Raw genomic sequence first — 72,089 nt, forward strand, 5'->3', positions numbered from 1 at the left:
TCTGAGGAAAATGGGGCAGGACAGGCAGACAGTTTACTATTTTGTCTAGATCATTACTGATCTCAGGCTGTCTGAATTTATAAAAAAGTTTTAGAATCCCTTCTTGCATTGCAAAAACTATAGACCATTAACAAATGTGTACATGAAAATAGGCACACGGGAAGGGAGCACGCTTAGATAACAGGAACATTTTGTAGGATCAATATTACTCCAACCTTCGGCAGCTGGCTATCCACTCCCATTTCCCAAGAGTGACACAAGAAAACTCATAACACAGAAAGGTCAAAGAAAAAGATCATATTGATGTCTGCTGGGACTGAGGAAGCGTAACGAAGGCCATAGTGCGGGCCCCAAACACAGCAGCCTGGATGGGTTTCCATCACTGGCTGAACACACTGGGCTAAGAAATAGTCCCCTCTTTGATCTGCTCCCTGTTCCCTTTGCAAGTGCTGCATCAGAGAAGGTGTCTTGATCCATTATTGCTTTCTCATCCCAAGAAGAACAACTTACAGGACTCTGATTATTGTTTAAGCACCTGAGCCAAAAAGTGTTGAATTTTATGATGTTGAGGTTCTGGCAATGCTTTTCAAGTACTGTATGTCTATCTCAGTTATATGTCAAGCTGTCACACTGCTAGTTCCTCCCCTGCCATCTGCACGGGTATTCTTAGGTTTCAAATTCCCTCTGCCTGCTACCATAAATAAATGCATTAAATAATTAAAAACTCCCATTGTAAAGCTTTATTCAGGAATTTTGTGTTCAATTTTAAACAAAACCAAACTGGAATGTATTGTAGAAGTGTTAGCTCTGAAGCAAAATGTTTTATACTTGAAATAGAATCCATTACATGTTCGTGATGATAAAGTTACATCTTCAACTCAAAAGCTTTTTAAGAGGATTCACTTATTTTCCAAATGAATTCTCCAGGACAGTTCTATTTAGGTCATTTCCAATGCACCCAACAGTGCTGTATCTAGGCACCATTAAAAAAGTAAAGCTGGGAGAGTTCATTCATTTTTCTTAGGTAAATAGTTTTAAGGAGAATGACCTTCTCTGACAAGTGTTTGGAAATCTTTGTTCTTCTGACATTAACAGATTGCAGGAAAAAAAAACACCAGGACAGTTTTATTGCAGAAATCAAATTAACTCACTAGAAGACGGATTATAGCTTTGGAAAAAAAACGCTGATTGGGCCAGTGAGGTTAGCATAAGGAAAGAGGCTTTCAGCCTTGTTTATGGAGGGATTCAGCCTTGTAACGGAGGGATTAACAGTGAATTATGGCCTGATTTTCAGAGATGGTGATCGACACCTACAGGATTCACTGACCAGTTCTTGTGAAAATCAGGCCCATGCAGGGATGGGGGAGGAATGAAGAAAGGGGTTAATAACATGGTTATTAGTCAAAAGTAAATTGTCAAAATGAGGGAATGCTTAAAAATGTTGTCCCAAATGACTTGATAACCTCGCACAGCAAGGGAGTGAAAGGAGAATTAAAACTAGAGCACGAATCTCCTGCTCAGCAAGCCCTCCTTATAATAGCCACCATAGGCTGGGCATACCATGCAAGTCACAGCAGCTACGGCACCTCTGAGTTTCCTGGTCCGGTCGTTTCAGCCTGACCCTTTCTGTTATTGCACTGCAGCTTTTAGTCATTAATTTATTAAGTTTGGTAAGAAAGTCCACTGTAAGGAAGACCAGCTGAGGACTGATCATCGAAAGGCCCCTAGTTCCTGAAGTGGAAGGGAGGTGAGTCCAATTCTTAATTCACTTTGGGATGAGACAATTTGGTAGGAAATCAATCACTGTGAAATTCCAGGTGGGGAAAAGGACTTTTCTTGCTAAGGGGTACAAGTCTGTTTTGGTGTCTGGATGACATGTTCTGGAAATTCACCAAGGGGCAGACTCCTGCCCTAAGTGAGAAGACAAATTTCAGCAAGTAATCATCTATAATACGTGCCATGAACAGTGAGAGAAAGAAACATTTTGTAAGCAGTTAATTGTATGGGATGATGTTGCAGTGTTATGCCTAGAGGCAAGGGTACACTTCAGTTCTTCCAGCTCACTAACAAGCATGGCAAAGATACTTCAGCAAGGAGACAGGAATGAAAATAATTTAGAAAAATGTCATCAATAGCAAAAAAATAAGTATGGCAAAACACATCCTGCTGAATTTTTCACGCACTTTTAGAAAATAATAAATGGGTTGAATTCATTTAACTTCATCTAGGGCCAGATTCCCCAGTCAGAAGCGGGACTGGGAGATGGAGTGAAAGTTCTCTCCTTAGTCTCATGTATTTTGCCCATATTGCCCATATATTTGCCAATTTAACCCGTAAATATATTTCCAAATTTATGAGATGCGTTCACTTATTACTGTCAAAAATGAAGGAATAAAATTTTTGATCTGCTCCCTGTTTAGACCTTTTTATGTTAGAAATTAAAAATATATTTCATTTTTCCCACTATTTATTTTATCTAAATTTTAGAAAAGTCTTTTGAAAATCACAACATCTGTTAATATGTGGCATATTGGTCAATACACACTACAGTTTATCTTTTTCCCTTGGAAGAAAGAGCACTTCTAAAATCAACATGGGAAGTTCTCAGCTGATAGTAATATTGAAATTAAAAAAAAAAAATCAGCATACCTTGCATTTGATAGCAGATTATTATGTAAGAAACTCTGGGAACCACTTTAAAAGAGGGATGATACGCTGCTACGTGCAATCACTGCTTTGCTAACCCGCCTCTGCTGGGGTCAGAGCTGGTTGCAGCAGGCTGGGAAGACTCCTGCTCAGTCTGTGCTGTGTGCACCAGGGGTGCTAGACACTTGGCAGCACTCAGTGTAGACCTAAACTATCGATGTTTTTCACCTAGCATTTTATTACTTTTGTCTCTTCTCTTGAAGTTAAGATCTGCCCACCTAAGATTTTTGCACAGTGCTTGTGACCGTAGGACCTAAACAACAGCAGTCTCCATTAACAGCCTATTTATAAAATGATCGCAGTTGTTTTGAGCCTAATTTTCTTGGCAAAAGTGAGAAATACTGTTTCGTTTTCCCACCCACCCATGTGCACGAAACAAAAACCCTTTCCTTATTCCAATCCTTTACTAAAAGTTCATTGCTATCCAAAGCCGTTAATGATGATCAACCATTAATAAATACAATCAGGGAAATATGCCAGCTTCTAACTATCTACAATAATGATCTAAAGATTAAGCCCTCACCATGTGTCTGTCACCCACAGTCTGTCCTGGATTTCAGGCCCAGATCCTGCTTCCACTGAATTTAGCCCAAAACCTCTCTTAGTCAGAAGACCTTTTAGACAGAAATTGGTCAGCCTCTACATTTTACAGCTTTTAGGATATAGCAGCACTGAACAAAATTAATTTTAATTCAGAATTACATTTAACAACAGTGAAATATGGAAATATTGTGGAAGACTGCCCAAACTGAAGGTGTTTAAATAAAAAATAAATAAGCATTTAATGACTGACTGATGTTAGGAGTGTGCAACATAAGAACATAAGAATAGTCTCACTGGATCAAACTGGAGGGCTATCTCATCTGCTGTATAACATCAAAACATGCTCTATCATGCTGAACATTATCACTTAAACAAGATAATAAGATGTCTTTTTTAAATGCCACAAGATTCCCTATTTACCAGGTCACTGTGTTTAAGAAGATTTGAAATATTTCATCAGATGATGAGACCATTCCTGAAGAAAATGTAAAAGCTTGAAATTCCTGCTGCCTGCTGCAAAGGCAAACCCGCAGGGGAACCACCCTGCTGCCCTTGCTCTGTGCCAAATGGCAGAGCTGATTTGTCTTTGCCTGAAGTCGTGCATGCTGTTATGGCTTACATATTACCAACAAGGCGCTTTAAGGTCAGTACGCAGACAAATTGCAATGGCAGATTCAGTTCCTGCATTTGAGGTCGGCCAGTCTCACCTTTCAGAAAGCACAACTGCCAGTTCATTAGCACTGCCGCCTCAGAGGACGCTGGCACAGTGGCCTGAGGGGTTTCCATCCTGCGCGAGCATGACCCGTTTAGGGTTGGGTGCCAGGAACACATATGGCAGGAGAACTGAGACAGTTGCATCACCCCAGCCTTTGTTTATCTAACCACTAGCTAAACAAACATGAGGAGAGCCCATTTCTGTATGAGCATAAAGGAAAAAAATATCCTTTGTTAAAAATCACATGGTACTAGTGACCCTTTTTTTCTTTGTACTTCAGTACAATAAGTCATCCAAACTTACATTTCTTTTCAGAGATTTGCAAAGGACAGAAGAAAAAGAATGCAACTCAGCAACTCTCATGATTATATAAGAAATCACTTAGTCATAGTTAAAACAAGTGATACATTTTGCTGTGTGGTGCATGTTAACCGTAGCTAATTTCAGATGCTTATAGCTTTTCAACATGATAAAGTGCCATGCACTTTGTAACTGAGCAAAGTCTCCTAAATCAGCATGATTTCCTTTCAAACCCATCTTCCTTTTGGTGCGATATCACAGAATCGTTGCAGTTGGCAGGGACCTCTGGAGATTGTCTGGTCCAGCCCCCTGCTCGAGCAGGGTCACCTAGAGCAGGTTGCTCAGGGCTGTGTCCGGTCGGGTTTTGACTCTCTCCAAGGCCACGCGAAGCCAAAACCACGCATGGCATCACTCTGCTGAACGGCACGGCAGTACCAGGCGCGGCACAAGCTGCCAGCACAGCACCCGCCAGCCCAGCCCTCTTCCTCTGCCGCACCGGGACAGCCTGGGAGCAGGCTCCAGAGTCACAGACACTTTCTTCAACCACTGGATTTAAAGAGCAAATGTCAGAAAGTGGAACTTGACCCAATTTATTAAATGATCATCTTTGTCTCTTGCTGCCCTCTGCTGTCCCAAGTGTGGCCGGAGCAGCGCAGCTGAGAGCAGGAGAGCTGCAGGGAGGCTGCACRCGGTCGAGCGCCAAAGCAAGCCCCCGGCTGCCCAGGGAAAACCTGCCACGGGGAAAACAATCTACAGCTGAAACCCAGCCACACAGGCAGGACAACCAGCTGCAGGATTTAAAAGCCCAACCACTCAGAAACAACTGTGAAAGTTTTCCTGCGTGGGGATTTACTCGAGCTTTGTTTGCGTGGGACATCGGATGCTGTGTGCAATGTACAGGCAATATGATGTATGGCTTGATCCCGCACAGTGATCTGGGAAGCAGGACCACACAGGAGCCAGGGGGCCTGCAGGCTCTTGGCAGTTTACATTAAATCCTACATTGCAATTGTAATGTTTTCAATGGTTTTTTACACAGCAAATCTAACTGAATCCAAGAAATATAAGTGAATCCAACAAGTTCAAGCCGTATTCCTCTCGCCTTTAGCAATTATAATCAAAGGCAATCTGACAACTGCATTCTTTCAGCATGCTGAATTTCTTGGGTCAGCCACCTCCTGCTAAAAATGCACACTTTCTACATCAACAAAACTTCGTAGCCAGAGCAAAGCTTCTTCATCTTCAGGGCTATTTCTCAAGTAAATCTTTCCAAATGCATCAGTGGACCCGGAAACTCTTTATCTGTTGAACACCTCCTGGCTGTGTTTGGGGCTCGCCCCTTGCCCTCAGATGATGCCGCCTGGGGTCGCACCGCCAGGGCACTCGGCAGCATCCGGCTGGGCACAGAGGCAGCCGTGGAGGCCACCTCGGAGCCGCCACAGCCAGCAGCCCACGGGTAAGTCCTCCCCTCACCCTTGCTTCAGAAGCCACTTGTTCTTCACGCTTCTTTAATGAGGAAGTTAAGTGCCTTGTGTGAAGAGCTGCAGTGCTCCACCACACACTTTGAGTTTCTTTAGACATTCATTCAGAAACATGCTGTGTCACGTGCATTACAAAGCAGGGTTCAGCCAACCTCTCCTAGGGAACAAACCAGTAGCACAGAAAATCTTAGTGCAAATGCAGTTCTAATGCAAGTTTATTTTCATTTGTGCATTAATTGTGTCTACGTTCTTCTAGACAAAAAAACATACTAGAGCTAGACAGTAACTAGAGCTATACAATGCCCAGGAGGCATTTAAAAGATCTTCCCTAAAAGATTTCACACTATTCCTCTTCTATCACACATCCTAACTGCAGTCAGCATTCCTTACCACTAAGATAACATTGGAAAATAAGCAAATGTTACGGCAGCGTCCAAAGATCACCAAATACCTAAAACACTCTCAAGACCAGATGATAAATCTCCAACTCTTGTACAACAATCTAGGAAGCTGTTCTTTTTTTTCCCAAACGTCCGTTTTTAAGAAACCAGAGTAGGCAGCATAATTTGTGCTGAGCAGTTTAGTGGAAGGAAAGATTTTATACAACACTGAAGAGCAGAGCAGGTCTCTTGACAGTTTGTTCTCAGACTTCCCTCAGAAATGGTGGGAATTTTACAAGGAGAAAAGAATAACTGCAAGAAAGCTAATCTTGCCCTGGAGTGTTAGCTGGATGCCACCAAAAAGCACTTTCAGCCCTGGACCTTAACTTTCAAAGAACTTTAGGAAAGCTGGTCTAGGCCTTGAGGCGCTGCAGATTTTGYGTACTTCCAGGACAAGGGCAGGGGGAGAGATCCGGAGACACAGATTTGACACTTGGGCTGTGAGCTCCTACTGGGAAATTTAAACAACTGTGAAGGCAATTGGATCATGATGAAATGCCTCTGGAAGAGAGACTGGGGAAGCTAAGGGAGGAACGTGGGATAAGCAAGAGCTGAGATTGGAAAAGACTGGTGAAGAAATTTGAGGGGATTGTAAGACTCCTGCGCCCTTCAGCTGTGCCTTGACTGTCCTCCAGGCCCTGGAATGGTATCCCAGTTTCCCAAATCTCTGTTTCTCTTCAGTAAGCAAACTCCTGTGACCCTATTTGGCAAGAGAAGTATTCCAGTCCCCTATAGATTTTCACTGTAACACCACAGAAAACTAAGAAACTAAATGTTCAGTTTTCATCCTGCACTTTGACTAGCATGCAGCGAAGGAGGCATATGACATACTTTCGGCCACTTGAATAAAACAGAAATATTCAGACTTGTTCATTGATTTATCTGCCAGCCGTTCTAAGCACTGAATGAGGCAGGGATGCTGGGGAAAAGGATATTATGTGTCTTGTATCATAAGGCATGTAATACTTATGAGGAGTGAATTGGTGTTGCATATTTAATCTGATATTTCCTAGCTTTTGAAAGTATGATTTTGCAACCTGCATTATAATCCTTTCCTATAGCTCATTTAGAAAGTAATAAATATACAGTGCTAGCCCAGACGTAAGAGAAGATTTGAGTCAGAGCTCTGGTGATTTCAGGTCTGAAATGAAGGGAAGTAGATGAAATTTCCTTCAAACATTTGGTATTCCAAACTCAAATGTGACTAAAATAAAAACAGAAAATGTAAGCGTAGTGGCAGACAGACCTGCCCTTAGAGATTAGACATTTTATTATGTCTGTATAATGGTTTGCACAAAGTAGACCTGGCCTTTAAGCATTGCTATCATACAAATAAATAATAAACATATGAAGAATAAACACTACCCTAACATGTTACTTACTGTCAGAGTTTATTTTACGTGTCGTTTCATTCTTCCATCTAGTTTTCCTATTTGTTCTCAGGTTTGCTGTTGTGTTTGTGTTTCTCAGGCCTGAGGGACCCTATACAAAAATACGCTACAGCTGAGCATTTGCAAACAAATATTGCAAACAGAGCAATAGTCCTGGGCAGAGTCATTCACATTTGCACATGAATCATTCAGATCACTATCTGGCTGAATATTCCCTATGAATGAGGGTATGCTGCTCTGCAGAATTTATTTTTAGCCAGCTCTTCCTGGCATATGCACCTCTACAAACTAAGAATGAGGTTAGCCAAGGTATCTGTGTATGGCACTGCGAGAAGAGTAATAAAACAGATACAGAATACAAATGATTTAGCAGGTCATTTAATTTAACATGCAGATTTTTTAATGCACACTGAAGGGAACTTCAGTTTGCATTTCTAACACTATGTTGTCTTGAGCTGCTTCATATCCGTCATACCCATTCTTTTGCTTGAGGGTCTTTTGGCCTAGAAATCATTCGGATTTTATTGTCACTATTTATATACACAAACCTGCAAAGCATAATTCATGCTGAAACCAATGAGACAGTGCTTGTGGATTCAAGTCTCATGTATTTCATATCATGTTACAAAATGAAAAGGGAAGGAAAGATTTTGGGGTGGAGAGGAATGAGGAGGGAGAATGGGTTCCTCTCTTTTCCATGTTATGGAACAGATAAGAATCTAACCATTTAAGAAATAAAGCAAATCTTCAAGGCAAGATATCAAGCTGTCTTGCAACATGCTGGAGCTTGTTTGGAAGAGTTTCTAAAAAACAAACACTAAAGGTTTAAGTGGTCCCAATGTTTGTTTGGTTTTTTTGAAATGACAAAAAAAGGCAAAGCTGTTGCATAAATACATGATTGCATTACATAGACAGTACCAATGAAAACCTCATCCTATTAGTCAAATGGGAGATTTTCTTTTATAAAGTAAAGTATTCTTCCTTTTTTCCACAGCTGAAGGGGGTGCAGGGAATGAGAGGGAGGCACAGTGCTACCTGGGTACTTCATCTGCAATGCTGCTGCGTTCTGAAAAAAACAAGTGGAAATACTTGCTGAAAGTGTTTTTTTATTCAACACAAGCTGCAACAGTTCTGTTTATGTGCAGATTTCCATTATCATGCTCCATTTTGACATATAATTTACAACCTTCCCAAATTCTCCTTTGGGGCATGATCCTTTCCATGACTGGTCCCAGGCCAGGGAAGAATTGTGCACAATATGTGGGAATTGTTGGAAAATTCCCTTCAGCCATTTTTGAGGTAAAGGAGTGTTAAAGAGAGCCCCCCCCCCTTGTTCCATCTACATATAAATTTTTTTGAGTTTAAGGATTTTTACTTTAATTCCACCTCCCCTTCCCCCAATCACTGAGAGCATCTGCCATTAAAAATAAAAATAAAAACAGCAAAACAACAGTTTCTCAGCAAGTGCCCCAAGGAGATCCCATAGTAAAGTCAGGCTAAGATAATATGAACTGCTGTAAAACAAACTTTCTATCAGTTGTCTTTAATGAAAAGTTAAGATTTACACATGATGGCAACGGAAGAGAGTGAACAAAATATCATTCTTTACATTTCTGCCATAAAGCCTTGTATGAATCTTTTTCTGATTAAGGAACAGTACTTTTTACTGGTACTCTGCAGACTTACTTTGAGTTTTACTATCATTGATAAAAGGAACATGGCCTGGAGATGTTTTTTCCTTATGCACAATTTAGCTGAGAAAGAAATCAAGGGTGCACCTTTCTCTTTGTCCTACATTTTTTGCTTATTGATAATGTTTATCTCTAATCTTCAATGGTTTTAGAATGATAGGGAGCAGCTATTTTGATGGCACCTTAAAATAAATCCCTGGCACTCCTATCAAAGCACATCACTGGCCAGAAATCAGCTCCTGGATCTTGCATACACTAGTATAAAATTGGAATTCCTCTAGTTTCACACTGGGGTTACTGAGATCAGCATCTGGCCTCAGAGATTTAAGCCATTATATTTGCTGGATACTGTTGACACTGGCTACAGTTTGGTTTAATTTAATGTAAAAAGATACTGTTTCCACAGCTGGAGAATGAACTCTGGACAAAGCATAGACGATGTTATAGTTGCTCTCCATATTATGGTGGAAATCAGTTGTAATGCTGTTCTGGAGGTGAAAATCCACTTTTCATGCAGTTTTGGCTCTGCGGCTCAGCCTTCCACTTTCTCCATTTCAAAATCAAGCAGAGCCAACAAAAGTGCCAACATCCTTCCATGTCACCCAGATGGGCAAGAAAAAGGCTGATTTTAAAACTTCTGCAGAGAATTCCAGGATGGAGAAAACCAGACCAGACTCAGGGACTGTTGGAAAAGCCCAGGCCTTCGGGGGGTTCCTGGGAGATGCAGGCCCCCGACTGTCCCATTCCACCTCAGGCATCTGATAGGGTGAAGCAGTTTTATCAATTGAGAAATTAATTGCTGACTAATAAGAGAGAGCAAGGTCAATATCTATTTGTCTTCATTTCCTTTCTGTAGCTTTCACGCTCATTAGTTAGATTCTAAATCTTCCTTCCCTTTCAGATTTGTTTACCGCAACCGAGAGCCAGGAAAACACTAAGGCAGGCATACCAAGAAACGTGCCTGCCAAAAGCACTCTCACACATTTTTAGTCATGTATTTGTTTTGCCAGGTCCTTAACTCTTGATTTTTGTCCAAGAAGACAGTGGAAATGTTGAAGATGTGTCAGATCTCACCATATGGCAAAAGACCTGGATTCTGTAATGTGTTTTATCAAGGCAGAAAAGTGATGGAGAGTGTTCTCTCTTCTCTTTTCTTTTCATGTATCCATTTGTTTTCCATGTCATTGTTTAAAATAAAAGAGAAATAAACTTAATTTGCACTGGAAATGCCAGAACACCTTGTGTTTCTGACCCTGGATATTCCTTCACTTTTTCATAAACAGATTTCTGAAAGGTAATTTTTGTGGAGTTTTCTAAATGGCCACGGACAACTAGAAAAAATAGCAATAACCCTAAGTCACCCACAGATACCATTGCTGTCTATCCATCAAATCCTTGCACCCCCATAATGTTTTTCTGTGTACCTAACCCAGAACCAAAAAAAGAACCTGTTTTCTGTATTTAGCTTGGATGCAGCCTGAAATGGATGGTAGAAAAGAGCTACAAAACGTACTGATGCCATTTAAATGCTGCCATTAGGGCTGTTTTATGCATTCAGACAGACAGGACGAGCCTGCTGTGATCACCGGGGCTGGCTGCTCCCASCAGCAAGGTGCATGCCTGGCTCGCGGGATGCCCTGCACCCACAGCTCAAGGAAGGAGGAAGGATTTGCCCAGGTCCAAGACTGGGCACCCTTGGTGCGGCTGGAGCCAGCCGTGGCGCCAGGGGCCTGACGACACTGCCAAGGCGGGTAAGCAAAAAGAAGGATGAGTCAAGGCAGTGGCAGCAAAGTCTGGCTACAAAAACTGTTGGGAACCACTTCGTTAACTTGACTTCCAGCACAGTTCAGACCAAAATTTCTGCCAGTCATCCCTGCACTCAGCCCTGCTCACCACTGCTCATGCCAGAGTGCAGATATCCAGTAACGAGGATTCATCATATGAATGTCACTATTAAAAACATGCACCATATTTCTAGCATAATTTTATCTGGGTTTGGATTCCAGCACTGAAATCTCATTCTACTGTTAAAAATCTTGAGTCATCTATTCTCACAAAAATAATTTCCTTACATAAGCACTTTGAGACCAAAACAGAAATCTGTTAATTTTTTCTTTAATCTCTCACTCTAAGGAAGAGTTTCCAGACTGAATCATTTTGGCAGTTTTCTACCAAAGAGCTTTCAATTTATCAATGTTCTTTTCTAAAAGCATGGACTCCAGAAAGTCTGTACTGGAGTACAGACTTGTCTCTGACTGTCACCCTGTTTATACATGAGGAATCATCTCAGAGTGGGATTTAAAAAGAGAGATTTTGAAATATTCATCTGTCACTATGTTTTGTTTTGTTCTTTCCTGTGGGAAATGAGATTCTCATGTAAGCAAATGGGTGCCACAGTTGCTTTGCTCTCAAATAGAGACCTAAGCCTGCTGGAGCTTTATTCCTTGCCGCAATATCCATTCAAACTTAAAAAGGTTTCAGACCTGCTGATGAGGAGCAATATATTAGTATTATTTTCTCAGAAAACCCATAATTAGGCAATTAAATATGACTTTGCAATGAATGAAAAAGTAGGGTAATGATCAAAATGGATGAAGTACATTTCTTCAGACTTCTAAGTCACAACAGCTTTGAGGAAGAGTATCGAGTTTATGGCTAGATGAAGCATAGAAACTGTAGCCAAAAGAAGGTGAAAGGACCTTTGTTCTCTGGTATAGCCACAGTGCTAGAACTCAATGCTGCTGCGAAGTAGTCCAATTTGTCATCATTTTCATTTGCATTTGAGGTAAAAGCTCTCTAAAACAGGGCGAATGTTGTCCTTACAAGCATCAGTTGTAAGAAACAGTTGTTCATTGAGGGACCAGATAGCTGAAACCACCATAGCTTTCCTTCCAACCACCAGCACATGTCACTGTCCAAAACAGAGGCACCTGCAAGACACATGGGTGGGAGGGTTTTACTGGCTATTGTTTTGTGACCAGTTGGGTGCCTATGAAAGAGACACAAAAAGATCAAAGGAGACAGATGGTGGCAGGGAAAAAGCCAACAACACAGACATAATAAGGGCCAGGAATGTGCCTCCAAGAAAAGCTAAGAAAAAGAGAAAAAGAGATTTTATGCTAAGTGTTTAATGGAAAATAGACTAGAGCTGTAAATAGAGGCCATGCCTCTTCTGTGATTCTTGCTGTGTGAAGAGAAAGACTTTGTACTTTCTTTGCTATTAAATGAGACTGCATCAGAGAAACCTCATTTCAGGAAGCATCAATTTCCCTTCCCAGCTGGAACAATCCTTATGACCCAGGATTTTTAGTTTCTTATGTAAGCTTATACACAGTCACCTAGGAAGGTGACAGTATTGCTCTATTTCCCCCTAAAACAGTGCACCCTGCTCGTCAGTGACTTATGTTTCTAATGTGCCTATTGATGTAACACTGGAAGAACTGCAGTCCATGAAAGCTAGTGAAACAGTCAGGTAACGGTGCATGAATAGATATTGCAGGGCAAAGCACTGACACGGACAATTCTGAGTACTTCTTTTGCATGTTGTGCTTATCCTGCTTTTGCTATAGTGGGTCCAGAGAAATTGCAGGCACCTTCAGGCCTGCTAAAGGGTCTAGCCCACTTGCCGTACTTCTGATAGTCTGACTTTCTGCAGCAAAAGTGAAAAAGGTGGTCTCTTTCTTTTTCGGGAAAATGTTAGGAAAGTTGACTAAATCTGGAAAAATGTCTATTTCCTCATTTACATACCTACTACTCTACTGAAAGTCCATGGAACAGAGCTAGTGAGAAGAGAATTTGGTGGAATTTGTACGCGGCAAGACATATGTATGCATGCCTTTAGCGTACACACACTGCACACAACGGATGGGGCTCTAACGAAATAAGCAGCTCGTACAGAATTTTGTTTTATTCTTGCTGTTCGACAGGACTTCCTTTTGCCTTATTTTCTGCACACTGTTCAGAAGCTGCTCTGAAGACAGTATCCTTCATTTCCATGTGGGGTGTTCTGTGAGTGCACAACTTCCTTGTAACTGAGAGCTTCACGGTTAAATTACTGCATGGTATGATTTTAAAGTGAGAAGGTTTGGCAGTATCCCTATACACAGAAAGCTAGTGGGTCCCAGGAAGATTAAGGACTAACATAACTAAGCTGGATGTGATTTTAAACTCCCAAGATCTGATTTCTGGAATACTGTTTTCTGTTCGGAGCACAGCTCCCACTGACTTCAGCTGCAGCTGCAAGCGTTCAGCACGCCTGCAAGTCCTGCACCAGGAATAAAAGTAATGTAAAATTATTGACAGATGCTGAAGAGATTGGCTCGAGTGACTCAGCTATCATCACGTGGGAGCTGTGTGACAGAAAAAGGGACAGTATCCAATTCTCCAGGGAAAAACGTCACTCCCTTGCCATATGTTCTCCTCCCCAAACTCTGTCTCATTTTCTGTACTGCTTCCCATTTCTGGAACAAATGAAGTGGGAAAGGGTCCTGTGGTGCCTTTAACCGTATAACAATGGTCATTTCCCAGAACCTTCCACCCCGCTCCCAGAATAATCACCACAGCCCTGCATGAAAGGCAATCTGCATACACACAAGAAGTAGCAAACTAAGTAGGCTTAATAATATTCTCTTCAGTTGGCAGGTATTTTGCTAGTTTTTCAGAAAAATGAAACAAATTCCCTTGTGTGGCATTGTGCTGCCATTCACAAGAGACAACAGCGGGTAACTGAATCCTTTAAAGCCACTGCACAGATCTCTGCCTTTTGGTTAATGGCATGACAGACAGTACTGGTAGGTAGTCATCCTCCTCAGAGACCACTGCCGGGGAGCTGGGACATACACCCTGACCACGTGGATCATTTCTCCACCAGTCTCTTCTTAATTCTTCCAGCCTCACTGAGTCTTTGTCCTCATCCCTTCACTCAGCCAATCCATTTCTCTCCCCATAGATATAGTCACCTTGTCAGATCTGCATCTCCTCATCCAGGCATAGTTACTCCCCTGAAGCCCCAGTCCTGGGCTTTAATTTGAACTGCCTCACTTTCCTCTGGACAGTGGCTCTTTTCCTTGCAGCCACTGGATTCAATTTCTAAATCATGTGGGAGGCAGCAAAGGGATCAAGAGAGAAAGTCTCCCCAAAACCATTTCTGCTGCCTGACCTCCGTTCTCTATGTTACAGCATTTTGCATATTTGAAGACTCTCACCACGCCTCCCTTGCCCTTCACTTTTCTAGACCAAACCAGGCAAGTCATTCAGCCTTTCCTCATGTTTTCTAGCCCTCTGCTTATTCCTCTTGCTCTTCTCTAGAGCACACTCCTGCCTGCAGCACGCACGCAGCCCCTGTAGCATCCAGGAGTTAGGGGCTCAAGCTTTCTCCTTAGGAAGTCAAAGCACCATTAACCAGCCATTCAGACCATAATTTGGTTCAGGTTGGATGGATGTTCATGGCAAAAGCAAAATGTGTCTTTTGATAGACAAGATACCCTTAGTTGCTTACTTTCAAAGTCCCATTTCAAATTAAGGGGGTCACTAGAACTGCTTTTAATAAGCTTTAGAAACATCCTTAGTCAGCAAAAGATTCTTCTATTTTCCCCCTTGCTTCATCCTTAGCAAGATTTAACAGCTTTACAAAAAATTTCCAGAAGAAAAAGAAATCAGTCCACAGCAGGTCCCTGATATTGGAACGGTTAGTGTTTCACAAAATTGTAAGTGACTGAAAAACAGGGAATGTGTCAGGAGACAAGAATAAATATATCTGCAATTTGAATAAAAGTCAGCTGTATAAATCCTTGCATTATACCTCCAACTGCTTAAACACTCTGCAGTGATGATAGTTATGCTAATATGATGCATTAAAAAAAACCCTAAGATAAAGCACTAAATATCATATTAAAATTCTCACCCAAGGGTATTCATAATTTCTCCCTAACACTGGAGTATTGTTGCCTGTAAATACAATGCTCTGCTTTACCTTCCGCCACAGCTCTGAAATATGAGCTGAGCTTACAAAAGAGAAAGGCACCTTTGTAAAATATCCCTCTCTTCTTCAGACAGTTGCTTCCAGACATCTTATGAAAAACACCCAATGATCTAACTTCCTTGAGCCACAGAAAAAGAGAGGTAGGAAGAGAAGTGACAGCTATTTCTACATCCTCATCAAAGACTAACAGATCCCCAGCTTTTCCAGGGGTTTCTGGCCCTGCAGCCAGTTTTTGCATGTTCAAATCCACGTGGGTTAATGCATTTTTATGACAGGAGATACGTAGGAGAACTTGCCCTGCAAGTGGAATACAGAGTATGCACTGAATGCCACATGAAATACCAGCTCAACCATCCCTAAATCCTGATTGCTACAGCCAGTCTTTATCTGGGAATGTTCTGTACAATGCTGTCAATTTTAGGCAAGCTGGTAGACCCCCTTGTGGCCTTCCTGCTGGTAGGTTTTCATTTGTCACCTATGATGGACACTCGAGGTCTGACATTGCATGGTCATGTTTCTTGCCACAGACAGACACTGCGCTCCCCATCCCCATGTTTTCCTGTTGCTTTTGTCTCTTTTCTTTCAGGCTGAGGAGAAACTGGGTAAGAGATGATTGTTTTGGAAAAAGAAGAAAGAGGACTACTCTGGAATTGTAAAAAAAATGACAACACAGGTTTCAACAAACGGCCACTTTAAAGAAAGCTACAGAGCTCTACAGAGGTCCTTTTTTTTCAGAAAACAAAGTTGATGGAAACAGCTGGAGACCATAACTTGGAAAATTGAGAAAGTAAGATGAATAAAATTTCCTGTCTTCCTCTCCTATCCCAACCTGCAGGGGACAGGGGTGGGGGGCTGCCTCTTCAGCCCCTTTTCAAAACAGATGTCCGATTCCCACAGGGTTCAGGTTTGGATTTTTTTTTAAGCAAAAGTACCTATTATTCTTTTATACTCTGAGATCTTCAGTTCAGCTGCAGCTTGTCATACATCAGTAAACATAGCAGATTCTGCCACCAAACACTGTTTTAAACCTGATTAGTACAAAAATTTGGAATTAGTAAATCTTATTCTTTAAGGCTGATAAACACAATAGCTTTCAACTCCCTGCCTCAGCAGAGCTTTCTCACTTCAGTATCTCGCAATTAGCTACTGTTATTAACTCCTGTTATCCTACTCACCAGTGCTAAATTCACTGATAGGAAAACAGTCATGAATCATTTCCCTACTTCGTTTCTGTTATCCCTTTGGATGCACAGCTTCAGACACTTCAAAATTCAGAAAGGTAAAAAATATTGAAGTGTCTCAGATCAAGCACCCAAAATTTGAGGTTTTATTCTTGTTTTTAATATTGGCTTAAACACAGGTGTACCAGAGTTAAAAGACAGAATGGAATAAAGTCATCTTGGCTGCTGTCTCAGCACATTCCACTGCTATAAAAGCAGTGAAAACATTGCTAAACTCCATCTAAAATTGCAATGTAGAGATCTGTAAAAGTGAGTAGAACCAGAGGAGGATCTCAGTTCTATAACTAGCAATGTCGTTGACTTTTGAGATCCTGGTCAAGCGACTCATTTCCCCCACACACACACCTTTCCCATTTCCTGCTGCTGTGAAGGGGAACTGCTAACCTTTTGTAGGACACTGAGATTTCTGCCAGAAAGCTTTTTTTTTGTCTCAAACATGGAGCACATGCCTAAAGTCAGCAGGAAAACAGTGTTTCATAAGATGGGAATCCCTTCTCTCAGTTCAAAGACTTCTAATGTTCAGTTCCTACCGCAGAAAGCTCTAACCACATAATAATACAGACTGACTGCATTACTATGGCATATATGTTTTAGTCACTCAATTCAGTCTCTTAATTTTTGATGTTTTATTTTTATTAATTTTCAGTGCTACTGTGAATGCCCCAAATGAAGATGTTTCAGGACCTCTAATATACTCTATGATGAGAATATTTTTGGTTTTTTTCTCATGTCTCCATCAACTTTACCTCAATTGCTGTTACTGAGTTCCTGCTTCAGCAATTAGTGCATTTAATATACATCATCCCGACACTTCATTTTGCATGTAAAGCCAGGCATATATTTACAATAAAAAGCAGCTATGATGGACTGATTTTAAAATAGAATAAAAATATACCATAATCTAAAAAGATTGTGTCCAGACACAATACTTCAAAGTAATTGTGTATAATCTTACATTTGTACATTCTTCACTACCTTCCCCAAGAGACACCTGGAGCTCAAGAAATATGCTGTTTAGATCTTTTAGTGTACAAAACATTTCTTTAAATCGCATCTAAAATGTGAAACGAAGTTCCATTTTAAACCCCGCTTATGCTGCAAACCTAGCTACAAAACATGCAAGAGCGATATAATAATTCCCAGAAGCTCAGTGGCCAGGGTAGTAACCACAAGTACCAAGCATATGTGAGTACTGAATATATAGAGCCAGGGCATCACCTGTATCCACAGACTGCAGTGGGCAAGAGGTAAAATCAACAGAAGCAGAAGAACCATTCCTCATGTTTTACCAGTATGCACTGAATAAGCATTGATTTTCTTTCTTGTTGGCAGAGATGCCTTCTTGTTTAACTCCTAAGATCTGAGTCCCCTTACATACCTATATCTAAAAGCCTATGTTTGTTATTTGGACCCTTGGTTCCCAAGAGGTTTTAGTTGTGGCTCAGAGCCAGGCAAATATTATCCTTATTTCGTTCAACCATATATTCTGGCTCACTAATTTTTCCCTTTACTTGCAGAGCTCAGTTGGCCTCAGCTCTGGAACTGGCTGGGCCTTATCGCTGATCAGCTGCCAGAAATCATCAGTTACTTTCCAGTTCATTTTTCAAATCAAAGAGTATTTTAAGAATAAACCTCTCGTTCATGTTGCTTATTGTGATGTGCACTGAGAGGAGGGACGGAAATGGCAGAACACAGTGCCACTCACCTTTATGCATTTAACCCCTTTTCTTTACCTGTAACAGGTTACAGGATCTGCTCTTTGCCATCTTCTTTCTGTAGGATTGAACAGGGGTGAGAGACCTTTGACTCAAGGCTGTTTGGGAGGGAAGGCTCCTACCTTGCTGTCTGCAGCAGTCCCTGACGCTGTTCCCTATGACGGGGGCACCAGCAAAGCCCCCCGCTCTGTTTGGGCCAGGAGCCCCAGCTGGCAGCCACAATCCCTCCATTTCCCTGCCAGCTTGTGGATCTCATCATCCTACCCAGGCGAGGCCCTGGCTCTTAGTCCTTCTTCTCTCTAAGGGAAGAGCCAAAGGTTTGATTTACAGTTTGGGGTTTCAGGGCTATAGGGAGCTTCTGCCCCCCTGCTGCGGTGAAGGAGCTCCCACTACATGAGTGGTCAGTGTAAAWAGGAAACCTGTTGCACTGCTGCATGTGCGTCTGCAAGCAAGCTGCAGACACAGATTATGAATCCCCTAAACTTCTTCTGTACCTTCATGTTTATCTATTTCACTCAAGCATAAGACAACATGGATTAACCAGAGCATGGAGGCCTAGCAGAGATTTAGCTCATCTCTCTACGCCAATAGACAAAGGCAAGTGCAGGGTCCTGCACCTGGGGAGGAATAACCCCATGCACCAGGACAGGTTGGGGGTTGACCTGCTGGAAAGCAGCTCTGCAGAGAAGGACCTGGGAGTGCTGGTGGACACCAAGTTAAGCATGAGGCAGCAATGTGCCCTTGTGGCCAAGAAGGCCAATGGTATCCTGGGGTGCATCAGGAAGAGTGTTGCCAGCAGGTCGAGGGAGGTGATCCTCCCCCTCTACTCAGCCCTGGTGAGGCCACATCTGGAGTACTGCGTCCAGTTCTGGGCTCCCCAGTACAAGAGAGATGTGGCACTACTGGAGCAAGTCCAGTGAAGGGCTACAAAGGTGATTAGGGGACTGGAGCATCTCTCTTATGAGGAAAGGCTGAGAGAGCTGGACCTGTTTAGCTTGGAGAAGAGAAGGCTGAGAGGAGATCTTATCAACGTGTACAAGTATCTGAAGGGAGGGTGTCGAGAGGATGGGACCAGACTCTTTTCAGTGGTGCCCAGCGACAGGACGCGAGGCAACGGGCACAAACTGAAACACAGACACTTCCATCTGAACATGAGGAAAAACTTCTTCACTGTGAGGGTGACAGAGCACTGGAACAGGTTGCCCAGAGAGGTTGTGGAGTCTCCTTCTCTGGAGATATTCAAAACCCGCCTGGACGCGATCCTGTGCAAGGTGCTCTAGGTGACCCTGCTTGAGCAGGGGAGTTGGACTAGATGATCTCCAGAGGTCCCTTCCAACCTCAGCGATTCTGTGATTCTGTGATTCTGTAATAGCACTAGCCTGGGTGACATGCACCCTGGCATCTCATGACATGGCTGGGACTGTGCTACTCTTCTCCTGCAAGATCAGGGCTGCCGGCGCCTTGAGGCTGCCGAAAGTCTTACAAGGCATCGCTGAAGTACTCCTGCTGCTCTCGGGACTTCCAGAAAGCTTTGAGCTGTGCAGTGGTGGAGCAGAGTGGCCAGGTGGAGACCAATGTCACTGGCCACAGCTGAAAATTTCACCTAAAAATTAAATTACAGCATTATTAGAGTAGTGAACACATTAGGCACACTTGCCCAGAGGTGCTTTGCCACTTTCCTTGAAAAAAAAGGAAAAAGAAAAATCCCATGTTCACATCAGATGCAGAAGGCAGCCACTGTTTTTAGTTTTGCAGCAAAACATTGCTTTCAATAGCAGCATGGTATTTTACCTCCTCGTGTAGCTCAGAAATGTGGTTTCACTGACTGCTCAATCAGTTATGCTGAGCACAGCAGTATTTGTGACAGATCCCGAGAGTGCAACGATGTTGTCCTCCACCCTGTCAACAAGAAACCCTTTCTGTGATGACGTTAGTGTTGTATTGACAGGCTTTCCTCTAGCCACAACAGGAGCTAATGAGGAAGCAGCCTGGGGCCTCACGAAAAGGCTGGTGTGGGATATGTCTACTCACTGGACTGTGTTCACTTGCAAATAGGACTGATTTTGCTGTAATTTAAGTCCATTCATATCTCTTTGAGCAAGAAAGTTAAGCAGTTTATCATCTAGTGCCATTCTAGGAATACCATGAATGAGCTTCTGACTGTTTAGGAAGTTGCATTCTTTGGTAAATCAAATTTGAGAAAATCTCATCTGGGTGCCACATGTTTACTACTCCTAAGTTATCACTGGGGGACTTGTTTTATGGGAAGTTCCCTTTCAGATGACACACAACAGGGTCATTCTCTGAGTGAAATCTATAAACAAGTCAAAGGTTTTCAATTGTTTTCTGCAAGCAAAAAACACACCAGAGAGAAGCATATATCCCTAAGAAAAGGCACAGGCTTATAAGGCTGTACTGAAAGATTCCTGCGTGTCTGTCACAGCAGGATTGTAAATGCACTGAGCTCAATGGAAAGATACTCATCAACTTCAGCAGGTGTTGGTGTAGGCCTGTATATTTTTACTAGATGTAGAGGTACATTTATATTATTGAACAAAGTTTTTCCATTGTTTCAGGGCAGAAGTTACTGCTGAACTTGAGGAGACAAAGCCTGATGAAAGACACTGCAAAAGAAGTTGTGCTGTTCCGTCTTGACTAAGGGTTTTTAGTCAGTGATTAAGGGTCACTACCCCTGATTTTCCTAGGAACTGTGAGGGAGGGAAGTGCTCAGGTAAACTTCAGTGGGATTTGGGCACAGAAGACTGGAGTCATTTGAATGCTGAGTCAAAATACAATATAACCAGAAAAAAGTTAGAAACGATCTGCTGAATTATCCTTCTGATAACTTTTAAGAATCCTAAATTAAAAATCAGAGAATAAAATACCTAATGATGACAGAAACTTTGACATGATAGGCATCTTGATACATGGTGGGAGGATTAAGAACAGAAGGATATTTAAAAACCTATCCCCAGCCTGTGCAGGGAGAATTTATTTCCTCAAAAAGACATGATAAAAATACAAATATATCAGTACTTTTATGTTCCAAGCCTTCTAATCAAGAAAATATTGAGTGCACAATATTCAGGAAGTCCAAAGCATAAACATAGCTGGTTTCAGATGCACATATAGGTGCTGCTTAGACTGGCTGAAACAAGGATAGTCAACTATTACTGAGTTACTCCTAAAGTAACACACAAAAGTGAGTTCAGGACACATGAGAGTTGAGCCACTAAGTAAAACTCAACTATAGAATAATTGCTTTCAGCATGTTCATCAAATTGGTTAAGGTTGTCTTAAGCTATATTCAAGGAGACCTCAAAAATGAGGAAACACATCAAAGAGAAGATCAGAATTTAGGAAAGCAATGCTTTTGAACAATCTATAAAGGTTGAATAAAAGACATCATTGTATTCACATTCAAGAAGATAGGATGGGAATAAAGTACATATGCAGCACTGATCTCAATCCCACTGAAATTAACTGAAGTTTCAATGATTACCACAATAGGCAAGTCCACAATACACTCACACATCTCATGTTTTAAAACACTCTTTATTTGCTTGTCTCCAAAAATCTTGGGTTATTACACCTGAAAAGATACAGAGCAGGGTGGCCATTCACAACCAAAAAAAATATAAGCCACAGCCATGCTGAGGGGCTGGAGCTCAGGCAATCTCATTTTTTACCACCCACGTAAAGCTGGTTCACCCAGGCAGTTGTGGCAGTCCTCCCTGAAGGCTAAGGGTCTCCTGCAGACCCTGGTGCTGATTTCAGTGAGATGGTCTTTGAACTATGTTCAGCCACAATCCCTTCGAAGCACGGCGCGTGCTTGCTCCAGGGATTCTGGGTTGTATCTCAGGAGAATGAGGTTACTCAGGAGAACCTCTAAAAGGTGGCTTCATTGCAGAAAAAATAGGAAAACATTGAGGAAAACATTTGGCTTCTGTTGACAGATGGGATACAATTTCTGGATAAAACGTTCCAGAGTCTCCAAGAAGTAGAGCCAGCTCAAGCCTCAGAATGAGACACAGGATAAGAAGGCTGCTGAGGATCCAGAATGGGTTAAAACAGCAAGATATGTGGAACTTAGCCCATTTTAGTTCAAGTTCTGGGTGGAGATGTCTACTCACCACAGGAAACCTCATTTTGTTTTGTTTTTATTGACACACTCAGAAATTTGGGAACACCAGTTTTAGGTGAGGGATTTAATTGATAAGGCTTAGTACAGTCACTAAAACCTGGGGGTCTCTGTAACATACTCTGGCTCTTTCTGCAAAACCAAGTCAGAGCTGTTTCATCAGAAAACTTTCCCTTTTATTCTCAAATTGAATAACTGCATGCAGCTATAACTAGAGATGGATTCATGCAATTAAATTTATATTAAGCAGATGTCTAGATCCCAGTCTAAAAAAAAAAAAAAAAAAGGAAAGAAAATTCAGAAAACAAAGGAAAAGAAGAATAAAAAAAGTAAAAAAAAAAAAAACAAGCAAAACAATCTGAGAGGAGCACTCCCTGTTTTTAAAAACAGATCTGATGCTTATTGCCTTTCTTTCTAGGCATCATTYAGCTAAACCTTTGAAAGCTGTCTGTGCAAAAAAGTTATGCTTACACCATTAGTCACCTCCATCTGCCAGCATACAAATCCCACTCAGCTGTTTGCTGAGCCATCAGAAAAATGGCAGGGCTAACAGCTGTATTTTTGAAAGAACCTTGATGGTGTCTCCTTGTTCAGGCTCTGTTTTGTTTGAGCACAAAAGGATTTCCTGGGAAATATCTTGGAGAGGAAGTATCCATTTCATGCCTGCAGATCAAACTCAAAGACCACGTTTGGTGTCGCAGTTAGGTGGAGAGGCAGAATTACAATGGGCAGACAAGGGTAATGATAAGAATATTAATCACCTAATTTGGCTGCAATTCATTCAGATACTTCTCTGACCAGCCACTTACCTTCTTCCTTAGATCGTTATGAACAGGAGATTTGCATGTCTCTATCATGGTAGTTTGGAGTGGTACAGTTCATGTGTGGTATAGCTTATAGTGATACCTTTACTTAGGTAGCTTGATACACTGTGATAATACCAAGTAGACTTGACTATAGAAGGTCCACGGCTTTCTAATCCAAGATTCATGCCTGATTCCCTTTGTTTACAGAAGTAGTTTTGCTCAAGAAAAAGCATGCTAAAAATGGGACCATCTGCATGTCTGTGTTACGGGTTTGGCCTGAAATCATTACTTTCCATGACATCATCTGCAATTTGCAATTGTTTAATCAACAGCAATTGTTTAATCAATGTCTTTTCTTAGAATTAAAATGATCATAAAATGTTGAAGTAACCTGAGGCTTAAAACTCAAGCGAATAGATGTAGCAAATTAAGATTGGTATGATAATATTTTGAGCCTGAAAGAAGGATCCAGACTCTGAGACTCAGACCAGTGTTGCATATGAGGATGTATTATAAAATCAGTACAAAAGATGGAGTATGTCTAATAATGGCCAAACATAAGAGGAATCTTATTCTGGTCTCATTCACCTTGGTGCAACTGCAGTTGGCAATAACTGTGGTTACTCCCCATTTATGTCAGAATCAGGAGGCAGAAATACTGCAATTCTATGTCAGTTATCTCTCTGAATTACTGGGAGCAAAGGACTCCTCTTAAGTGAAAGAAAACATTTTGTCCTTTTTTTTCAAAGACAAAATCCCCTCAAATTCAAGTAGATTTCTCCTAGCAGAATATTATTTTGAGACATGATTTATGATACACAATAGTTTCTCTCCATTCTGCCATTAGGACCCAACCCAATGATATAAACTATTTGCAAAACAAGCAGGATTTGTCCAACTTTTCGCCTTAACACACATCATATAAAATAACCTCTTGAATATTTGTATATTCTACAACTATTATGCCAGTAATGTTTTTCATGGCTGTTTTTTTTTTTTCCACTAGAATCCTAAGAAGACCATAATGCTAGTTTTGATGACTAATTTGTACTTTCATTCCAGCAAGAGCCATGCTGTTCACAGGTTTTATTTGGCTTAAACGGGGCATTAGGAAACTGTGTTTTCCCTCTTTCCCTTTGTTCCTCAGTAAGAAATATTTTACAGAAGGAAACCCTGCCACCAGCTGTATTGTGCATTTGAAACCCACCAAGAACCAAGTTAGAGCAAGGAGAATCAACTTCTGCAATGAGAAAGACCTGCAGGATGCAGTCACGACACAGAGTTTGGTATGTCCTGGCCCCACAACTGCTTCTTAATTCTGAATTACAAGAAAAATATACCTAAACAAACCAAAAAAAAAAAGAAAACAGAAAAGCTGTGCTTTTCCCATGATTTATTCGACTGTTGTTCAAGGCCTTTTCCAGCTGGGAGGTGGCTGGCTGTAAAGTTTTGAACTCAGTGGGAGTGAGACATGATACACTTTCTAAGACAAGCACCATCAATCATTTCAATCGGGCAGATATTTTTAGCTGATTAAAGACTTTGAAAGATACATTTTCTGGGTTTCAGTGTTGCACCAAATCTGGTAAATGTCTGTATATTTTTGCTACTATACCGGGCACTTTAAATATTTTCAGTTTAGAGATATCAGGCACATATAAATTGCATTTATCAGATTCAAAGATTTGGTAAAACTGGCAGAAGATAAAAGCAGACAAAGTATATTTCAAAATAACGTTTGTGATTAATCAAGGAAAGTTGTTGAAAAGTCTGAGACCTGGAGCACAGCAAAATGCAAAAACTTCCACCAAATTAGAAGCTGGCATCCAACTCAAATGTAAATTTATTTCCAAGTTATGAATAATGATTTTAAGAAGTCATTTCTATGTATTGTAGAGAAATGGATTTCACATTGGCTTAGGCCTTAAAATGTTTGGTATCACTCTAATTTAAGCTGGAAATCCTCATACTTGAAAATGACAAGCAATTAACATTGTTTTATCTCTATCTGTTGAATGAATGCAAAGTATCTGCTATGCTCTGTGGAATTATAAGTGGACAACATATCCATGCCAAGAAGTTTACAGTGTAAGAAGGCAGCGTAGGAAACACTGTACACAAACAAAAGCCCTGGAACTGGGTCACTCTGTTGCCGTTCTAGGTCGTTTCTAGTTTTTCAGTCTGGTTTCCTAAGGAATCCTGCTCTCTTTGCTTATGTGCCTGTTTTTAATGGGTGACCTGTTCACTTCACCTCATCCCGATAGCTTTGAACCCATTAGCCAATACACAAATTAAGTTTTTAGGAGTTTGGTGAGAGCAGGCAGCCACCCAGAGGACAGAGTCCCTCGCTAAGCTCTCATCCACAGAATAACACTTTGAAGATGATCCCCAACATAACCAAGGGCATCCACATGAAAGAGGGTGCTTATGACCAGCATAACTTCAATAACACCTTCAGTCAGGGTTCACATTTCATAAATTACCAGAGAATCCTTAAAGTTTCTCACCCTTATGGATTATCTTGCGTCTAAGAAGCCAGACTGAAGCTTTTCTGATCTGCTGCAGCATTTGTAAAGTCTCGATTCAAACAAGTGCACCAGTGCAAATTCCTGCCAGAGCCTTAGCATAATCCCACTGAAGTCATGATCAACCAGAAAGTACAAATCCTTTAGAAATCGGACTCACTCAGATACTATGTATACCCAAACCACTCATTTATAATAATTCATGATACCAAATCTGTCAGGAAGAAGTACATAGGAATAGCATGCAGCAAAAGAGAGAAGCGTATGCCAGCACAAAGGACATTTTGCGAGGGTTTGGTACTACCTGGAAGGCGGGGTGATGCTGAATTTAAGCAAAGCAAAGCATCAAATGTGGGTGAGAGCAAAGGCAGCACTGGGCAGAGAGAAAACCCAAAACCCAGGTGGGAGAAGAGGTGCCCCTGGGATCTGGGGGAAGAAGAGGCCAGACCCAACGTGGCAGGCAAGCAGGAGCCAGAGACAGATCTCGGAAGAGCAGTGACATGAGGGAGCGAACACACACACACACACACACACACACACACACGCCCTGAAGAACAACCAACTTCAGCAACAGCCTGCGTGTGGAGCAGAGGGGAAAGCAGGGTTGGACATGACATGGGAAGCTGAACAAGGCAAATGGGGTGGAGAGGGGAATTTTGGCGGAAATGGAAATAGCAGAGAAAATTCAAGGTCCATTTTCATCCCATCAGTGTTCAGTATAAATGTTCATGGGGAAACATGCCAAAGTCAGAAGTCAGAAACCATCTTCATATTTTCTTTATACAGTCATTTTTGCGGTTCCGCATCACACTGATGGGCAAAATGAACTGGATGGTGTTACCTAAAACAATATGACATGTGGCTTAGCAGGTCCTATACAAATATTTGCAATTTGATGGCTCTATAGCAAATCCCCTGTACCCAGAGTGGACATTCAGCAAGGTCAGAAGGTCAACTTGATGAATGGGACCTGAAGTTGCTATGGTGCAAAAAGGCTGACAAGCTGATTGTGAAAATTTAGTATTTTCCTTTCAAATTCAGCTTCTTGGTAATTACATATGTGGGAACATCTTGCTCTTTGTCTCTCTGAGCCTTCGGGTTAAAAGATAATGTGACATTTCTGGATAAGCTTCTTGATGCTTTTCCCCTTACTTCAGAGAGGAAGTGATGCAATCTAAGTTTCCCCGGCTAACTCCCAAAGCTGCAGTTTAGTTAAAAATTTATTCTCCCTTCCCCAGCCAAAAAAAAAAGGCGGGGGAGAGAGAATAATATGAAGTTTATATTTAAAGTTCCAGTTTTGCACCCTCATTGGTGTTATTTAGTTGAATGGATTTTTCCTGTGCTCTGACTTTAGAGACCAGCAGCTTTAAACTCTTGGCAATGCCACTTGAAGTGAGAGCATTCTGGTTTGTCATGTTGTAATAACAGAGGGAAGGAGGCCTGCTCCTTCTCAGCAAGGATCCTCCCTTCACTTTGTAAGAGCTGTACATGTAAGAAGTTTGCACAAAAAGTAGGACAGAAAGCAGTAGATGTTTGCAGAAAGGAATTAAACAGGTGTCAAAACTAGCATCCGAGGAAAAGATAGAAAGAAAAATGAAGAAAATATGCAGTATAACGTGAACATCATACGCCTGTTTTCTGATAATGTATAACCTCCATTATGAAAAGTCATGAGTATTTATCTTCTTTTACTACTTGCACTGATTTGTAGTGCACCAGCTTTCCTGATGCATGAATTTCAAATTGGGCAGCCAACATAAATGTTCTTTTACAATGTACTGAAAAAAAAACAGACAAAAAAAGCTTTCCTCTTTTTTTTTTTTAAAAGCATGCTCTGCCTTTTTCATCAGTTTTGCCCTTCAAATGTGCATGTCAAATGAGTTTCAGAGTCAACACAGGCCAAATGTAAATAGTGTGACTAGAATTCTTCCCAGAGAAGGGAACTGCAGACCAGATGTACATCACCCACTCTCGCAAACATCCACCACAGTGAAGGCATTTACTGTTATTTCACACTTGTGCACTTCCCAGCTTGCTGCTCCGAAAGAGAGAACATCTGTAATGCCACCCTAACCCTTGTAAAGTAAAGTAATAGTTGGATTAAAGTTTTAAAGGAAAAGACAAATTTGTTGTAGGCTTCAGAGCATGTCTGATGCAGTGAGTGATGTTACCTTCCACTTTGCCAACATCAGGCAGGACAGACAGTTTGGGATGTATTCAAGGAATAACAGAAATTTGAGATCCTTTTCCTCAGCTCAAGCTCTTTTCTTAATAAGGTGCCATATTGCTTCCCTCACTTTTCGCACTTAAAGACTTTCTCATGACAAACCTTGCTTTTTGCTGATTGGAAAAAAAACCACCGGTCTGCTCCTGCACAGAGTGTAACGCTGCTGGATCTCAGTGGCAGCTGTGTGTGATATTCTGCCTTACTAAGACCCATGCAGAGGTGTAGGAACAAAGCAAAAAGACAATGGCAAATGCCATTTGGTATGAAGCACATTGATAAGGCTGGCTGTGGCACCCACCATGAAAAGAAAGCAGAGACTGAAGGAAGTTTTACAGCCAGTGGTTTGGCAATTGTAGCAGAGAAACAATGAACAAATAGCACGGCAGGGGACTCTGTGGTGGTTCTCAATCTGTTTATAATATAGAATATTTGTTGGATCTTATTTGACAGTACAAGGCCTTGTGTGCACGAGAGAGACCTTGTTTGCTTGCACAATTACGCTGGCAAAAGCTTTCAGTGTAGCTGCAGTTTTATCACAGTGCTAATGTTCAGAAGAGCACAGCATCCCAGCAAAAAACAGAAGGCAGCATAGGAGTATTTTATAGCTGCAAGTGTATAAGTTGCTTTTATCCACATGCCACTGAAGCAGCAAAATGTGAAGTGGTCTAAAAGTCCTGTTTCACCCAGGGTTAAGGAGAACTGAGAATGCAGCTACAGGGAGACAGACGAGGAGGAGCTTCGTGTGCATGCAGGACACGTATTGAAGCACATGTGTGAACACTTTTCAATGCCTCTCTCATGAAATGATACAGATGATCATGAGTGGATAATTCAGGTAAAGGGAAAAAAATTCAACCCACAAATTTTAACTTTTTTTTTTCTGGATGACTGTGATCCAAGGGCTGAAGCAGATGGTTAAAAAAGGATATAGAAAAAGCAAGATCTCTCTCATCCCTCATCTTCTGAACTTACTTTGTTATTTTCCTTGCAAATGTTTTGCACCAAGTCACAGTCTTTTTTTCTCCATAATCCCCATCAGACCTCACAACTACAGAGTTAGGGTCCACTGAAATGGGAGCCCTTCCATAGACCTCAGTGAAGAATGGATTGGGCACTACGTGAATTTAACACTGTGCACAGAAAACAGCTTATCAGTACCTTTTCCATCATTAACTTGTTTGCATATCCCCAACTCCTCATATCAGCTGAATAGTCACAGAATAGTTTATAACTAGTTTCAGAAACAACAAAGTGTAATCTAAAACTGAAAAAAAAAATAGCTAAGTTATAATTAGGACCATTTCAGCTATGATTAAAAATGTACCTTTAATATACAGCCTCACTCTCATGGGTGTGAGAGTGCAAAACTGCAAAGAGTTCTTTGGACTGTGACATTTTTCAGGAAGTGGATTGGACTACATGACCCACCTACTCAATTCCTACTGTATTTGATTCTAAAAATGTCCCTATAATGATTTTTCAAAAATTATTTATAATGTAAAGACTTGTTTTCACAGTTTTAGAAGCAGGTTCATTTTCTTGGTTTCTGTTTACCACCAAATAGGATCTATTTAAATATGTTCCATTAATTTCCTTTCATAACTGCTTTACAATGTCTTGGCTGTGATTACCAGAAACACAATATTCAGAAAGGGATTGTTACTTCACCCAAGAGCAAGAAACTATAAAAGGCTGGTTGTTATAGCAGGTCCTATATACTACTTAAGATGAGGGTATTTCCTCTTGTTATTGCCCAGAAGGCAAGCTACAAAAGCAGAAAAACTTATAGAAAAAGGGATTGGACCCATAGCTTCCACTCTATGCCTGGTGGATGTAGCTGATTCCACAGCCTAAAAGTTTATGGAGGTTTTCTAAAAGTAAACACACTGCCATATAAATATACCAACAAAAGCTTTACAAAAGACACCCCCATATGTGAATCTTTACATTACACCAAAAATGGATCTGATTCTAGGTTACCAGTCTCCTAAACTGGAAAGCTGTACCAGCTGATAAATCTGAGAAATGGAGCGTTCTAGCTTGGAGATCTGTGAGAGAAAATCTTATGAGACCGGTGTTATTTCTAAAACCAAATCCATTTGCAGAGACATTTACAGTCAGCCTGAAAAATGAGGCTTTGGGCAGGGACCTCTTTCTTTCAGTGCGTAATGCCATGAAGATAAACTGTTGAGGACAGTTTGAAGACTGCAGTCACACTTCTAATGGTGCTTCTGTGCTAATCAGTAAGCCTGGATAGGGAAAGGCTGCCGGACAGTTTACCTTTTCTATTCTGCCTTTGAATGTTACTCAATGTCCATCCCTAACACAGCTGAATCCCCTCCTGCTATATAGAGCACTAAATCAAATTCACAGAGAAGCCCCAAAAGGGATTCTGGTTTCCAGCCCCTGCAGGTCCAGCTGTGACCGGCTGGAGCGTCCCGAGCCGAGCTGGCACACCATCTCTTCACCGCTGGCATGCCAGTCACACTCTGTCTCCAGGTGAGGCCACGCCATGCCCTGCTTTGCTTGCAGCTGCTGCTGAGGCCAGGCAGACAGCCAGACAGAGCGGCTGCAGCGGGAGCTGAACAGGAGGAAGGAGCTGGCAGATCCAGCCCCAGGCAGGGAAACAGAAAGAGCCCGTTAGCTTCCATTGCCACGTACAGCAGGCAAGATGCTCGTGGTCCTCACCGCCATTGCCAGGAGCTGGTCAAGCCTCCTACCAGGAATTTCAGTACTTAACACAAGCCCATGGCAACTCCTACATTTCTTGCCAGTAGAATGCTATTAAATCTAATAGGGCTTGATAGCCACAGAAATTTGGGAATGAAAGGGTGATAAATACACATTCCAGATGAATCATCCCTTAGACAACAAGAACTAAAAGAAAAACAAAGTAATAGAGACTCTTCAATACAGTAAAGCAAGTGATCTGAACCAGAACATGCTTTCCATTCTCTTTTCCAAAGAAATTTCCTCTTTTTATCTAACACGTTAGCTTTGGATATCTGAACTAATTCATGTCAAATCCAGGACATAGCCTAATGCCATATCCTGGCTGCAGTTCTTTTTGGACAATAGTGAGACATTTTATTGCATTCTAACATCATTGTACATATCAGCACCTGTTGCATGTGCATATTTTAAGGGTTTCTGGTTTTATTGTTTTATTGTAAATTTCCTGCTTTCTTTATTGAAAGCAGATAGCTGTGATTTTTCACACCCATTTTAAAAATACATGCAACGGTTGACACATTTTAGCACTTCATATGCAAGTAGCTTCAGCTTCCTGTCTAAAAATCATCCTGTAGCTTTTATCAGCTTGAAATCCCATTTATAAGTTAAAAATCCAAGATTACATCCAGTCCAGTATGGCTGGTTCCCTTTTCTTGCAGAAGTTTGAAAAGAGACATTCTTTGGAGCTTTTCAATTTGAAAAACTGTGCTACATTTTTCCTGATGATTCTCCTTTCATAACTCAATGCTTATGGAAAGAAGAGACTTTAAGGACCCAAATATGATATCATGGAACAAAAATATCGCCCTAGAATTAATCAGGATCCACCATTTTATAAAAAAAAGTGGTGATTTGTTTTCATTTTAAGATGAACTGACACTGGATTAGAATAATCTAATATTTTAAAATGCTAAACTGCTAGCTCTTTCCTCCATCATTTTCAACAAAAAGATTTAGATATTTCAGGAAAATGAAGGTTTCTATTTAATAGAGCAGATCCAGATTCTTCTTAAAAATGGAACAGAAAATCTATTTCTCTGAAATGTATCATTGGGTTGTTGACAGTTTCCATGGGTCTATGGCAAAAATCTGTCCAAAATGTAGACATGATAAAGATAAAATACATGAACCGTTGGCAGTAGAAAGGAAAATGGCTCCAAATAGTTTAATACCAAATTACCAATACCAAAATGCCAATAACAATACTACTAATATTTCTAAATTGTCTTCAGCTAAAAGCAAACAGCACTCAGATTATCTCAAAGGACTCTCTTAGAGGAAATGAAGTTCAGAGAGAAATGCTAAGAAAAATATTAACCTGCTTTCTCATAGCTTCTTTTTAAATTAAAATCATCCTTACCCCAATGAAAAAATTTGCAGTAACACCTTTATAGAGACACACAACTACTTGCTTCTAGTAATCGGCACAATTTCTTAGGCAACAGCTTCCAAACTCCAGGCAGAAGGTACTGTCGCAAGGGTACCAGCCAGCATTCATGAGTTCCCACTGAGGTAGACTGAGCTTTGCTGTTGCCTTGGAGAGTAACTTGCCAAGCTGAGGAGACCCTGGAGAGAGTGGGACAGAAATTCAAACACATAAGCTTGTGAACAACTTCTGCTGTCCATCCAAGGTAGCCCAGAAAAGAGGAAAAGTAAAAAGAAGTGAGGAAACCATGGGGGACTGTTCTGAGGTTTCCCATGATGGGTGAGCGTGGCTGCAGCAGTACCGACCACGAGCCACCGCTAAAGCGCAGCCACAAAACTCCCGCACTCCCCTGCACCCAAGGGGCCTGCAAGGAGAAAGGAAAAAGAGCGAGTGGCACCGTCACAAGCCTTTTCCCAGGCAGCGGCATCCCCACCATGCGTTCTGTGGTCTTGTCTGCTGCCCCGAGCTGCTTCGCCACCGGGGTAGTTTAGCCCTTGGGTTATTTGACATGGTATCTCCAGCTGGCAGATGGGAAGAGTGGGCACCCCTCAAGTGACTGCCTGCCCTTTCAGGGGCTCCCTCAAACAGGACTGCTACAGAGAACTACTTTTTTTTTTTTTTAATGCATCTCATTAGGGTCTCAGCTATATATTCTGAGTGCAAACATTAAAGAGTGCAAGAAACTTTACAGGAAAACCAAGAGCTCCACTGTTGAAAAGGAACAGTGCTGGCTGTCCCAAGGAGCCGCTTAAAAATACATCTGGGGCAGGAAAGGCACAGCACGTGAACAGCCTGTCATGGACGGCTTTATTTAATGCGGGGAAGAACTGAAAATAGAGGCTTCCAAAATAGCCAAGTCAGACGTTCCCTTACAGCAAAGGCCAACAACTTCCCCCCGACGTGCTTCTCGCCAAGCCGGCACAGGCTCCCCAGCCTTTCCCACCAGGCTCAGGCTCCACAAGGAGCAGCACTTGCTGCATCCGATGGCAGGGCAGGGAGCACGTGGCAGTGACAGAGCTCCTGGAGGAAAGACCAAGCTTCTGCCTGTGGCCAGGAAATTTGGATCCGCTTACACAATTCCAGTTCCCGTTCTCAGGAAGAAATGCATTTGTTTCTTCTGACTTTACAGCTTGCCCATTCTTCCACATGCATTCAAGAAAGAGAAAGCTTGTGGGTGAATGGATGTGGTTTTGATTCTTAAGCTGGTCTTTGTCTCTTCAATTCCCTTGTTTCCTTTTCAGAAAGAACATTTTCCCCATCTTATTTAAGACTGAAAAGCATAGGAAAACCCTCTTTTCAAACAATACTTTTGGCTACAATATTTTGTAATTACATTTATTTTAAAAACTGTCCAGCTAATCTAGTTACAGCCTGGGGCCATTTCCCCCAGTTTTAGCTCCAAATCAAATGATGATTTATTTTCTGATTGTTATTTAAGTGCATATAGATGTGATCTTCGAAAAAGCCTCATTTGTCATTATTCAGGACATTCTACGATCAGGCACAAGAAACAAATCAAAGTGAATAAATGACATCAGCTGACTATAATTTTTTTTCCAAAACTTTAAAGCAATGCTCTGCAGCTGTATGTAAGTAACCTTTCTAGTGGGAATTGATGTCTTCTACGGTTTTGTGTTTTGGAGGAACATGTGTTCAGGGACCTCACCAGCTGTCTATTGAAAAGCATTTTCCTCTTAAAACAAAACCATATGTCAGGCCCAGGTAAGGAAAGCATTTGAGAAAAAGAAAAATATCTTAAAAAGTGATGCTGAAAACTGTCAGACAGCTAGCCATGCACCGAAAGAGGTGGTAGCACATGAAGGTCCCCCCAGAGTTACAGGAAGGGAGGAAGCCCTGCAAAAGGCTGAGTTTTCATTCTCAACCTGTGAATGAAGGAGAGGAAAATTGAGCTACAATTAGCAGTTTGGCAGCAGTTCTGTTTTGGCTGAACAAGGCCCCATGGACTTTTAAGTAATGTGCAGGCTCTGTTTGCCCACAGATGGCCTCACTCTGCGCTGCCGACGTCAGCACCGAGCGCGGGGTCTGGTCCCGCTCTCCAGCAGCCTGTTAACGGGGCCCCACGGAGGCGGAGGGAGCCCTGCTGGAGCAGCCGAGCATGTCTGAGAGCTGGGACTCCAGGCAGGTGGTAGGCAAGAGAGGGCTGAGAAACAGATATTAAGATCTACAAAATGCGCATGATGGCAAGGGAGAGCAGAAGAAATCAGAGGGGAGGTGTCTTTCCAAAGTCCAAGATGTGGCAGGCTGACGTGATGAGATGCTAGCACAGCCTTGCAAAAGGCGACACTGAGCAGAGAGCCTGAGCAGGCAACACTTACTTACACAAAAGAAACACCAGTGTGCGGGTGTCCTAAGTAAATTATTTTTGGAGGGAAGGAGGAAAGAATCCGTGTTGCTATCAGTTTGCCAAAGAATTTGCAAAAGCATGTGCAATGACTTGTCTGTTCTCCCAAGCCTGTTTTCCATTGCAGTGTGTGCCTAAGAAAACCATATGCAAACAGATCCTGTACTCTCTGCATAGTAACCATGCACTTTAATGACTCTCTTGCAGCAGTAAATACAATAGTTCTCAGCAGTTAATTATTAGGCAAGTCAGTTGTATATGCATGAGTCCCTGAAATCTTACAGTCCACAAGAGGGGCTAACACAAGGAAAAGACTGTTATAGTAGTACCAATGACAGCAACAGTAATAAAAATACCTTAGCTCCTGTACCTTCCTGAATACTTAGAGAATACCACTAGTATTAGAATAAAATAAATAATAATAATATCTAGATATTGCTTTTCATCTTGACATCAAACAGCAACATGAAGTTGCTTCTGGAAGGAATATAACTGAATTCAGTTTGCACTGCTGAAGACATATCTGGACGGTATTAAGACCAGGCATCGCTCACACATGCACACACCCCAGCRCTTGGTTTCAAGACCCAGTCCTTCCTCAGTGTCCCCACTTTCCAGCATTCTGCCCTAATCTTCATGTCCAGCTAGTCCCTTTCTTGCCCTGCTCCCTGGCAGGTTGGTCTCCCCACCTGATTCCCCAGCCTCTTGGTCTGCACAGTGGCTCCCAACCTCCTCTTTTCTTGTTTTTTTCCTTTGAGCTAGTTCCTACCTTTACAATACCAGCTTCAGGCCAAATCTCTGCCCTCTTCCTAACTCTTCAGACTCATCTGCTATTTGTGCCTCTCTCACATTGCTCTGTTATCTCTGCTGCTTCCTCTCCAAGTCTGTCTGGGTGCAAAGGAAAGATAGGTCTCCATCACCAGTCATGTCTGGCCACACTACAGCTCAAACAGGGAACTTGGTCCATCTGGCACCATCCCTGTAGCCAGAGCCTGGAGCATGTGGAGCCCGTCCAGCACAGGAAGCTGCGAGAGGCTCCAGCACACCACAGAGATTTCAGTTGCTAAATTCTAACAAGTTTGTTCTGAGCGAGAATAATTTGCAATTTTTCAACTGTTTATAACTTGGCAAAGCATGAGTGGATTTTCCCTGAAGGACCAAAAAGCCCATGCCTGACATAAAGGCAGTTCTCGCACCAAACCGAAAGCCCGTACTACAAAGCTTCAAGGCACTCTAACTTTCCAAGGAAAAGGTCACCTAACCTTTTTTAGCCTTGGAAACCAATTCATTGTTTACCCTTAGTCTTGTTCTCATAAACAGCAGAACCAATTTGACTGGCATTTTCAGAAAGAAAAAGCAGCCAAGGCATGGAAAATTTGCCTAAATAAAGTTTTGGAAAGGTTGTAGAGAATGAAAAGCAGTCTTACTGTGGGAAATGGTGAGCAGCCGTGGTAACAGGGCTGCCAGTCTACCTAGAGTCGCTAAAATCATAACTAAATGGCCTGTGTATGGGGTGATGGGGTAACTGTACTTCTTGCTGCCATGGGATCCCCGATAAACCTGCGCACTAAAGCCCAGGCGCCCCTATCTGTGCTCGGGGAGGGACGCATGCACGCAGGTGAAGGACCCGTGCTGCCAGGCCACTGCTGGCCATGGTGACCGGGCTGTCATGGACCACTTGTGTTCAGCAGGGGCTGGTTGGGGAGGTGACTGTGTCACACAGCGAAGTAGCAGAAACCAGTGACACCAGGGCTTGGCTCACTGGTCTCATTACCATGATCCTAACATTTCAAATCAGCACCATGGCATCAGAGAGGAGCTCAAATGGCACAAGCAGTGCTTGTGCTTCCCAGCACAACTCACAGACTAACTAGCTGAATACTCTTCTGCCTCCAGATCTCCACAGACTTTCAGGGCCGTAATAAAGTCTATAATATGTTCCTGCAAAGCCTGCAATAATTCACTTGTCATTATTCACCAAGGACACAGGCCAACAAAAATGGATTTGTGTTTCATCTTACATTCTGATCTCTGAAGTTATGCTGAAAACAAAACAAATCGAAATGCAGAGATATTTTTTGGAACCCATTCCTGGTTTATTATTACAATGAACTACACAGGCCTGGCAGAAACATGTGATCTACAGAGAACAAGCTTTAATGTTAGCCAAAAGACCACTTTCACCATGTAAAAGGATGAACAGAGATCAGGACAGTTTCAAGAGGGGCAGGAGGGAGGTGTGGACCTCAAAGACTTAAGAGGGCCTTTTAACAAAACCATTTACAGGAGAAATAGAAGAACCCGATAGCAGCATTGTCCTCTGTGTTTCCTCAAAGGACATAAATTGGTGGACTCATTTTCCTTTTCCCAGAAATAATCAGATCTTAGATTAAATTACAGTAACATAAAAAACAGATTACATCACAGGAAAGCATCCTTTCTACATCAAAAAAAGCACTTGTAAAAACATGTGGAGAGAACAAGTTGGCATATCTGCTCATATTTTCTTATCCTGGCAATGAGGGGAAGAAGAATCATATATATAATCATTTGTTCTTGATTATGGTGTTATTTACCTTTTGCACTGCATTCCTGAAATGCAACACAGCTCAGTCTCATTGGCTTTTGGAGATGGCATATAAAATCTTGAATTGCTCTGATAGTTGCATTGCAATAGTCCCATGAGCTATAACTAAACACATCTGATAGGCAATAGAAGCAGCTGTGCAGGGAAAGCATCCCTCAAGGTTGACAAATACACATGCACAGCATCTATAAAAGTGTGGCAGGTAGGCAGCAAACTGTATGCCTAGAGCAGCAAGAAAGCTTTTCATTCATTTTCCTGGCAGGCTAGAATCGCTGCCTAAGGAGCTTTTCGCAGCTCCTAAGAGCACCCATGAAGTCATGTTCATGCTGAGGCATCCAAGAAAATATATTGTGCAGCCTCTTCAGGAAAGGGGATAGACATGGCTGGCTCTTTGATGTGCTCCTCTTCCCCAACCTACATCATCATCTCTTCTGTGTTCAGATACAGCCACAATGACATGTATTTTTTCTCTCCTTGAAAGTAAAAACTAATTTGCTATCCATATACGGAATCTGGTCACAACTGGGACATTTAAACAAAGCCCTCTTAGCACAGGTAGACAACCTGGGTGTGTATAACACCTTCTATTCTCTTAGGTTTTATTCTTTGATGAAAAATTTGCCTGCTCCTCTCAGCAGTTCTAGTATTGTAATATGATGGCTGAGGAAGATCTGAGGAAAGAATATTTTGAACACTACCAGGAATTAACAACTCCATTAAGTTCCAACATAATGCAAAGATATTGGACAAGGGAAATTTGCAGCATTATCGTCACTGGTTTCCTTTATGGCCTACAAGAGAACTTTATACATGTCTTTCCCATTCCACGTTTCATTAATAGCTGACAATTAAATCCTATAGGTAAATTGTTCAGGGCACGTTCTGCATAGTGGAATTTAGTACAAGTACAAATACTACAAGATATAGTTAAGTTTTATATATTGAACAATATCAGGTAAATATATTTTATATATCTGCCAGCATAACTCAATGAGACATACTCTTCTATGCACAGAGACCTAAAAGCTGAAATTTAGAGTTTTGACATAGCTGTAAAATAAGCTGAAGGGAGAACCTAACATTCACATTCAAGGCAGACTTTTGTTTTTAGTCAGTTACTGTTCTTTTTGCAGCCACAGCAGATTTTTTTTTTCTCCAGTACCTCCAGGGAATGTCTAGATTTTCAACACAGGAATAGCTACTGGCAGCATTATTTTCCTGGCCTGATTTTGCAAGCTTTTTTTAAACCTGACATCCCTCTAATTAGCATCTTTAGAGGGAGATGGGAAATGGATCTGTGAACTTTGTACTATTTCTTCATTTTTCATATTTACACTTAGCAAGACAACCAGCAATAAGGAGCCTGTGTTCAGTCACTGGCTATTGTACATCCACAGCAGCTGATGATACAGCTGAGAGTAAGTTTATTGCTAAACAAGCCATGTACAGTGAATGGACAGCCACTTCTGGTTTTAGATTTGAGCACGGCTGTTGTTCCAGCATCCCTTTCCTGAAAGATTACAAATTGTTTTGGTTATCTTCTGTCTATGGGACTTTGAGGCCTACTTAGTTTGGAAAAAGATGCACAATATTTGAAGTGTGACTCATCTTGAAAGAGATCAACCTCTTATTGACATCTTCTAACTAGTAGCATTTACTCAATATACACAAATTGTGGTCTGGTGACTTTAGGACTCAAAATACATTATTATTGTTCTTCATTCCTATTATCCCTGAGACAACAAATCATGGCAAGAAACCAGTTTGCAACTCAGGAGCTGGAGTATGTTCTTTCTAGATATCCTCTATAGACTTTCTTACCAAGTGCTGTTCAGTCACAATAATATCAGCTAAGCCTTCCTCTGACTTCCAAAACTTTCTTCTGGATAATATACCTGGAACAGTTCATTTTTTGTTTTGGTCAGGTCAGTTTTGCACAATTAGGAGCCAGGTAAGAGAAACAGGATATTTTACATACAAATAAGGTGTACATATCTATGTACATGTCTATATATAGGTATGCAATCTAACTTCTAAAAGGTGGTTTTCACAAAAAGAACTCACATTATTATCCATCCATCGGATCTAGCTACTAATAAATGCTTCAGGAACTGTCCTCACAGATTAAAAACTCCCAAGAAGAAACATCTGTTTTGATGCAATGGAGTCCAAATGCAACAATTCATCCCCTACCCAGAACAGTCTCGCTGGTTAGGATTTAATGGGTATCGTGCACAAAAGAAGAGAATCTTCTTCACTCCCCGCACAATCATGAAATAAGATAATAAAAGTCTTCACAGGCAAATCAGGGCTTGTATGAATGGGAGCAATTCCATTCTCACATTGAAGCTGCAGCTATATAGGCTAAGCTGGAACTGGATCTTTTCTCATGAATACTGAAAATAACTTCTAGCCTGCTAATAGCACAAAAGCTAAAAAAAGTCATAGGTTTCAATGGAAAGGATCAAAATTAAAATTTGCAAAACTAAAACTCTTAGTAGTTCAGATATTACCATGTTATTTAGAGTAATAGTATAGAAAGCTCTGTAATTATGCCACTTAACAACTCTTCAGAATTTTTAAAGCATTTCAAATAGCCCCTCACACCAATAGTCATGTTCTGGTCTCCCTTTGCTTTCTCCATATGGAAATACATGGGATACCAAAATACGGCCACACAAACATACAATACTGGTTTTACTCTCCATGCGAGTTAAGACACTGACAAATTTACTTTGAGGGAAAAAATTAAGAATAAAATTACAAAGTCTTTGCTGCTTAATAAGATGAATCTGGGTCTAAGAAAGCATGGCTTCATGACTTTTCAGAAAAAGATGGGTAGAGAGTTTGAAAGTTTGCTGACAGAGGCCGTACTGAGGACAGTGAAAGTATGTAAACTCCATGCATAAGCCCCAAAATTATTAATTCAGTTATGTTCTTAATCTAAAAGCCCATGCAAAATGGGCTTTAATGTTAAAAAAGAGGTGATATAAAAATATTTGTTTCCTCTAAAATTCATCCTAGACATTTCTGTCCTGATTTAGACTGTTTTAACTGCTCTTACCTGAGATGAGAAATATCAACTGTCTCGCACTCCTTTTGCTTAGTCTTTCACAGCACCTGCCCATACTCTAGTCACAACTATGCAAGTAGAAGGCACCTTTCTATATACATGTTTTTTAATATGTATTACATATATAAATAGAAATGGCACTCCCCATGCTGCTGCCGCAGACCCCAACACCACGGACCCTTTGGAGGGAGCTGGGGCAGAGGCCAGGACACTGCTCCCGGCATGTGCAGAGCAGCACTCACTCCCTGCAGGGAGCATTTCCCCAAATCCCTGCTGAAAGCCTGCAGATCCCGTTCTTCCTCACTCTACTTTGTTCCTTTCAACTGCAATGAACCACACTGCGACTAAATTAAAGTCACATGCCCGTTCTGCATGCGAGCGCTTTCTCAGATGCCTGATAGAAAAGTTCAAGTAACCGAGTCCCTCGGCCACCACCCCCCACACCTGAGCCCAGCCAGGCCTTCGGGGCTTGTGTGCCCAAAGAACTTGTGCTAAAACCAATCTGCACTAAAAATATCCAGGTTTTGAAGCTTTCTCATTTAAATCATATAAAAAATCTCCTGGTACATTTGCTATATATTACATAACACATATACATATACTATGAAAAGGAGGCTTTCACATTGTGTGTTTTAGGTATCTAAGCTGGACAAAATTCAAAATGCATAAGGTCTGAATCTGCAAATGGCAGGTAGGAGGCATCTCCAGGGGGCAATTCTGAGCACCTCTATTACATGCTTAAAATTTGATTTCAAATTCCCTTCCAAAAAGTCCTTGTGTAAAACTGCATTTCTAAACATATTGTGGCAAAGCCAATGCAGGGTTTCACATTAAAAAAAAAATCTGTATAACAGTGGGAAGAAATCTTCCAGCTAAATGTTATGACAGAGGGACCGCTACAACATTTTTATTAAAATTACATTAGAAAAGTAATAAAGTAGGCAAGAAACACAAAAGAAGCTATGAATGAATCAAGCAGTCACTGTAAATTATCAGTGATGTTTGTTTTTGTACAGCAGTTTCTGGTAGGAAAGACTGAGACTAGCAAGAAGTCATAGGAGTTAGAAAATTGCAGTGTCTGTATTATATTATTGTCACTTACAACTGCTAATCAGACAGCAAACACACTCTGCACTGGAACATCTCACTCCACCCAAAACTTGCTCACAACTTGCAAGCTTTGTCTAACAGTCCCCATGTTTAGCAATGTATCCATCAACAACATTTTCTTCAACAGTTTCTGCAGAAAAGAGAATCTATCAGAACCGAGTTATTTTTAGCAGATGTAACCCAGAGTCACACGGACAACAGGTAACTCCCATTTCATTTTGCTGTGATGCACAGGTTAACGTTTTTCATCCCTGTGCAGTAGAACAGCAAGCTATCTGGCTGCTTCTTTTAGTTATTTGAAAGCTATGCACTGCAAATACATGTGGTAAGGGAAAAGGCTGTATTTCTCCACTTTTTTTTGATGAGAGACTGGGTAGCAGAGTATGGTACACGAGAAAAAAACAAACTCAAAATGAGAGACAGAAGCTTAAAAACTGCTCTTCTGCCTTTAAAGCCAACTACAAATGTCGTTGTATGAGTCAACATTTCAGTGTAAATACCACGCAGTGACTCACATGCGGACTTTTCAGGGAAGGATCAAACATGAGATGACCCTGAGGGTGTCTGTACCCCAACCTCAGCTTGATGGAAAGAAAGCCCAGGGAGGAGTCACTGAGGAATTAACTCCAAGAGGTTTTCAATGAGGTTCAAATTTAGTCTATGATACCCGAAATTCAGACCCAATGAGAATCACCAATGCCAAGACACGCTTTTAGGAAGTAATTCGTTCTCCTACACTAAATTGCAGGCAGGCAGTCACTGTCTCCAGGCCCGCGTGGGGGAGGAGGGTCCCTGCAGAATTCTGTTTCCAAATGTCATGTCCATTTAGGATGCAAAATCAGCTGTTTTATAGGACTATCAACAATATTATACCCCCTCACCAAAGCATGAAAGTCCATAATATCTATTGTTGCCTACTCATAATTACATCACAAGTTTACTGGATTTAAAGATTTTTATCTTAAATCCTTAACTCTGGAGTCACACGGTGTCTAAGAATCTCTGTTTCTGTGAGAAAGGTAAATCTTTACCTTCATGGTGAAGATTCCTCTTTTCAAAATTTCAGAAATAGAAAGCAAATTATAACAACCTTTTAAAAGTCGTTTTGAATTGATCTGGTGACTTATGTTGATGATATAAAATCTGAAACTACTTTGAAACACTACAGTTGTTTAAAGAACATTTCCATTTGACTTTCATGTGTGAATGCTCTTCTTACTGGCAGTTATTATCAGTATAGGGTGGAAATACATACTTGCTTTTTAAAAACAGCTTGTATTCAACAAATGTTTCCTTTCTTTCTAATACTGCTGCTCAGAAATATATGCAGCAATTCATAGATAACAAGGAAGCACAATCATTTACACAGAAATTCAAGACATTGAGTAAATTGGATGTCTCTGTACTCTTATTCATCAGATGCTTGCCTTCTGGCTTAACATCCCTCTAATTTTCCTGGCAGTGTTCCTGTCAAAGGTCATAGCCTGATTCTTAAATATCGAATACTGCACAAGTCCCTAATAAGAATCAAGCATTTAAAAATATGGAAATACTTCAGAAATCTTCAAGTTTGAAAATTCATATACTTTTTTCCTTTGGAATGTGCTTTTTGCCCAAAGGGAGGTGTATGCATTAGCATATAAAATCAATACATTGAGTGTGATCTTTTGCGGTGTTTCCAAAGGGGATTTTAACACCTGTGGAGTATTCAGATACATATGCACTTATGCACAAAGCAGCGACCTGCCCTATTCACATTATACATAGCATGTAAACATAATTTTGACAACTCATTTATTTGTTGAATTGCAGCCAGCTATACAAACCAAACTCTGCAGCTGCGTCAGTGAAGCAACAGAACAGTAGCCTTATAGGACAGATAGTATTCTTAAGACTAAATTGTGTTGTAGAGACCAGGACACAATTTTTGGTGAATCTGGGTGTCCGCCACTGTAATTCTAAAGAAGGTTTTAGGCATTACTATGAAAGCCCGTGTTCTTCATAATAAAGACTTTCAGCTTGTACCAATTTTACCCTGGTGAACCCAGAGTTCAGGATGTTCCTAACTGGAGAAACATCATATCTAATATTTACTGCACATGTACAACATCCTAACCACAACAGCTTTCATTTGTGCTGAAGCAGAACAAACCCACCCACCTTCCACAAAATTTCCACTAGAATTGCCTAAAACTTAGAGACAAGCTTTATCCAAAAAATAAAAAAAAACACAGCACTCTAGAAGAAAAAGGTTCACTGATGAGACTAAAAGAAATTGCTGTTTTCCAGGGTGGCATAACTTTTGACAAAAAGTTAATTTCCATTTTCCTCTGGGGAAAATGAGAGGAGAATCTGACCCAATAGCATATTTACTATTTCATGCACACAAAAATAAGCTCAAGTGTCTAATTGTTTTCCTTGGGAGCTGTCCAAAGTGTTATGCAAGCACATAAATAGTGAAAAAAATCCCTCATCTATATCTTCCTCTCCAGCTGGATCATGCAGCTTTTCTGACATCTAGTGGCATGTAACAGTGGGTCTTTTTCTTCACAACTTACTGCATGGTTAGAATCAAGCTACACCCTCCCTGGCGATTTTGGCAAGAAGAGGTCTTTAAAAATGAGACTTGTGTAGGACAACCTTTGTCAGCCCCCAGGTTTCCTCCTGAAGAAAGCATCACTGACACATACTGAAGGCCCTCAGGGCACAGCACCAAATCCAGAGGATGCAAGGAGTCATTCTACAAGCTGTATAAACCCCCTTTTTTTCCATACACTAGCTCTGAGATGGCTTACAGGCTTCCCCCCACCCTTTAAGAGCAGCTGCAGCCAGTAACCCCTTGCATCCCACTTAAAAAGTTGTGCTATTGCTCTGGAGAACTTTTTCTCAGCTGCTGCTGGATGATTAAGTGGAAGATGCCTGTCCTTCCCAGAACAGTCTCAGTGTGGCTTCCAGGTCCTCCAAGTAAAGTGTGAGTGTTGCAAAGAAGTCAAGTAGATTTTCCTTCCCCCTGGAAGCACATTTCAGGCAGCATCTGGTTAATTTTAAAAGGTAGAGTTAATTAGTCCTTGGGTTCTTAAAGCTCGGTAAATGGCCAGACTTAAAAATAATAACTACTGAAATGTAGCCCACTTGAAATGCTTGGGTTAATACACTATATCAGCACAAGTTGCATGGGGACTGTGGAAATGACCACATAGTAATTCTTCTTCTTTAAGATTTAACATCCTGTATTCCACATGCTCCTCACGGTTTGGACTTTGAAGGTTCTTCACTGAATTAAAGGAAAAGCAGAAAAACCTTTCAGTCACATGACTAAAATTCATAAAAATTATCACATTACTAACACATGGGGAAAGTGATGTTAAAAATCTACAGACATCACTGAGTTAGGATGGAAATTTGCTTATGTTGTTCCTCCTCCCATACAGGAAGTAGATAGGTAGGAAACCACTGGGGAAAAAAAATGATGATTTGGTTCTCCAGATCCCATTCTCCAGTTTCCCAAACCCACACAACCATAGGCACAAAACTGGTCAATAAGTTTACTCTGGCAGTCGTGGGGTAGAGACACCCATATCATCGTTACCAACAAATTGCTAAGCACAGTCGCACCACTGGGATTATGTCTACATTAGCAAGCAATGGTGCACAACAGGAGCAGGTCTGTAAAGCAAAATCGCTGGTGCTGAGGACACGATATCCACAGTACCCCTGGTTCCAAGGGGTTCACCTCGGAGAAGCTCTAGCAGTTTGGCCACATGGACAGGACACCTGCTAGCAGCTGGAACACAAGCGCCCTCCTGGTGCACAGCTTCCAGTTTAGCTTCACCCYGAAGGAACGCAGTTTGCAAACTCTGAGGCTAAAATGCTAATGTAGATGCATTTCAGTCTAGCCTTTTTATGCATGAGCAAGAGCCCTTGGCATAGCAGTCACAGCATACTCTTGAGCTAGTGATTATTTGGATTATAGATACAAGGGTACCTACTCTGAGGTGGTGATTAAAGAGAAATGAGGTGCAGCCCAAAGTTCAGGTGTCACATTAGTGTATGAGGGAAGAAAGTTAAACACTTGCTGGACAAAAGGTCTTGTGACTCAGCAGAGGAATCCATCTGCCTCAACCCCACACCCCTCAGGCTTTAGTCACCAAGAAGATATTATCACGTGTCTCTAAAGTGCCAGGTATCATTACAGCTAGGTTTTCATCCCAAAGACCAGGTGTTGAAAGAGTCATTATCTTGCCATTAAGTCAACCTGAGCACTGAGAGGCAGAGAAGATGCTGGAAGTTCCCTAAGGGCCTCACAGTGAAGACAATGTTTGCAGGGATGCAGTGGACCGTGCCCCCGTGCGGGATCCGGGGATCAGAATCCTGTTCCCATCTCTACCACTGCCTTCTAGCAAGCAGAGGCAAGCAAGTCACTTTGCTCCTTGAACATCACCGTCTACTTGTAGCATGCCAGGAGGCCAAGCTGGCTGTGTTTCCGTGCGTTGCATGCCGGCCTCTTGGTCGCACAAGGTATTAGTAGCCACACAGCCATGTCATCCACATGGCTTGTGCTTCTGACTCAGTATTGACCTCCTCTATAAAATGCTATAAATCCTATGGATTTAAAAAGTGTCAGACTGAGGCTGTAGTTCTGCAACATGAACACAGACAGCCAAAAGTTATCTCTGCCATTAAGGGAACACTGTAGCTGAAGGAAGATTGAAAGACGAAAGTGACTGTGAGACTGAACGCTCCCAGAAAGATGGCCCTCATTACGTACATTACTGCCAAGTAGCAAGATAAATGGTGTCTTTGAATTCCCTGATCTAACCATAGAGAAACCACAGCCCAGCTATACATAACACTTGCATCTCCACGAGCCTCCGTCCCACACTCCTCAGTGATCTTGGCAGAGAACTACCTCTGCCCTAGCTCTCATGCTTTTCCTTCCTCCTCTTTTCTACCAGTTTCACACTGTTGAGTTTTGGGTTTTCTTTCCTTTACAAAACATAATGGAGGAGCAAAGTATGCTTCTCTTATCCCTCAGTTACTACCCAAAAACAAGGCTTTCTAGGCAGAGTTAAGGACAGATTCTGATTTTCTTACTCATAAGCCCCTAGTCAACAGACTTGTTAATGCAAAATATTTCCAAGATGTAAAGTTAGAAATAAAGGTTCATCCTTTAAAGAACCTCCTTAATTTCTCCCGTTTCTGATGCTGGCTCACAGTTTTGTACTTAACTAATATTTTTTTCCTTTGTTTTAGCACATGAATACATGACACCTACCTATCAGTTTGTTTGTTTTTCTAAACTAATAGTTTGCACTATTACTTCTTTTTAATCTTTGAAAACTTTCTACCTGTATGAAACCATGGAGCACCTGACAGACTCCCAACAGTATTTAGAAAGATTTTTCAGAGCAGCAATGCTGATGTGAGGTCGGCAACAGGACAGAGCACCAAGAATTGCCTACTTTGTAAAGAGGTGATGATTTAAAGGCTCCATTTTGGCTTATGCAAAGCACGGGAGAGTTCTAATTAGTATCCTAACCTCCAACAAGATGTACAGATGGTGCAGAGGGAATTACAAAGTTTAAGAAATCAGACAGTACTGTGAACATTAAATACAGAACATACAGTACTTTATAACATGTATGAGAAGAAACCTTCCTTCCAAAGGAGATCTGTCACCTTGACAAAGATGTATTGTCCCTATCACATAAACATCTGCAACACCGCTTAAATATAGGACATATGAGTACTGCAGCTATGCTGGGGAGAACATTCTGTTTTATTTTAATGCAGGGCCTGATTCTGCTCTGCCTTGTATCAGTGCAAGACAGGAGTCCTTCCCCTGAAGTCATTGGTATTAAAGAGGGATTTTCAAAATCAGAACCACCATGCTCTACTTTAAAAGAAAAAATGGCAACTGCCAGGCCTGCAGCCTCTCTTGTTCAACATCCTATCTATGAAAATCACTGTTATTGCTTGGGCTTAAACATCTTCATGGGCGACTATAAAACTCCTTCCACAGTACTGCTATCCCGATCCTTGACAGCAAGCAGTTGATTCACACCCCAAGCTGTGACCAAAGTGCCTTAAATACAAATAGAAAAGTGAGAATTATTTTTATCCCCACTGTAGGAACAATATTCATTATTTCTGTGGTCTTCTATGAGTGTACTAGTATTACATTCAACAAAGTCACTTGTAAAAGGATTGGCAAATAAGCATCACAATCTGGAAGTGGTAACGGAAAGAAGAAAACATAAAGCAAGGAGATATGGATGAAAAAGGACATTGTTTGTTTCTAAACTGCATATCCCAGAATATAGGGGAGGTCCTTCCAAGCTCTGGGTACTCTTAGCTCCAGGTTACCTGAACGGGGTCTGAATGTGTTCATGCTTTTTTGCACAGCCCTACCCTAAATCATCAGCATCTTTATCAGCTAGCTACAAGAGAAAGAAAGAAAAAAGCCCGCCTGACTGCTAAAACCACAGTGCCAAGAAATATGCCTTCCATTAACTTTGCAACTTTGAAATGACAACTATTTGAAATGGACAGGAAATTTAAACATTTTTTCCAGGCACCTTTTTTTTCTTTAGTATCCTGCTGAGAACAATTTAACATCAGACACTGGAAAAATCCATGCTTTATTACAAACTGGGAATTTTCTCTGCATGATGCGTTGCTTTTGCACACATTAACTGAGACTTCACAATTCCCAGCATAGCAATTGTGCTAAGCAAGCACCTGCACTGCAAGATCTCCAAACTTCACCACAGCAAATCATGTTTATATGTTCAGTATTGACAGTCAGTTTAAACACTATTTGTGCAATAATCAATTCCACTTAGCGCTGATCCCACTTTTTAAGGGCTCAGATATTATTTAAAAGTTTGTATTTGCACCGTAATTCTACAGGGAACTACCACCTGAGGGTTAGGAATCAGAAGTCTTATACGATCAGGTATAAAGCCAATCAGTTCCACCTTTTAGTGAGTTCTGTAAACACTGGTCAGACAATAAAAAAATTAACCCCGGCCCCTGTAAGATAATTAAATGATATTAAATGTTTATCAGTTTGGACCTCATCTTGTAACATGATACTGTTTGCAGTGGGTCTGCCCAGGAGTAATATAATTCAGGTATGGCTTAAATAAGATATATACCTTTAACTTAACCTGGGTTGTATCCATTTACACTGGGGCTAAATTTCCCCTGTTGGTTCCTGTTTATTTATAGGCAACATAGTAAGCCAGAATGAAGATGACATCTCAATGCTGCAGTTACATTGTAATAAACGTATTTACCAGGATAGAGACAAATCACAAATGTTGACAGCAAAGTATGGGAGAGAAAGATACCTGCCTTGCACAACATTGATGACAGCTTCATAGTGCTAATTAGGTAGTCTTTCTTCTAGTGAAATCAGTTCATGATTCTCACTGAATGTGAACAAGAGTCTCTTGGCATCTCAAACACCTGCCCTTGCCCCATCTGTGCAATCCTGTTGGTGTAAACAAGAGCAGAGAGTGACCCATAACACGCTATGTTCCTTCAAAATATGTAACTTGCTGGAGCACATTATATCTACCTGAATGACATCTTGCTGTCCTTCCTACATTAGAGCACTCATACATTCACAGTCAAGCAAATAAAATTTGCACACGCTCTTCATTACTCATCTGTGGCAAGAGTAAAACCTGCTACCACCAGAGTTTAAAAATAACTTTACTAAGTCGTCATCTATGGTCTATTCCCACCAGACTGATGACAGCGTAACTGTGACAGTATATCCAGCATGACTGACCAGCAATAAGGGGCAAGACCCATTTTTCAGGGGTGCAACACCACTAAGCCCTACTCTATTCTTTGACACACTTAGTCTTGAAGGCATCTCAGACAAGTGCATACAGATTGTTTTCTATCCTCAGTCTTGTTTTCAGTCTGCCATATCCCCTGGTAAATAATCCTTGTTTTACTTTCCAAAAAAGCACAGATGAATGTTAGAATGAGCTCTGGATAACATATTACCTAATGCTGTTCAAGGCTAGGAGAACTACCTGCTGGAAATTATCTGGAAAGGTCCTAATGAATACCACAAGGTTTCTGCTAAACAGACGTTTTTAGCCAGTCTAGAGAGATTCTACCTTGGATCCAGATTAATTGCTTGGATTTCATAAGGTGCACCAGATGTTGGGGTCAGCTAATCCTCTTGCTGCTCCAGGAATACTGCCAAGTGTTGGCTGGCGATATTCCAAGAGTCTGACTTCATACGGCAGCAGGATAGCAGTCACCAGTCATCCTACGAAGGTTTTAATTTCAATCCTGATTTTTTAAATGGTGAGAACTATAGACAAACAGGAAACAGAACTTTTTTTTGGTGCCTAGAGGGATACTCACCTACCAAAATTAATTTGGGCATGGCAAAGAATATTTAAGATCCTTCAGCTGAGGTATGGCATAAACACTGGCCATGATGAAAAACAGACTGGAAAGTCAGGAAGATGTTTTAATTATTCCCAATCAGACATGAATTAGTGCTTTTGACTGTCTTTTGTCTGCCTGGAGACTTAACTTTGGAAACCTCCATATAAATTAATGTATCCCTTTAACTACAAGTTCTCCTACTGCCTGAGGTCACCTGTCATCAAGCTGGTAAGTCACCTCATGCTCTTTTCTTTCTATCAGAAGTGATCACTAGATTTTCCTATTTAAATCTAGGAGGATTCAAAGGCCACAATGCCAAGGCAGATGGGTTTTGCTGTTTGACCAAGTGGTGGCTGCCCGAGCTGAAGGGCAAAGAAATCTGTTTGCCCCGTGACCTCAAGGGATCCCACAGGCAGTGACTGACCTCGATAATCCTGTTGCGGGGCTGGGCAGAAAGGCAGCATCCTGGGAGAACCTAGAAAAGCTGCCTACCGTTTCCATCTTAGCAAATGGTGGGTGGCAGTGCAAAGCACAGTGATCGTGCAAGCAAGTACAAAAGTAGGTATGAACAACCGATTCATTATGAAAACAGAAAATTGTGTTTTATTTTCCTTTTCCACCCAAGAAAAGGGATTTTTTCATTTTTGTAGCTCAAAATCAGATGGTTTAGGTCTAAAGCTGCACCTCAAATTTTGTTACTGAAGCTTCTGGAAGTAGACACCGATGCCATCAGATCAGTCTTTTCTTCTGTCAAGCTAAAACTGTTTGTAACAGAGAGGGTCTGCTTAATGTCATGTTTTGGAGGGCAAAAATGGCTTAAATAAGGCAAAAAGGATGGCTGGGCTAGGTACATAAAAGTGTAGGACACACAAGCAGCAGCCAGTATGGGTGTAGGGAAGTAAAACAACCAAACAATAATTTTTTTACCATTGTATAGCGACAGTCTCCAAGACGGCTTAATACAACAAGGTGTGGAAGCCTACCAGGGAGAAAGACTAGAAGGAAGGATGCAGAGGGCTAGTGATACTGCGGATAAATCTCTTTTGGAGTGGATTAAAACATTTTACCTTGGATTAAAACCAATGCAAAGAGTAACAACAGACCACATCCTCCACCACCACGTACACAGCTGAGAGAGCTGGACCCTAGCTAGATCACAGCTCTGGCCGGCTGAGACAGTGTTTCACCCAGACCTCCTGCTATTTTTAGCCATCTATTCCCAGAGAGCTTGTCTTTAGTGCTCCTGGCTGGTTTATCCCTGGAGAGTTTCAATCATCTGTAAGTAAGTTTGCCATTAGAGAATTTGCTGTAGGTAAAGGGGGATAAGAAGCCTGGAGAAAAGTAGAGCTGCCCTCACTGGAGGGTTTACTTTCACTGTGGAAAAGTCATCCATTTCTTCTAATGTTCATGACTCATTTACTAGACTGAATTATTTTTGGTTTAGATAGTTGTTAAAGACGGGATTAAGAGAGGTGAATGTATGCCTGAGTGTTATTCCAACCCCCTTCTCTTGACACCATGAATTGATTTTGCAGGCCTGATCAGACAGCCTAACAGGTCAGCAGAGTTCAGCAGAGCTGTCTAGCAGGTAGACAGCTCTGCTGATAAACATATACTTTATACACAGTCTTCATGATAGGCTTTTTTCGGTCATGAGTGATTTTAAGCTATTTGATTCTCTGAAAACCATTCAATATCCATTGCCTTTTCAGCTGAAACAAGAACCTTCTTTAAATTAGTTCTCTAAGAAGGAATGAAGATGCCAAGGGAATTGAATATTTCACTCTGTAGTTATCCAGAGATATCAAGCATGTCTCCTACAATTTCAGTAGACATCACCTGATAGGTCAGTACCAACTGGATACAAAAAACAAGAGCCAGTAATTACTTCTTCAGAAAGAAAAATGTAAGCAGCGCTTCCTAAAGGATTGTGCTACAACTGACGACTCAGAATTTTTTAGAAATTTCATGGTGGGTTTACTATAGGTTTTCAATATATTATTTTAGGCTAGTGATCAGAAAAATAAGGGCATGTGCGTTAGAGAAAAATTCATAGCAATGAAGTTTCATTGTCAGGTTAGCAGAAATATTCGCATGTATAGATGTAGTTCATTTGAATTCCTAACATTGACTTTCCACTAATTCTTGCTGTTAACATTTAACTACCTACTTCTTTGCTGCTCAATTATAATAACAGCATAGAAAAATAAGTTTGGAAGGCAGCTCTAGAGGCCATCTAAGACACTTGCTCAATTTTTTTTTTTTTTTTTTTTTAAGGGAACTGCCTGACATTTCTGGAGAAAAAAATATATATAAATAAAACTGATTAATTGATTTAATCAATTGTTTGATTGTAATGTATTATTGCTCAGCATCCCATCAGGAGAGATGATTAAGTAATTAACATTAGTAAATTATTTTACAGAGTTATATTTTTATTCCTACAAGATTACAAATGTAGTTAATACTAATATTTTAATATGTCTCTCTAAACTTCATCTCTATAACAGCCAACTATGACTGAAGCATTTAGTTCTCAGCAGTGCTTTTATGGACCACCTTTGATATGTCATTGACCACAAGCCCATGGGTGACAGAATAATTCTGTTCTAGTCTGTGCTTCTGCCCCAACACAAAACCAACAATATCTGCACTAATTCCAACTTCATACAGATAAACCTATTTATTGATTGACTGTTTCAAGTAACAATGAGTGTATAAATATTTGTACTAACACCATTCAGCAGACTGGGATCTCTCCTTCCGTAGGGAAAGACTAGCAGACTCCTGTGCAAGTCCATTGACTACTTCCTGCTGGATTTTACAACTTCAAGCGGCCTCTAGAGGCATCATTCTTGCTTGCTATGCCAGTCATCATCTAACTTCAGAGACAACCTTCTGTCAAGGTGGATACCAATATCAGTTCTTCAGTCAGATCCCATTACCAAAAAGGGAATATATTATGCTGTAATTATTTGGACAGTTATCACATTGAATTTCAGTATGAAATAGCAACATGAAGTTATGCATATTTAATGAACTAATATAGATTATTGACCTCAGGCTCAGAAATAAGATATTAGAAGTTAGGGCTCTAAATTTAAGAAACATTTTATATAGCACACATTCGAATTATCATGGTGTCCTAGCCTCTAAAACCTGAGCTAGTTGTCAGCTGAACAGAAAGATTATTCCTTTATCACACTTGCAGAACTTCAAAGAAATTGATTTTGTTCAAGCTTACTTTTAAAAAAACACTCTAGCTGATCATTTTTTTTAGTCTGATGTGTGATAAAAGGGGGTTATAGTGGAAATTTGAATAAAATCTTAAGATGTCTGTTACCAAATTATTTATAGCATAATGCAAAACAAAATACAGCAGCACAGTCTCTCAGTGGCACCATAAACCTAAGACACAGTTTTAAAATCTGATGGAACACTGTCATCTGGTGGCAATTTAAAGAGAGCACAAAGGGACTCTCATCCACTTTTTTGTTCCACACACTTCTTCCGTCTGAAGAGACTTATTTTAATAATCAATTAATTTACTCCAAATTATCTAGCACTTAGCCCAAGGCCTGGATCCTTCATATCATTAAAAAGGAAGTTTGGCATCACAGATCCTGCTAGTCAAGCCTGAAATAAGTTACCACAAATTACAACTCATATTGGAAGCAATGTCTTAATATTTCAGTTTGGCGGGCTTTCATAGGCTCCTGCAGATATCCAGCCAAGATTTCCTACTGGGCACAGAGCAAGTTTGTGCAGAAAGTTCAGAGGAGGATATGGAAGTGATTAGAATCTAACAAAATGAAAAATTCACATGCTACATGCAGGTTGCATCTCACTTAGCAAACTGCTGAGCAGGCATTTGTCTTAGCAATTCAATCAACAAATGTAGCTGGAAGAACTCATACAAATGTTTTCAACAGTGAACAAACAGCTCATCCATTTAGCTTTTCTGATGGTAGGGAGACACTATCATTGGAAATATTTCTGGATGATAATTTTGGAGAATTATTTGTCAGAGGGAAATCAGTAAGTCTCAGTTAAGACATTAAATTTCAGCAGACAACTTTGTAATCAAACACATCCCTGAAGAGCTGTTGAGAAAAACCCCAGGGCTGCACAATGACCCAAGCCACAGCCCAAAAGAACAATGTGCAATCCTGACAAAGACAGTTTTAAGTCCACAATTCATACAGAAATATATATGAACTCTTTGCTCTGTTTAGTCACTCTTATTATTGGAAGAGAATGAAATGTTGTCAACACCACAGGAGCTGGTAAAATTCCATATTATCAAGTAACACAACAGTGTGATCCTGTATAAGTGAGAATGAGGAGAAAAAAGTCAGAATGAGATACACTGAGAATTCATTTAGAAAAGTAGGTTTGGACTATGTCTTTGGATACCCTGGAGACAGTCTATAGAAACAGAGCATTCTCATATTTGGTCTAGAAAGGGAGGCTCAATAGTGTTATTGAGTACTGGGTAGCCAAGAGTCATTAGCATGCGTGATGGTTACACCAGGACAGGCCGTGACACCCCATCACAAGTGATGCCCCCAACTGGTTTCCTTTCCAAGTTTGAGGTAATCATGCTGGAGTCTTTTTTTATTCAGTGAAAACCGGTGGATGCTGATCTCCAGAAGACAGGACACCATGAATGGTCTTATCAGCTATAGCCTGATATCAGGAGCTCCTGTTCCTGACTGAGCTCAGACCCAGGAAGGGACTCAGCCTCTCTTAAATCTCTCTAGGGCTGTCTGTTGCTGAGCCTGTCCCAGCCCTGGTGCACACTACTCAGGGGCCCACCAGCATGCCATTTTTGATACTAGTGGCTTACTGCCCTCTGCATCGGTACTAAAGTATGCAGGTGTCCAGTAGGCTGCAGGACTGAATGATACCCTTTATTATGCTTACTGAAGGAACTCAGCAAGTGATTATAAGTAATAACATACATTAAAAGGTAGTGGCCATCACTGAAGGATCCAAGATGATACAAGCACTCTGAATGCATCACAAGAGCAAAGCATGCTTGCAGCTCTGACACAATACAAATATAGGTAGTGAAAACTCTACCATAAATGAAAAAAATATATATATATATATACACACACACACACACATTTAAGAGCTACTCAGCATACTCAGAACAGCATGGAAACAAGGAGAAGCATAATAAACAGGGCCAGAAACTCAGCTATGCTGAGTAGGGGGATGGAGGAGGACCAGGTAGCTCAAACCAGCCAATTCTATAATGTAAAACCACTTGAGGATGTATGGGAAAGGTATGTTATTACCTACAGGTGTATTAAAATAGGATTCAGTTCTAAGCATTTGTAATTCTCTCTTGTCACAACAGGATAGATAGGAAAAACAATTGTGGTAGACTAGAACAAGTGTCAAAGGGTTAGTCTCTTGTTTTCTTATTGCAGTAGGACAAATGCCAAGGTTCTTATTTGGTTTATATTCAAGCAAATTCTTGTTGCACGGAAGTAGAGTTTTGTGGGACAGACAGAAAGAGAACTAGATAGATCAGCCACACCTTTCTACTTTACATTTCTGGCCTTGACCATAGACACAGGCTTGTTTGCTGACAACTAAGTCTCCTTTGGAGAGCTAGGTAGTTATCATTAATGGTCTGGTCACAGCAGGAATAGGGAATGAAGGAGAGTTATGCAGTTTTTTATTTGATACTGCTCTCTGGCAGGATGACTGTTTTTTCATTGGTGAGAATATCTTTAGGAATTATTTAACCCTGCTTACTACCTTCAGTATTAGCAGGGAAAAGTTTCAAATTAAGGTTTATCATGTAGGATATAGCTCAGTTCTTGTAAATGGCATTTGGCCAGGACTTCAAGACTGAATGCAGTCTGTTACTAGTTACTGTTTGCTCTTTGTTTAAGCACAGGATTCATTCTTTGTCTTTGCAGTTTAGCTTTTGAGGCTGCCTAAAAACAAGATTCATCAATCCAGAGGAAGTGGTAGTATCCCAACAACTACAAACTGAAAATATTGTGAAAAAATTAAATGCTAGAAGAATTGCTGCCAAAAATAATAGTAATAGTCACCCTATGAAGCTTATGAGGAAGAATTCAGGATACCTGAATATGACTTATGATAGGCTGGATTTTGTCTGTTGACAGCCCAAATGATAGTCTGGTCCATCTAAAAAATCACTGCACAGGTGTGTAGGTGACTAAATCCATTAGCTGCCTGATTTGGAGAGAGAAATACCTGCCACCTGCCTAAAGCTCCCTGCAAACTAGTTTAAGGCAGACAGGCACCTGAACAGCACTTCACCATGGCCTAGTGATCAGGGCACTCAACTAGGATGGAAGATATATAGATTTAATTCTCCTTGGGACCAGCAGACACTGAAAGCCAGTGCTCTAACCACTCTACTACTGCACCAAAGCCTCACCATCATACAGACTGACTCCCATCAGGTCAGATGTGCACATTTTACAGTTCCCCATATCATAAATGAAAAGGTACATCTCTTCCCTGGAAAAGCCCAGACACCCTCAGGAGGTGTCTCAAGCCTGCTTGCAGCCAGTGGAGCGGGAGGGAGATACTCTGTAGATCTACAATGGGAGATGGTATCCTTCTCTGAGGCGCTTCCCTACCAGGGCAGTGGATGGGATTGTTTGGCTTCTGCTCCCCCCTCTCCAGCCCTAGCGGCTAAAAGCTGATGAATTAGTGCAAACATTAAGGACCTAAGCCAAGCAGATCAGATTCCCTCCATTCCTGGTTTATTGCTCTAAGCAAGATTCGAAATAAACAGTATCCTTTTCACTGTTATTTCAGTCTCACTGGCACTGAGTAGTCTGCAGACAGAAGGAGGGAAGAGCAGAGAGAAGGGTGAAATAAAATCCAATTTGAATAGCTGAGGGTATTTAAAGAGCTTTGTTCCATGCTTACAAAGCATTAGTCCTTTCCTTTCAATGCTACAATTATTATTTAATCCTTTACCCCAGCCTCCTAGAGTTTTCCACCACTGTTTTGAATAACTGGTTTACTGTAGAAACTGCAAATTCATTAAGGCCAGGGGTCATTTGCTATTCCTCAGGGAACAAGTTCAACATATGCAAGCTACAGAGCTATTATTTGTCTCTTGTCCTTGACCCAAATCATCCCTAAGGATCTGCTCTTCTACCTACATAAGAGACAGTAGCGTTGACAGACCCAAGCCCTCTTGGCTCCCAGCACAACTCACTCCGCTTGGAAGTAGCTCCCTGTGCCTCTGAGGGCATTTGTGGGAGGAACAGGAAGCCAGCTCCACTCCGATATTCCCCTCTGAAGTGTTGCATTGCTGTCACTCAGAGCTTTACACAGCTCCAAGCACCCACCGGCAGCACTGTCCAACACTCTTCAGAGTTAAGCAGAGGCAGCCTGGGCCCGAATTTGAATGGACGATCCCAGAGCAGACTGCTCTGCGTGTCTGGGGAAGTCCGTACCCGTGCCTATCAAGGGAGGAAAGGCTGCTCGTACCTTTGTCTAGCCTACCACTTTTAAGTGTTTTACTAGCTGGGGGTCTAGGACCATTTATAAAAGTTTGAAGGAAGACCTTGAGAAAGCACATGAAGAGGAAGGAATAAAACCTGAATGCTTCATGTTGCCTCTTTCACTTTAATCCTTGAATCTTGAATAGGATGGCAGAAGAGAACAACTTCCTGCAGGAAAGTGAAGTTAGAAACTTAGAGTAGTGGACAAGAAATAAATCAAAGACAAAGAAAAAAGAGGTATAAAAATCAGATTTCTTCCCCAGGCAGATGGAGAGGAAAGGAGATGCATTTAACAACTAGCTGTCTTTTAGATCATGATGTGAAAATTACTAAATTGCAACAGAATCAGATAAAAAGATCACAATATTGTCTGCCCCGGACAATGACAACCACAACATTCAATATGTAAGCAGGGGCCTGGAAACATTCAGGAATGCTCCAAAAGCAATCTCATCCCACTGAGAGCATCAGTAACCATAAACAAGGTTAAGTTGACAGATCCTGTTTGTCCAAACAGTGCAAGGCCATTACACACACAGTTGTTATTTCTGAAGATAAACTAGTTAGTGGTAGAAGACCATTTGAGACAAAATATTCAGGAAATTGAATAAGAACATAGGATAATCTACCCTGCCTGCAACAAGAGCAATAGCCTTGTGAAAGCCAGGAACCATATCCCAGACAGGTGATATATCAGGGAACTTAAGGAAAGCATGAACTGGGTGATTTTTAAAAATAAAAAAAGAATAAAACAAAAAAACTAGAAGGAAGAAAAGCAAGCTGCAAAGACAAACTCAGGATACACAGACCAAAACCTGATGAAGGATACTTCATAAATGAGCTACAGGCAATTGTTCAGCAAATAATTTTCCTTGCCAGAAGCAAGGAAAAGACAGGGAATCAAAGTGAGATTTTGTATGTGCATGCTATTAATGTTAGTACAATCAAACAAAAAAATGGGGTTTGTAAAACTTGGTAAAGCATCCACTGTATACATGACAACAGCCTAAAAGCTCATGTGAATGTAAAGCAAGCAACAGTCCTGAGGGGATGTACTAGGTTACAAAGACTTTGGCTTAAGTGGCAAGCAAAAAAAAATGGAAAATATACAAATTAAAATTCAAGTCAGCATAGATTGCAGAGAAATTAATGCTTTCAGCTGAAACACATGGATTCAACTTAGTGACATTGAACTCAGGACAAACCAAGCCACACAAGAGATGGAGGGGGAAAACATGCACTCTCTGGAAAGCTGCTAAACGCTTACTACGATCCGTTACTTTCTAAGATAACAAAGCCAGTTAAATTAAGAAGCTAAGAACTGAGTTGCTATCAGGACATCAGCTGCTTTTATATAACTTGTTTCCCAGCCTTTTGCTACATGACTGTGGTATGGGCAGAGAGATAGTGTATGACCTCTGCATAGGGTCTCCGAGCACCTGAAGATCAATAATATACCCAGAGCTAGAACCATCATTGCTTTATGATGGTTTCTTATTTATATTTTTTGAAGTAGGGCGCAGTGTGTGTGATGCATCTAGAGAGTCTGCAGTATTAAATACTAGTTGGATACATCCACAAAGACATCAGCATCTGCTCTTGCTGCAACTCTAAACAGCACAGACTGAACAGCCACTCTTAATTCCTGGCCCTCTATTTTTCTCCAGAATACCTTGCCATGAGGTGGTTGAATGAGACAGTCCTATGTCAGATAGAAAACCCACATTAAAAAAAAAAAAAAAAAAAACCCTGAGATTAGTCTTTTTTTAAATGCATGTACCACATATATATCTTANAAAAAAAAAAAAAAAAAAACCCTGAGATTAGTTATGTTATAACATAGTCAAGAGGGAAGATAATGTTATAAGCATAACATAACTATATCATAACAAACAACATGCTTGCTGTCATTACAGCTAACTCAAGTTTTTGCCTTTCAGAAAACTGAAGTTGTTTCCTTCTCTAAACTAAAGTTTTACTTGATCTTCCTTGCACATTTAAACCATTTAAGCAGTATGGCTTTCTTTGATCACATAGAGCTTTTACACCAAAGAGAAAACGTGGTCCTTTGGGCCAAGTGTTTTGACTACACCTTAGCTGCCCCCCCCCAATCACTGTAATTTACTCCCCTTTACTAGAGAAGGGGTTTGTTTGTTTAATAAAGTCTGCAGGAAGGTTCTCCCAGCTGTTGGACTGATTTCTGTTTAGGGGCTGGCTAGCTGAGCTGCACATCTGTCAGCTGAAACAGCAACCTGCCACCAACCCAAACACTGGTGTATACGACACCTTAAGGACTTGTGTCCATCATTCAAGATCTCACAAAATAACCAGACATAATTGACTCAGAGGTGTCACTGGTGTACAGTACATGTCAGTATGTGCCAGGTCAGTCCTATGATCATGGGATAAGCCAAGTTGAAAGGGACCACAGGAGATGTCTAGTCCAACTGCCTGCTCAAGCAAGGCCAGCTGTGAGATCAGACCAGGTTGCTCAGGGCTTTATCAGTCAGGTCTAGAAAACCTCTAAGGATGGAGCCTGCCCAGCCTCTTTGGACAATCTGCTCCAGTACTGGACTGTCCTCACAGGGAAAAGTCTTTTCTTTATATCCAATCAGATAACCACCTCATAGGTACCGGGGGGGCTGCTATTAGAGCCCCCCAAAGCCATCTTCTTCAGGTGGAAGAAGCCCAGCTCCCTCAGGCAAGTGCTCCAGCCTACAACCAGCTTGGGCACCCTCCTCTGGACTTGTTCCAGCTTATTAACATCTTTCTTGTATTTAGAGGGGCTCAAAAATGGATGCAATATCTAGATGTGGTCAAACAAGTGCTGAAGAGAGGGGATAATCACTTCCCTTGATCACGCCATGTTAATACAGCTCAGGATGCTGTTGCCCTTCTTTGCTGCCAGGGCTCACTGTTGGCTCATGCCCAGTTCACTGTCTACCAAATCCTCCCAGGTCCTTTTCAGCAGAGCTGCTCCCCAGCCAGTCAGTCCCCAGTCTGTCATTCCACAAGGTTACTACTTCCCAAGTGCATGACTTTGCATTTGTCCTTGTTGAATTCATATGGCTCAGCCTTCGACTGACTAAAAGATCTCAAAAAATAAACAAACAAACCACACAACCCTGCTAGTTATCCAATTAGAGAGCTCAATAGCGCTGCTTGCATGAGAATAAGTATAAATTTTATATGTAGAGTCTCTGCTAATAGAGTATCATTTACACAAGAATTCCAGTGATTGTGGACTCAGAACAAAGGACGCACTTCATTGGAAATTCCCCTGCTTCAGACAGACATCTAGCTGCATTTAGAGCTGCTTTAATAGGAAATGCTTCTACCCCTTTGCTAGAAGTGAAATCCAAAGCTGTTCATCAAACATTCATTACCTTTAGAAGTGATAGGCAAGAACCCAGTATAATCTCTTTAGTTTTATACACCAAAAGACCACACATTTGGACTGTTGAGGGATTTTTGTTGCCTTCATTTAGTATTAATCACAGCATGTTGCATCCAGTCACAGATACCCTTCAACATCTTGTCTTGCAGAGCTACCAGCAGGCCTGTAGCATTTTCAGGTGCGTGGGCAGTTTGTCCAGACCTTCTAAGCCATGGGGAGCACAGCTGATCAGTCCTTTATACACTAAGGTACCCAGGACTCACTTTTGTTTTGGTCATGAATAGATTCCTCCAGAGAAAGCCTTCAATAAAATTCCTCCTCTATAGTTGATGTTGAATGGGGGTACTGAGTCCCATATTTATCCTCTTTCTAGTGGGAAGAAGTCAGTGACTTGATTTGAGAATTATCCCCCTCTGCTACTGCTGTATGGCCATCTAACTCGCAACTGAGTGGCTTCTCCCTACCCTGCCATTACTTGGGGGAGGCAGTTGTGCCCTAGAATACAATACCTAGCTAAGTTCAGTGTTATAGTCTTTGACCTATCCTGCTGCTCCTGGAGTGCTTCGTAGCAGGGATGCTGGGAGCTGTCATGAAAGTATGCCTGGACCAGCAGGGCTCCCAGCAGGAGCTGTGCCTCCGCATCTTACCGCAGGGGGAGGCCACTGGAAAGTCATCAGCTCACTCTGGGGGACTTTTCCTCACCTAGAGTGAAAGTACGCAGTCCTTGACCCATGACGTCATTTCACAGAAAAGAGCATTACTGATTCCTCACATAGGGCAGCCATATGTTCAAACTTAACAAGCCACATCTGAAATCCAGATAAGTTTATGGGTCAGCTAGATACACAGGCAGCTGTAATCATCAATATAAACAGGCTTCCAAACAACTGAGAAATTAGAAATTTAATGTTGTTAAATAAAAGCAATCCACAAAGCACTGATAGGAGAAGGAGTAGGTAGAAAGAGGTATCCTGATGCACAACAGGTTGTGTGTCATTTTGATCTCTAGATACTGATCCAGCAGCAGAGGTTCTGGCTCACTATATTTAGATCTCAGACACATAATGCTTAGGCTGCCATATGCCATGACTAGGGTTGGGAACTTTCAGAAATTATTTCGAAGTACAAAGGATATGTGCAGTTCCTCAACCTCTGTTTCAAAATATTGCATAATTTATCTGTGTGATTCAGTCTAGTTTCTATTATTTGCAGCGATTGATCAGTCAAGTCATTGACAAGGTAACAATATCATTTACTTCTTACCATATCCTATTTTGAGTTCTTTGTTTCAATTTTTGTGACTAAGCAAACAAATGCTTTGATTCTGCTTTTTCCCAGAAAAGTGAACGGCTGCTTCATAATTCTGGCTTTTGATGAGATTTATGCAAGGTGTCTTTAAGAGTCTCAAAAGCAACTCCGTAGAAGAATTAGCTCTTCTGTTAGGTGAGTTAAGCTACAGTCAACCCTTCTGAACATTGTCACTCAAAATGGAAATGTTCTTCATTTGCTCACAAAGGCTGTGACCTAGTATGAGATCCAGGAGCTCTTCAGACTTCCTAACCATGCTCCATTCAGAAACCACAGGGAAAGCAGGAATGGAGAAGGGTATGAGCATACACCACATCTCCCTTTTTCCAAGGGAGGGAAATTCAGGCAGACAGATTGAAAGGAACCAGAGCTCACTTTACAGATGCTTGCAATTTAAGAAATATTATCTTGTCTTTTTGCAAAGCCAAGAATAATCCCAGAACCTAATGGAGAAATATGTAGCAAAAGCTATTGGATAAAAATCAACTGTTTAACTACTTGGTACTGTTAGGCAGTAACAGTTAATTGAGAATGCTGCTCTGGATTAAATTTGTGGGGGACTTACTAACACCATTACTCACAACAACTCCGTGGGACCTGATGTCCCATCTGAATGTCTTTAGTCGGGCAGACAGAGACAGCCTTGTTAAGGCTCTGACAAACTGTGAGCATCCCTTCTTGCTGCCAGTTTAATCTCCCAAAATTAAAGAGACAAAACACAAGATTAAGCTTCGCTTGACTGCAAACTGCACGAGATATTACTTGTCCTCTCCAAGCATGACTGAACCTCAGAAAGTAGAAGCAACATAGTGGTTACTTACCACTTATTAAAGCAGGTCTGTCGATTGGCCAGGTACATACCTCCGAGATGAGCTTTGGTGTTAGGTATACCTCAAACCCTCCCCTTCTCTTTCCCACATCTCTACCACATCCTGTTTCACCTCAACTCCCAGACAGGAAAACAATCCCAAGCATAACGATATTTTTGTCAGTTTGCGATGCGGCAGCTAGCCCACCAATCTGTACCTAGCGTCAAAATGGTTCTCATGTACTTTTAGATCACTTGGAGTATTGCAAAAGAACATATGTGAACAAAAGAACAAGACATTTCAATGAAATTAAAGGATGAAAGTTTAAAAACAAAAACAAAACAAAAATAAAATCTTATTCATGCATTGCTTAACTCAACTGCAGAAGTTGAGGCCAAGCAATCAGCAAGATTCAAGAAGCTGGATATTTATATGAATATCCAGAACTTTCAAGTTTTCCATTTCAAGATTTTGAACTAAACCTAAAGATCAAAATGGGATTTAATACACCTGTGAATCATTTGTATTGGCTACATCTGAGGATGAGACACTGAATAATATTGACTTTTGGTCTCATTAGCTCATTAGGCCTCAGGTATACTATGACTTTCTATACTTCAGAAAAATCTGTAAAAGGTAGTTTTCTTATCTGTAAAATGAATACAGCTAAGGCATAAAAGTGAAATTAATTATCTATCTTCATGCAAATAAGAAACAGAACAAAGGATTAAGGAGTTCATTTCCAAATCCCTGCTCTAACCACTTCATAGAAGCAATTCAAAAGCATAGTGATGTGTTGTGCTTTAGTACAAAAAATACTCAAAGACTGAGTGTCTACTTTGCAGATTGGTTTATATGCAGCTTGTGGTTAGAAGTAAGGACAGCCCTCCCTAAACAGGACAACATTTCAGGGCGTTTTGCCAGAGTAAATTCTATTTCTTATCCCTAAAGTCCTTTGTTGACTTCTTGTTACTCACCCTTTAATGTAAAATTAAAATACAGATCCGTAATGAACTGCTCCATGCTATGACACTTAAAATTTCTGCCTATAGTGTCCTTTCAAAAGGGACAGTAGTTAGCAAATACAGCATTCCTCTTATGTCTTTCGACAGTTACCTACAAATGCAAAGGGAGCATTACGTAGCTATTTCCTGTGCACATATGGGAATATCAGCAGCAAAACTTTATGGTATCCTGACTGACAAGTGTTTAGGGTTTTTTTAGCTTGACAGCATACCACAGTTTGCTTGGACAACCCTGTCCTAACCACTTCATCCAAAGCATTTGACTCTTGTCATCCTGATAAGATTTAAGTCAGATCTTAATTCAGCTGGTCACTCTGCAGCACTGCTGGATTACAGTTGTTACATGATACAACAAGAACATCTGCTACTCAGAACCAAATGGTGTCCAGTTGTGGTTAGATGCAACTGTGGAGCAGTTGCTAATCAAGCTATACTTAGAGGCTTTATTTTTCCAAAGAGTTATGCAAACTTCATTCACTAGTGTTACAGTTACAATAGGGGGCATGGAGCACTCGTGAGAAGTTATGCGCAACACAGAGAAGGATGCTAATTGCTACTAGCTAAAGTATAACACCTTGCCTGGTAGCATTCAGAATTACTTCTGTTGTCAACTGTATGCAACTTGAAGAACTTTAAAGGAGAAGCACCCCACAGAGCATAACCATCCCAACATAGTATTGCTATTGACAATAGCAGGGAGGAGAAGCTCGTAGTACACAGCTCTTAAAAAGGAGCCAGGAGAGAGGTGAAACTGTGTAGAACCATGCTTTGAAGCCAGCTTCAGTGGATGAGAGTTGGCAAAGCGTAATTCAGTTTATGACTTGTTCAGCAGGTGTAAATCAAATTTTTCCTCACCTTTTATAGCTTCCAAGGAGCTACAGCTGGTTTCTGAAGCCTTCAAACTGGTCCAGTCCATGAGAACTGAAGCCAAAGTCAAGGTATACAGACTCAAAGCTTTGATTTCATCTGGCTCAAATCAGCTGTAGTAGTACAGATTTAATTAGCATGTGAGTTCCTAAGGGAAATAAAGCACTTTATAGTTCTTATTTCACTGAAAACTGCATGCCAGACGCTATGGAAATCTGTATGATTTGTGCCAAATATACGAAGGGAAAACAGAAAAGTAATAATTATTAAAACAAAAGATTCAATGTGGTCCTGGAATTTTATGCTTTTTTGTAAGTTCAAGAAATTAGGTATGCATGTTCAGTTTCATAAAAATAACTAGAACAGTTCTTTTTACTGATTTGAAGTTTTCTTTAAGTGCTAAGGTTTTGCAAAGGGCCTATATGTCCCATACCACACAACCAAGTGCCCAGCCAAACAGCTGTACAGAGCGTGCATGAGCTTTTAGAGACTTGACACTCTCCTGAGGAGCAAAGGTCCTGTGTTGGATTTTGTTAGTTGGCCCTGTATTTCCACTTTAATTTGTAACAGACACTGAACATAGAGCAGAAGTACTCTGAGGTCCCACAAGCAAGCCAGGCTATCCTGTTCTTCATGTCAGTGCACACACAGACACACACTAAGCGAAAAGGGTATTACCCAGCTGTTCTACCTTGTTTGAGAGTGTGAATAGTGGTAAAAGACTCATCCCTCTGCAGAAACCTACACAGTACACCAGTGTTCCTTTGCAATAGCAAGGGGACGAGTCTGTCCTGGCATATCTACACACGTCATTTCTTACTCTGCTTAGAGGTCTATAAGGCCATGATGAAATTGGTCCTAAAATGGTTCCTCTCCTGGTCCTGATACAGCTTATTCACACACATGCTAAATAAGTTGCAGTTATATTATACTGTATGTAGCTGTATGGATTGGAAAGAGTAACGACTGGGATTCAGGGTCCTTACCTTCCTGATTTTTTAAAGGAAAAATCCACTACAGTAATTTGATCTCTGAGAGTATTCATTTTGTTCAGAACATTGAAGTATGTTGCCCAAAATGTGTACTATAGGAAGGCTGAATACTATAGCATTGTTGTCTTCAGTATGATTTTTCTTCTTCCTAGGCTAAAAGTTATGCACGCAGAGGCTTACACAGGCTAACCAAAGAAGCAGTATAGTCTACACAGACGAGATGCCTGCACTGAGCTACATTCTTTCAGTGCCAAAATTGCTGATCATTTAATTATTAGGCATGGACCTGCCTAACCTTCCTGGGGAAGTGCACAGTATAAACAGCCACAGTGATGTAATGCCCTGCTATCTTGAAGAAATCTCATTGATAAAGCATATTTAGGCAGGAGCTTAATAGCATTCAAATAAAAAATGTGCTAAGACATTGTGCCAAGATCAGGTGTTTTTTCATGTTTTCTCAGCAACTCCAAATGGCCCTTAGCATACAAGCACATTTAATTCATATTAAGTACAATTTGGGTGACACCCAAATCTGACCTAAACTTGCATGTTCCAGTTCTTCTGTAGCAACCCAAGCTCCTCCTTCCCAATGAGCCAGAAGCGTTCACTGGCCTTGGATCTGGGATGCCAGTGCTGTGAATTCTTCTTCTCCCTTATTTCCTGAGTTCAACCCCCAACCACAGAGGCTAATGCTAACAAAGGAAGGTGTCTACTTTCTGTTGCTCCCTAGCAACAGAAGATATCCATCTGGTCACAGAAGGCTCCTCCAAGTAAGGATCCATGTAGGCAGTGACAACACCTCCTGCAGTTTCCAGCACCTCTTGACTTGCACACATGTCATTTCAGCCTGTTTTTGTCCTGTGCTGAGGGGGTTTGACACAAAGCAGAGAGCAGACCTTCCCTCCATCCCTCCTATTAGGTGTGAAATGGGCACCAGGTGCACAGAAACCCCAGAGTAGGAAGGATCTCAACAAGAAGAGCTAGACCAGAGCTGTGATCCAGGGCAGTGATTCTCCAGGTGCAGGTAATTTCACATTTACCAGGCAGCTAAAGACTACAGCAAGTCTGTTGCCTGTCTATATCCACAACCACAACACGACAAGGACTTAAGCACAATTCAAAGCCTATTTCCCAGTACTCAGAACTCCCTCCCTGACACAAGGGAAATGAATTGCAATGGCATCTGAGAGAGGAGGGTGAAATGCAGGTTGACAATGGAGTGGATTCTTCACCTGTGTGAGAAAGGACAGCTTTGCCAGAAAAGGAGCTTTCCCTATCAAGCCCTGGGCAACTACAAGCCTTTGACATCAGCCTGGAAGGTAGAAGGTTTGTTCAGATGAGTCCTGAGAGAAAGGCTTTGCCATACGGATTCCCACAGATGGGGAATTTAAGGTAAATAAATTGAGATCTTAGTCAGTAATCTAGGCAGAAGCAGTTCACAGTTCTGTATAAAACCCTTAGTTTACTTAGTTTTGCTAGAGGAAAGCAAATACTCATCAACAGGATTTTCTTCTTCCTTCACAGCTCACACTAGCAGCCTGCAGTCTAGTTAGTATGACTACAACATTTGAGATGCTGAACATTATTAGACCACCCCTGCAGTCTAACTGTTTCCAGTACTATATTGAAGCCCTCACCAACACTTATGTGGGATTTTGACCCTTACTAAGGGGCTACTGTGTGCAACCTTGCAAACTGAATAATATTTCAGTAACTAAGGACCTTGATTTGTAACACCACTTCCTGCTATTAAAGATTCAGTTCAGTCACCTGAGACCAGAGATAAGAGAAGCTACTGCATTCTCCTAATTTTAAGGTCATCAACTTATGCAAGGATTAGCAGGATTTCAGTAGGAGTACAGGATGAAGAAAGAAGTAGTGAGGATGCAGGAAATGGAGACGGTAGCAGTCCAAGAACGCAACAGGAAGAAAGGAAGAAATCTCGGGACCTGAATAGACAAAGCCCAGCAAGTACTTAAATAAAACAGTCAGTCCCCATCTAGACTGTTGCCCTAGGAAGGCTGCCATAGTTTAGCAAGGGCTCTCACTGTCATCATCAGTTAGACATAGTAAAAATGCATATAATCCTTCAGTTGTAAACCAGCAACTTCTGACCAGTTGCTGCACAGGTGGTATTAAAAATCTGTATGCCTAGTGTATTTATACCCTTCACCAGATGTTCTTATTTTGTATTGCTGTTCTTGGCTTTGTGATCCGTTACAGTTCCTGGATGTAAGTGATCCTTTGTATTACATAACACTTCTGAATGTCTCTTCATCTGCATCCCCAAGCGTAGCTGTTCTTTTGGTCTCACATTTCAGCAGCAAGTTCAGCTGTCTGTATGAGAGCCTACTGAATGTCAAGACAAACAAAACACTTGGATTGACATGGTACTCTATTTTAGTGCTATCCTGAGTCTATGAGTCAAAAGCAGCTCATATCCACTTTTCCCCACCTTAACTAGCAACTGCACAATGGAGAAAGCCAATATCAGCTCTTTGTAATCCAAACACAGCATGACAACACAATCTCTTTGCCTGCCTTAGAGCTACCACCACTGTAAGCACCTCAGGGCAGATGAACAGGCCCAAACCTTACGGAAGGATGCCCATAACACTTCTTTCCACCATACTCAACAGCAACAGCCTCATTAATTCCATTCTTTAACCTTTTTCCAGGCACTTGCTATAGGAAGAGAGAGGTCTACCTGGAGCTCTCAGAACTCCTTAGGTACTTGCATCCATGGTCTAGGCCAGGTCTGGGACCGGCACCCCACCCAACACCAGCTGGTCACCACCTTCCTGGGCACTCAGCTGCTCTCTGTCACCTCCACCTCAGTCTCATCACTCCTTTTCCATCTTAAGGATTGATTTAATCACCATACTTACCCCTAACAAAGCAGTCCTCTTCTCTTTTTACCCATACTGCTGGCATACTTTATCTCACAGCTTCACAATCCAGAATACCTTTTTCTCAGGAGCTGCAAGTACCAGACACACCCAACCCCACCACTCCTCTGCCTTTTATAGGCCCCGTTAAACTAATTGGATCTCTCAGGTGGATGACAGTAGGCTGACTGAGTTCCAAAAGTGTTCAGCTCCTTGCTGGATCAAGCATCCAATCCTTGCAATGCTGCATAGTTTTAGAAAAAATCCAAGAGAAATGGACCAGTTGAGGAACAGCAGCTTCTGAAGGTGAGATGTCTCCTCCAATCATCTGCTCTCTCAGATGTTGAAACTGGGTGTAGGGAGTTTGTCCCAGAACAATTTTAGCTGTCATTCATGATTATATTTGTTTGCCATCATTGCAGAAAAATATTTTTAATAATCATCAAGGATAAAACAGTTCTGTAAGATGCAAGCACAAATATGTCTGTAGAGGAATGCCAATTCACAAGATCACCTTAGCAATGAGAGGTCAATAATGGAAAATAGTGGCTGTTCACTGTTGTAGGCAAATCACTGTCAGAGGAACCACAGCAAATCAAGTAAAAAGGCCCATGTCTGGAACACCAAATAAGAAAAATTCTGGTTCTGTTGAACCCACTAATTTCAAAGGGCAAAAACAAGAGTTTGGTTAGTATCTGTAAGGGGATGAGGAATGAGATTTCTGTTTTATCAGAAATTCCAAGAATCTTTTAAGTTTTCTTTCTTAATTGGGATGAAAACTCAGAATTTAGTAATTTCCTGCAGAATGGAGGTGTTGTTTCAGAAAGTGTAAAAATGCTCATGGTGACTTTTCTGAAATCTTCTTTGAAAAAAAACTCTCTCTGAAATTAAACAGAGCAACCAATCACCCTGACTCCCTGAGACTTTTCTCTGCCTTTCACTCCTGGGTGTTCCCCAGGCAGCCTCTCCCTCTGGAGCAGTAAACTTAAAAGCTTGTCTTAGTTCCGGATAACTGCTTCTCTTTGGACAGTTGAGGTCAGTTCGAAAGAGCCATGTAGAGTCCTGTAAGCCCCTTCTATTAGTCATGTTGGATGCTAGAAACATCTCCATTTTCCTACATATTCACCTGAGCATTTAACATTAAATTTAAATAAACCTTTTAAGGAGTTACGAGCTAGAACCATTTGAATTCTTCCCTCTGCAGCACTAAAGGCTATAAATAGAGTAGGAAACTTTTAAAAGTTTCATGTCTTATGCAAGTCCTCTAACTGGCTGAATTTCATGTCCACTCAGAGGATTTCTACTTTGGTCTTTGACTCTTTAGGTGTTTCAGCCTTAGCTCCTGTCAGCTAACAAGTTCCAAGTTGGCCAGAGCTCTCTTGATCGTATTGTGCAAAAAAATCTTCCTGTCTGTGGCAATCAGGCTGCCAGTCACCTCATCAGTTCATCTTGCTATTCTAGGCTGGATATACTGCAACTGCACTCCCCTGGTCTATCCAACTGTTCCTTCAGAAGAGGTTTTATTCCACCTGGAAGTGTTATATCAGTTCTTTCTGGGAAACCTCCAAAACCTGAAGCTCTTTTAATCCACCCTGTGAAGGCCCCAGCTTTAGCAATAGTCGTAACTACTTTTGCAAAGCTTGAAGCGTTTCATGTGCCATTTCATTCCTTTGGATCATCACTGATTCCTGCATGCACTCCGATTTATATTCCACCTCAGCTCAGCAGGAGTGTCCCAGGGGTATCTCAGCTTCTCTCCTTGCAGACTGGACCTCATTTGGATGTACTACAATTCCTCCCAGGGTTTCCAATGCAGGCCCACACTCATGTTAAGAGTAACATTTCCTTGTACTCAATAGCCTCACCAGGCACACACAGCATTTCACACACAGACTGTATGCATGAGTCAAGGGTGACTGGGACAAGCAGGCTCCTCCTTCTTTCTGGTCAGTGACAGAGACAGGGACAGGAGGAGGGAACACACCCATGCAGCTGGGGACAGCACTCACTTTCTGCTGACAGTTTCTAGGTAGTCCCTTTCTGACAGTCACAGCCCTCCAGAAGGCTGAAGCCTAAATTTCTGCTGGGTGTCCATCCAGTGAACCTTCAGCCCCTCAGCGCCTGCTGGCGCTGCCAAAGAGATTGGCTCAGGGCTTACACGAAGGACAGAAACACCACTGCACACTTCACAGCCTGTGCAAGGCAAGCAGGGAGCTCTGCCAAGCTGAATGGCTGCAAAAATATCAGACAGTTTGGGTGGCATCCACCACACCTAGTACTGGCCACAGGCATGGTCCTAGGAGATCAGGGCAGCTTCTTTGAGGAACGGACTGCACACAAGACCATCTGCATGTAAATCAGCAGAGCTGTCTGGCCTCCAGGACATTTTGGACTAGTGCATCTGCCTCTGGCCTTAAGACTTCTGAATTCTCTTTCACTCCAGTCTTTACAAATGCCTCTTCTCCCTCCATCAAACGGTTTTCCTTAACTGCCTCCTTCTTCCTGTCCCTGCATAATTGTCCCATTGGGCAGCCCACTCACCAAAAATGCCTTCACATGCAGCATTCCATCCCTCCTGCATTTTCCACCTTCTGGTGACCAAGAGGGGAGAAGTCATGTCCTGCTGGGGACTGCCCTCTCTTTCACCACCACTCTGCTCAGAAAGCCTGCACTCCAGCATCTCTTCCAGGCAGACAGAGATGAGCCTCAGAGTCAGGCTTCTCAGCAAGACGGACATGCATGGAAGGACATACACATGCACATACAATCTGTCCGATGTCCTTGCAGGTGTGACCAAGTGAGGGAAGAGGAAAGAGGCAAGGGACCATGCAGTGCAAGGGATAGGGGCCAGCTCCCAGGTCTTCTGAACCTAGACCTGATCCCACTGTCTCATTCCAGATTTTTCCCCATCCTCTTGGAGGTTCCCAGCTTCAACTTCCCTGGTGAACTACCAGATGACCCTCAAACATGGGGATCCCTTGCCCACACAACAAATGCCCACAGATGAGTCAAACACCTGTGACTTGTAGGCAGTAAAGACACAGTAGATCAAAGCAAACAGATACATGTTTAAAAATACAGAAATGCTTTACTGCTGACCACTGTAAAACCTTTTTATGTTGTCAAATGCAAGGAGCTATAGGGGCCTCACAGAGAGGCTGCTGGCAAGACATAAGCCCAAACAGTCAGCCCACACTTCATAGCACTGTGGGGACCGCCTGCCTCAGAGACTGGGAAACAAAGGAGAACACACACACAGGCCAACCCTCCTCGCTGGGGCCAGAATACACAACGAATGTTAGGCCCAGCTCCAGGAGCCAGGACACAATACTCAGAGTCCTTAGCTACAAAATATTTTCACACAAGCCATGCTTATTCACAGGAGCCAGCTCAGACTGGACACAATTTAAACACTGAGGTTATGTCTATACTGTTAATCAGATAAGCTCACAGTCACACAGCAAACCACACTTTCTGTCCTGTCCAAGAGAAATCGGGACACATGAGGGGATATTACCCAGTCCCAGGAGCACACTTGTTCCTGGACAGACCTTCCACAGTCGATGGGGCCACCTTGGAATCCTAGTCCCTGCACTAGGACTCTGAGGAGAATAACCCAGAGAAGGACAGGTGTTGGGGCCCTTGCGGTACTTCAGAACAACAATCTATATGAAA

This window comes from Apteryx rowi, unplaced genomic scaffold (assembly GCF_003343035.1).
Source record: "Apteryx rowi isolate R43461 unplaced genomic scaffold, aptRow1 scaffold_1044, whole genome shotgun sequence".
NCBI classification, from domain to species: Eukaryota; Metazoa; Chordata; class Aves; order Apterygiformes; family Apterygidae; genus Apteryx; species Apteryx rowi.